The sequence below is a fragment of the Oncorhynchus mykiss genome, chromosome 3 (assembly GCF_057628025.1).
Source record: "Oncorhynchus mykiss isolate SJ-2025 chromosome 3, ASM5762802v1, whole genome shotgun sequence".
In the NCBI taxonomy this organism is placed as follows: domain Eukaryota; kingdom Metazoa; phylum Chordata; class Actinopteri; order Salmoniformes; family Salmonidae; genus Oncorhynchus; species Oncorhynchus mykiss.
In genome coordinates, this window is record NC_143024.1 from 24,148,567 (window position 1) to 24,219,303 (window position 70,737).

At 42.7% G+C, this 70,737-nt stretch overlaps 5 protein-coding genes and 1 long non-coding RNA gene across 8 annotated transcripts; 4 read left to right on the forward strand and 2 right to left on the reverse strand.

The window, feature by feature from the left end:
* The first annotated feature begins 7,260 nt into the window (after window positions 1-7,260).
* LOC110509883 (hemicentin-1) lies at window positions 7,261-24,253 on the forward strand. Its single transcript, XM_090225920.1, has 27 exons — window positions 7,261-7,637; window positions 8,046-8,345; window positions 9,091-9,372; window positions 9,640-9,915; window positions 10,059-10,334; window positions 12,177-12,428; window positions 12,542-12,817; window positions 13,064-13,315; window positions 13,480-13,755; window positions 14,195-14,446; window positions 14,560-14,835; window positions 15,082-15,333; window positions 15,498-15,773; window positions 16,203-16,454; window positions 16,566-16,841; window positions 17,088-17,339; window positions 17,504-17,779; window positions 18,209-18,460; window positions 18,572-18,847; window positions 19,094-19,345; window positions 19,510-19,782; window positions 20,708-20,959; window positions 21,066-21,341; window positions 21,592-21,843; window positions 22,397-22,675; window positions 22,972-23,229; window positions 23,463-24,253. Exons 1-27 carry the CDS (start codon window positions 7,583-7,585, stop codon window positions 23,540-23,542), a joined length of 6,807 nt encoding a protein of 2,268 aa, XP_090082046.1. The 5' UTR covers window positions 7,261-7,582; the 3' UTR covers window positions 23,543-24,253.
* A 7,326-nt stretch (window positions 24,254-31,579) lies between these two features.
* Window positions 31,580-38,528, forward strand: LOC110503610 (platelet-activating factor acetylhydrolase IB subunit alpha1-like). The gene is made up of 3 exons (XM_021582034.3): window positions 31,580-31,676; window positions 36,446-36,591; window positions 37,078-38,528. Exons 1-3 carry the CDS (start codon window positions 31,580-31,582, stop codon window positions 37,468-37,470), a joined length of 636 nt encoding a protein of 211 aa, XP_021437709.3. The 3' UTR covers window positions 37,471-38,528.
* A 1,105-nt stretch (window positions 38,529-39,633) lies between these two features.
* LOC149984465 (uncharacterized) lies at window positions 39,634-42,922 on the forward strand. Its single transcript, XR_016492966.1, has 4 exons — window positions 39,634-39,857; window positions 42,115-42,234; window positions 42,440-42,517; window positions 42,659-42,922. It is a non-coding gene; the product is annotated as an uncharacterized LOC149984465 (long non-coding RNA).
* A 7,045-nt stretch (window positions 42,923-49,967) lies between these two features.
* Window positions 49,968-53,996, reverse strand: LOC110509927 (platelet-activating factor acetylhydrolase IB subunit alpha1). 2 transcript variants are annotated; one of them, XM_021591157.3, is made up of 6 exons: window positions 53,718-53,996; window positions 53,164-53,256; window positions 52,907-52,996; window positions 52,596-52,712; window positions 52,256-52,378; window positions 49,968-51,477 (listed from the first exon to the last, which is right to left on the reverse strand). In XM_021591157.3, exons 2-6 carry the CDS (start codon window positions 53,242-53,244, stop codon window positions 51,217-51,219), a joined length of 672 nt encoding a protein of 223 aa, XP_021446832.1. In that variant the 5' UTR covers window positions 53,245-53,256; window positions 53,718-53,996; the 3' UTR covers window positions 49,968-51,216. The 2 variants fall into 2 exon arrangements, with proteins under 2 accessions (XP_021446832.1, XP_021446824.1); XM_021591149.3 differs by having other exon boundaries at window positions 53,619-53,791.
* A 548-nt stretch (window positions 53,997-54,544) lies between these two features.
* On the forward strand, window positions 54,545-58,792 carry prr19 (proline rich 19). Of its 2 annotated transcripts, XM_021591191.3 has the most exons (4): window positions 54,545-54,805; window positions 55,123-56,553; window positions 56,819-56,973; window positions 57,253-58,792. In XM_021591191.3, the coding sequence occupies exons 2-4, from the start codon at window positions 55,134-55,136 to the stop codon at window positions 57,937-57,939; spliced, it is 2,262 nt and encodes a 753-aa protein (XP_021446866.3). In that variant the 5' UTR covers window positions 54,545-54,805; window positions 55,123-55,133; the 3' UTR covers window positions 57,940-58,792. The 2 variants fall into 2 exon arrangements, with proteins under 2 accessions (XP_021446866.3, XP_021446857.3); XM_021591182.3 differs by lacking the exon at window positions 54,545-54,805 and having other exon boundaries at window positions 54,891-56,553.
* Window positions 58,021-69,067, reverse strand: tlr21 (toll-like receptor 21). Its single transcript, XM_021591169.3, has 2 exons — window positions 68,890-69,067; window positions 58,021-63,206 (listed from the first exon to the last, which is right to left on the reverse strand). The coding sequence occupies exon 2, from the start codon at window positions 62,949-62,951 to the stop codon at window positions 60,024-60,026; it is 2,928 nt and encodes a 975-aa protein (XP_021446844.2). The 5' UTR covers window positions 62,952-63,206; window positions 68,890-69,067; the 3' UTR covers window positions 58,021-60,023.
* Window positions 69,068-70,737: the final 1,670 nt, after the last annotated feature.

The window sequence follows — 70,737 nt, forward strand, 5'->3', positions numbered from 1 at the left end:
TTTCCCCTTAAACTACTCAGGTGTTGCTTCAGCAGTATGCTTAGGGTCATTGTCCTGCTGGAAGGTGAACCTCCGTCCCAGTCTCAAATCTCTGGAAGACTGAAATAGGTTTTCCTCAAGAATTTCCCTGTATTTAGCGCCATCCATCGTTCCTTCAATTCTGACCAGTTTCCCAATCCCTGCAGATGAAAAACATCCCCACAGCATGATCCTGCCACCGCCATGTTTCACTGTGGGGATGTTTTTGGAGTTCTCGGGGTGATGAGAGGTGTTGAGTTTGTGCCAGACATAGCGTTCTCCTTGATGGCCAAAAGCTCATTTTTAGTCTCGTCTGACCCGAGAACCTTCTTCCATGTGTTTGGTGAGTCTCCCTCATGCCTTTTGACAAACAACAAAGTGGTGTTTGCTTATTTTTTCTTTTAAGCAATGGCTTTTTTCTCACCACTCTTCCATTAAGCCCAGCTCTGTAGAGTGTATGGCTTAAAGTAGACAGATACTCCAATCTCCTCTGTGGAGCTATGCAGCTTCTTTGGGGATATCTTCGGTCTCTTTGTTGCCTCTCTGATTAATGCCCTCATTGCCTGGTCTGTAAGTCTTGGTGGGCGGCCAACTTTTGGCAGGTTTGTTGTGGTGCCATATTCTTTCCATTTTTAATAATGATTTAATGGTGCTCCGTGGGATGTTCAAAGTTTCTGATAATTTTTTATAGCCCTGATCTGTACTTCTCCAAAACCTTTTCCCTGACCTGTTTGGAGAGCTCTTTGGTCTTCATGGTGCCGCTTGCTTAGTGGTGCGCCTTGCTTAGTGGTGCTGCAGACTCTGGGGCCTTTCAGATTAGGTGTATATACAGTTGAAGTAGGGAGTTTACATACACCTTAGCCAACTACATTTAAACTCAGTTTTTCACTATTCCTGACATTTAATCCTAGTAACAATTCCCTGTCTTAGGCCAGTTAGGATCACAACTTTATTTTAAGAATGTGAAATGTCAGAATAATAGTAGAGAGAAGGATTTATTTCAGCTTTTATTAATTTCATTACATTCCCAGTGGGTCAGAATTTTACATACACTCAATTAGTATTTGGTAGCATTGCCTTTAACTTGTTTAACTTGGGTCAAACGATTTGGGTAGCCTTCCACAAGCATCCCACAATATGTTTGGTTAATTTTGGCCCATTCCTCCTGACAGTGCTGGTGTAACTGAGTCAGGTTTGTAGGCCTCCTTGCTTGCACATCATTTTCCTACCTCATGATGTCATTTATTTTGTGAAGTGCACCAGTCCCTACTGCAGCAAAGCACCCCCACAACATGATGCTGCCACCCCCGCTGCCACCCCCGTGCTTCACGGTTGGGATGGTATTCTTCTGGCCACTCTTCCACTTTTTCCTCCAATCATGAAGATGGTCATTATGGCCAAACAGTTCTATTTTAGTTTCGTCAGACCAGAGGACATTTCTCCAAAAAGTATGATATTTGTCCCCATGTGCAGTTGCCTCGCATCCATCATGGTCGCGGTCATAACGCTCATGGTGTTTATACTTGCGTACTATTGTTTGTACAGATGAATGTGGTACCTTCAAGTGTTTGGAAATTGCTCCCAAGGATGAACCAGACTTGAGCTGATTTCTCTTGATTTTCCCATGATGTCAAGCAATGAGGCACAGAGTTTGAAGGTAGGCCTTTAGAGGCACAGTCGACTTAGTGTATGTAAACTTCTGACCCACTGGAATTGTGATACAGTGAATTATAAGTGAAATAATCTGACTATTTTGTGTATGTCCATTACATGAAATCAAAATCCATCTAAATTGTCACGCCCTGACCATAGTTTGCTTTGTATGTTAATATGTTTTGTTTGGTCAGGGTGTGATCTGAGTGGGCATTCTATGTTGTATGTCTAGTTTGTCTGTTTCTGTGTTTGTCCTGATATGGATCTCAACCAGTGGCAGGTGTTAGTCATTATCTCTGATTTGGAACCATATTTAGGTAGCCTGTTTTGTCATTGTGGGTTATGGGTGATTGTCTATGTTAGTTGCTTGTGTCAGCACATTTCGTATATAGCTTCACGGTCGTTGTTCGTTTATTGTTTTGTATAGTTTGTTCAAGTGTTCTCTGTTTATTAAATTCACGATGAACACATACCACGCTGCATTTTGGTCCGATCCCTGTTACTCCTCTTCAGACGAAGAGGAAATCTGTCGTGACAGAATCACCCACCACAAAAGGACCAAGCGGTGTGGTAACGGGCAGCAGCGATGTCAGGACTCCTGGACATGGGAGGACGTTTTGGATGGCAAGGGTTGCTACACATGGGAGGATATCCTGGCTGGAAGGGATCGCCTCCCATGGGAACAGGTGGAGGCAGCTAGGAGAGCAGAGGCAGCCGGAGAGAGCAGCCAGCGATACGAGGGAACACGGCTGGCAAGGAAGCGCGAGAGGCAGCCCCAAAAATGTATTGGGGGGAGGCACACAGGGAGTGAGGCGAAGCCAGGTAGGAGACCTGCGCCAACTGCCTGTGCTTACCGGAGAGCGAGAGGGACCGGGCAGGCACAGTGTTATGCTGTGGAGCACACGGTGTCCCCGGTGCGGGTGCATAGCCCGGTGCGGTACATTCCAGCTCCTCGTATCAGCCGGGCTAGAGTGGGCATCGAGCCACGTGCCATGAAGCCGGCTCTACGCATCTGGTCTCCAGTGCGTCTCCTTGGGCCGGTGTACATGGCACCAGCCTTACGCATGGTGTCCCCAGTTCGCCAGCACAGCCCAGTGTGGGCTATTCCACCTCGCCGCACTGGCCTGGCTACCGGGAGCATGCAACCAGGTAAGGTTGGGCAGGCTCGGTGCTCAAGAGCTCCAGTGCGCCTGCACGGTCCGGTCTATCCAGTGCCACCTCCACACACCAGCCCTCCGGTGGCAGCCGCCCGCACCAGGCTGTCTCTCCGTCTTCTGCCTACAGGTGCTTCCTCCTCTCCAGTGCTGCCAGAGTCTCCCTCCTGTCCGGAGCTGCCAGAGTCTCCCTCCTGTCCGGAGCTGCCAGAGTCTCCCTCCTGTCCGGAGCTGCCAGAGTCTCCCTCAAGTCCGGAGCTGCCAGAGTCTCCCTCAAGTCCGGAGCTGCCAGAGTCTCCCGTCTGTCCGGAGCTGCCAGAGTCTCCCGTCTGTCCGGAGCTGCCAGAGTCTCCCGTCTGTCCGGAGCAGCCCGAGCCGCCAGCCAGCCAAGAGCCGCCAGAGCCGTCAGCCAGCCAGGAGCCGCCAGCCAGCAAGGAGCCGCCAGAGCCGTCAGCCAGTCCTGAGCCACCCTTCAGTCCGGAGCCGCCCCTCAGTCAGGAGCCGCCCCTCAGTCAGGAGCCGCCCCTCAGTCCGGAGCCGCCCCTCAGTCCGGAGCCGCCCCTCAGTCCAGTGGCTGGAAGGGATCGCACACGGTGTCCCCGGTGCGCGTACTGTCACTCCCTGATCATAGTTTGCTTGGTATGTTTATATGTTTTGTTTGGTCAGGGTGTGATCTGAGTGGGCATTCTATGTTGTATGTCTAGTTTGTCTGTTTCTGTGTTTGGCCTGATATGGTTCTCAATCAGAGGCAGGTGTTAGTCATTGTCTCTGATTGGAAACCATATTTAGGTAGCCTGTTTTGTCATTGTGGGTTGTGGGTGATTGTCTATGTTAGCTGCTTGTGTCAGCACATTTCGTATATAGCTTCACGGTCGTTGTTCGTTTATTGTTTTGTATAGTTCAAGTGTTCTCTGTTTATTAAAATCACCATTGAAAACATATACCACGCTGCGTTTTGGTCCGATCCCTGTTACTCCTCTTCAGACGAAGAAGAAATCTGTCGTGACATAAATTACAGGTTGAAATGCAACATAATAGGAAAAACGCCAAAAAGGATTAATAATTTTGCAAGGCACTGTAATGTACATTTACATCAAAACCCCAAGCCACTATGGAAGTATAGAGATTAGTATTGAAATTGGCAAATTTCCAACTTCCTTGTATCGCTACCCTCTTCATCTCTCCAGACCTGGATGGTTACGGTATGTATGTCTGACCTTAGAAAAGTTATTTACTGCTGGACCGTGTAGATACAGTAAACAGTGACTAGTGTGATGAGTGTGGAGGCAGATCCTGTGGTTAGTGGGTTTGTATAATAAACTGTAAACAGAGTGACAGATGGATTCATGTCTCTATTAAATCCCAGTCAATATTACTGAGTGTGAAGCAGTCCATGACCAAACATGCAGTAATAAAAAGACTGCAACAAGCTTTGATGTAGATGGCATACAGTATACACTCTTAGACAAAAGAGTTCCAAAAGGGTTCTTTACTAAGGGATATGGTTCTGCCAATAACCATTTTCATCTGAAGAACCATCTTTGGAAGACGAGGGTTCTTTGTAAGGCAAAGGGTTCTACCGAAAAACGTTTCACCATCCTTCAAAGGGTTCTACCGAAAAACGTTTCACCATCCTTCAAAGGGTTCTACCGAAAAACGTTTTACCATCCTTCAAAGGGTTCTACCGAAAAACGTTTCACCATCTTTCAAAGGGTTCTACCGAAAAACGTTTCACCATCCTTCAAAGGGTTCTACCGAAAAACGTTTCACCATCTTTCAAAGGGTTCTACCGAAAAACGTTTCACCATCCTTCAAAGGGTTCTACCGAAAAACGTTTCACCATCCTTCAAAGGGTTCTTTGATGATTCTTTGGAATTCAAGAAGGGTTCCAGAAGAAAAAGCTTTTTTATAATATTTTTTTCTTTCTATTAAATGGTGAAATAGGACTTGAAATGTCTATATTTTAACTTTTGTGAGTGCAATATTTAAAGTTAATTTCAAATCGTTTTTTATGTTTTGTGTCTTCTCACTTTTGTTTATTGTTTATTTAACTTGATTTGCCTATGTAAACATGTTTCCCATGCCAATAAAGCCCATTTGAATTGAATTGAATAGTGCCTGAGCATTACTGCTTAACTATATATTAATATGTATATGGAAATTGTACCTATATGGGAATATTTGTACATGTACAGTATTTATTTGTACATGTACAGTGCATTGAGAAAGTATTCAGACCCCTTGACCTTTTACACATTTTGTTACGTTACAGCCCTATTCAAAAATGTATTTAAAAAAAAAAAATCCCCTCAATCTACACACAATACCCCTAATGACAAAGACATTTACATACAGTAAGTATTCAGACCCTTTACTCAATACTTTGTTGAAGCACTGTTTGCAGTGATTTCAGCCTCGATTCTTCTTGGGTATGACGCTACAAGCTTCACAAACCTGTACTTGGGGAGTTTCTCCCGCTCTTCTCTGCAGATCCTATGAAGTTCTGTCAAGTTGGATAGGGAGCGTCGCTGCACAGCTATTTTCAGGTCTCTCCAGAGATGTTCGATCGGGTTCAAGTCTGGGCTCTGGCTGAGCCACTCAAGAACATTCAGAGACTTGTCCCGAAGCCACTCCTGTGTTGTCTTCACTGTGTACTTAGGGTCATTGTGTAACGGTTGTCGTTGGTGGAAGAAGGAGAGGATCAAGGTACAGAGTGGTACGTGTTCATGATCTTTTATTTACACTGAACACTAGAACAAAAATAACAAAACAGAACAAACAAAATAGTCCTGTCTGGTACAGATACAGAGACAGAAAACAACTACCCCCAACTCAAGGGCGAAACCAGGCTGCCTAAGTACGATTCTCAATCAGAGACAGCTGCCTCTGATTGGGAACCATACCAGGCCAAACACATAGAAATACAAACATAGAACAAAACATAGAATGCCCACCCCAACTCACGCCCTGACCAACCTAAAATAGAGACATAAAAAAAGGAACTAAGGTCAGGACATGACACATTGTCTTGTTGGAAGTTAAACTGTTGCCCCAGTCGGAGGCCCTGAGCACTCTGGAGCAGATTTTCATCAAGGATCTCTCTGTACTTTGCGCCGTTCATCTTTCCCTTTCCCTTTCCTGACTAGTCTCCCAGTCCTTGCCGCTGAAAAACATCCCCACAGCATGATGTTACCTCCACCATGCTTCACAGAAAGGATGGTGCCAGGTTTCCTCCAGACGCGACGCTTGGCATTCAGGCCAAAGAGTTCAGTCTTGGTTTCATCAGACCAGAGAATCTTGTATCTTATGGTCTGAGAAATTTTAGGTGCCTTTTGCAAAGGTTCTACCAATCTACACAGAGGAACTCTGGAGCTCTGACAGAGTGACCATTGGGTTCTTGGTCACCTCACTGACCAAGGCCCTTCTTCCCCGATTGCCCAGGAAGAGTCTTGATGGGACCCATGTCATCCAAAACGTTGATTCAAGTTTGCCAACAATCATTTGGATATATCTGAATGATCATCAAGATTTTGGAAGAATGTTCTATGTATACCTTTTTGGACGAGATGGGTCCCATTATGCCTGGCGAAAACCAAACACTGCATTCTACAGTAAGATCCTCATACCAATGGTCAAGCATGATAGCGGTAGTGTGATGGTTTGGAGATGCTTTGGTGCCTCAGGATCTGGACGACTTGCCTTAACAGAGGGAACCATGAATTCTGCTCTCTATCAGAGAATTCTACAGGAGAATGTCAGGCCATCTGGCTGTGAGCTGAAGCTGAAGCGCAGATGAGTCATGTAGCAAGACAATGTTGCAGAACACAATTTGATGTTTTGGAATGGCCTAGTCAAAGTCCAGACCTAATCCCAATTGAGATGCTGTGGCAGGACTTGAAACGAGCAGTTCATGCTTGAAAACTCCAAAAGGTCTCTGAGTTAAAGCAGTTCTGGATGGAAGAGTGGGCCAAAATTCCTCCAAAACAAGGTGAGAGACTGATCAACTACAGCAAGCGTTTGGTTGGAGTCATTGCAGCTAAAGGTGGCACAACCAGTTATTGAGTGTAAAGGAGCAATTACTTTTTCATCTTTTTAAATTAAATAAATAAAATAAGTATCAATTTATTTTGTTATTTGTAAACTCAGGTTCCCTTTTTTAAAATTGGGTTTCGGTTGAAGATCTGATAACATTCAATATCAAAACTATGCAAAAATATAGAAAATCAGAAAAGGGGCAAATACTTTTCACGGCACTGAAAGTGTTTTCTTGACAGGTTCAATGGGAACAGTGTCTTATGAGCCCACGTTGCCTCAGCCGCTGTGGATGGATAATGAGTTTCGACAGCATCAGAGGACCTATCCCCGGCCTCATTGGCCATGTACCATCCAGCCTTCTCCCAGGACCTGTATAGGAAAGACAGAGTTGATCAGATTTACAGTAAACCATGAAAACAAGCCTGTGTGTCAACAAAAAACACAGTGGGAAAAATGTATGTGGGCATACCAGGGCGTGGGTAGTTGGGTAGGTGTGTGTGTGTGTGTGTGTTCTGGCGACAGGTAGGGTGGGTAGGTACGTTTGCCCCACCTGACTCCAGCACCATTACATTACCCTGAATAAATATTTGCTGATTGAGAGGAGACTGTGACTGTGCAGTATCGACATGTTTGGATTTATCAAGAAGTCTGGACAGTCATTTGGTTCATAGGAAAGTGTCCCGTTCACTTCTGATCCGTGGTGTTTGATAAGTGGCAGAACTATGGACCATCCTCTGGTGTGGGTTCTCATCCTGGTGCTGCTCAACTTCAATACAGGTACGTTGGATGATAAGCTCGTTCTGGAAATATATTGATGCTTATTTGTGCAATAAGTCACACACGCTTTGTTAGATAAGTAACAGGTTTTTCAAATGTCTCTGTTTGGTTGATGCACTTCAGTCAAACAGTATCAAGTCAGAAAGATGAAGGTTTCTATTTATTTGACATTGAAAACCAACCAATGTCTAGAGTAGACATTAGACATAGATACTAGGTCATGTTGTAAATTGTGCGTTCAACTTGAAGACACTAATTTGAAAACAAAAGCTTATATTTCTGTTAAAGTGACATAGTCTGAAGATTTGATTAATTTCAATTAAAATATTTAAAGGACTTTAAAGAATTTTGTACTGATTAATAATATCTCAAAATATGAACTAAACTCATCAATCCATCCTCTTCTAGATGTCTCTGGCCAGGTGGTGGTTCTCTCGATGAACCCCTTAGCTGTGGGCAGTAATGTCACCCTGAACCTAGTTCCTGAAAGCTCCATCAACATAGGGACCTGGTCATATGAAACTACAACCATTGTACTTTTCTATCCTGGTGGCAGTATTGTGAGTACAAGTTATCAAGGCAGAGTCTCATTCAACCGCTCCTCCGCAGAGCTGTCCATAAGCTCTCTCCAACTCAACGACTCAGGTCTGTATACCGTGCAGGGAATGGAGCCAGTCCTGACCGCTGTGGTGACCTTGTCTGTCCAGGGTAAGGAACTGACCTCTGCCTGTCTGTTTAGCTTTCTATGATGGTAGACTCCCTCTCAATGGCACACACGGTCACTTCCTCGCACACATGCTCACCTGCACACTTACTTGCCCATTCACATACTTACTTGCACGCAGGTTCACATGCAAACATGCTTGCACATCAGAGGAGGCTGACAAGGGAAGGACAGCTAATAATAATGGCTGGAATTGAGTGTAATGAAGTGAATGGAATGGTATCAAACATATGAAAACCATGTTTTTGATACCATTCCATTCCAGCCATTATTATGAGCCGTTCTCCCCTCAGCAGCCTCCACTGATGCAAATACATTACCTATCAATGATTAATCTCTGTCATAATAATACAAGTAATTTTCCTGACATGGAAAGCTAACTCTTAAAAATGTGTATGTTTTCTGAACCTATAGTGAAGTTGACCTTCATAATACCTTATACAGATCACAGAGTATGAGCAAACTGTTCTTTTCAATTTCAGATAAGACGTACACAATACATTTTACGTTTTACGTTTTCAAAGACACTAAGGGCTTAACAGGGCTCAATCACGAAACCTGGTCTTTATGATAAGTAAACAAAATAGCATATTTAGATTGATTTCCAAAACAAGTGTTACAGTGTGAAAGAAATAGCAACTATATGGTTGTAATTCAGTAACACACACAAAACCCTTTCTTGAGACACATCCATCTTATCTTGACTGCCATCTACTCTCTCACCCACAGAGCCCATTTCAAACGTGACTCTAAGAGCCAACGCCACTGATCTAGTGGAATTAAACGACACTGCTATTTTCACCTGCTCCGTCTCCTCTGGTACCTCCCTCTCCTACCGCTGGATGAATGGCAGCTCAGAGGTTGCAGCCAGTGACCGAGTTCAGCTTGGTGTTGGGAACAGCACTCTCTCCATAGTCAGTGTGACACGATACGATGAAGGGCCGTTCAGATGTGAGGTCATCAATGGAATCAGCAATGGCACCAGCCAGCCCATTGGCCTCAATGTTAGATGTGAGTGTCAGAGTATGCAGTACACATGAGTCATACACAACAGACATGGATTGTACCTTGTCATTGAGAGCCAGCATTCTATGCAATGATGTAATATGCCTATTTTCATCCCAAATCATTCCTCCGTGTCCACATGATCCAGGTCATTATTTGCATGGATCATGAGTACACTGTGTTTAGTTCCTCAGCTTGCACAATAGAGCAGGACGGTAACATATTCTAGGTAATGTTTACCCAACACTTCATTGTTATTCGTTCCTCCCATAGATGGCCCAAGTAAACTCACCATGATGGTAGTTCCTGAGATGATCATAGGACATACAGCCTACATGATGGGCTCTGTCATCACTCTGTCCTGCTCCGCTCAGTCCAAACCCGCTGTGTCCTACAAGTGGAGGTTTAATGGGGTGTTCCTCAACGAGCAAAGTCCACAGCTGAGCCTGCAGAACACCAGGGAGAACCAGACAGGAAGTTACACCTGCTTAGCCCACAACAATGTCACACTCCGATACGCCACCATGACCACAATGATAAAGATCGTGGGTGAGGCAACATTCATCGTTACGAAATGTCGTATAGTTGGTAGTGAATATTTGATTATTGATGGTTATGAATACAAAGTTATATAATGGTATTTGTTTTACCACCGATCGAGTGAAGTACTCTTCCTCTTCTTTTCACCATAGAGCCGATATCAGCGGTGTCGTTGAACCGTGATGGGAAGCCACCGATACTGGATCAGTCGTTCACTCTGCGGTGTGAGGTGACTGGACCTGTAGACTACATTCACTGGTTGATTAACGGCCAGGTCATCTCCCTAAACAACAGAACATTCTTCTCTACGGACAACAAGACAATGGTTATCAACCCAATCCAGTTTTCTGACAGTGGAGAATATCTCTGTGAGGCCTTTAATGCTGTCAGTAACAAGACCAGCATGACATACACGCTTGTGGTGAACTGTGAGTATTACAAGAGCTGGTCATCTTTGTCTGATAAAACCAATTCAGTGGCCTTGTAGTTAGAGTATCCGCCCTGAGATTAGAAGGTTGGGAGCTTGCAGAGGTGTAAAGTACTTAAGTAAAAAATACTTTAAAGTAGTACTTATGTCATTTTTTGGGGTATCTGTACTTTACTTTACTATTTATATTTTGGACAACTTTTCCTCCACTACAATCCTAAATAAAATGATGTACTTTTTACTCCTTACAATCCTAAATAAAATGATGTACTTTTTACTCCTTACATTTTCCCTGACACCCGAAAGTACTTGTTACATTTTGAATGCTAAGCAGGACAGAGAAATGGTACAATTCATGCACTTATCAACAGAACATGCCTGGTCATCCCTACTGCCACTGATCTGGTGGACTCACTAAACACAAATGCCTGGTTTGTACATGATGTTTGAGTTTGCCCCTGGCTATCTGCAATATTTTTAAACAAGAAAATCGTCCCGTCTGGTTTGTTAACATATACGTCTCTTCCATCGGTTGAAAGCTTTAATTCTTGTTAATCTAACTGCACTGTTCGATTTACAGTAGCTATTACAGCAAAAACATGAAATGCAATTGTTTGAGGATGGCGCCCCACAAAAAAAATATTTTCCACAGCACAGGTTTCAGAAATTCACAAATAGCGATTAAATATTTACTTACTTTTTGAAAATCTTCCTCTGATTTGTCATCCAAAGGGTCCCAGCTATAACATGTAGAGTTGTTTTGTTAGATAAAATCCTTCTTTATATCCCAAAAAGTCAGTTTAGTTGGCGTCATCGATTTGAGTAATCCACTCGTTCCACATGCAGAGAAAAGAATCCAAAAATCTACCCCTAAACTTTGTTTCAACAAGTCAAAATAAATGTATATTCACTCCTCAGATACCCTAAAAAGTAATCAAACTATAATATTTCTTACGGAAAGAAGAATGTTCAATAGGAAATCGATTTTAGCAGGTGCATCCTGTCTTCATGGCACGCGCAAACACGAATTTCCAAGACTGTGTCCCTGTACTAAAACTGATATTTCTTATTCGTTTTTGAAATTACAAGTCTGAAACCTTGAACATACACTGCTGACACCCTGTGGAAGCCATAGGAATTGCATTCAGGGAGCTAATTGTCAATATGACCTTTATGAGTCTCTAAAAAGTAAAGAAATTCCGGTTGGTTTGTCTTTGTCTTTTCTCCTACCATATCTATTGTGTTATATTTTCCTACATTAGTTTCACATTTCTAAACACTTCAAAGTGTTTTCTTTCCAATGGTACCTATTATATGCGTATCCTGGCTTCAGGGCCTGAGCAACAGGCAGTTTACTCTGGGCAGGTCATTCAGGTGGAAATTGACAAAAAAGGGGCCTAACCCTATGAAGTTGAAGCATATTTTAGCAATCACATTTACAATTGATACTTAAGTAGATTTAAAACCAAATACTTTTAGACTTTTACTCAAGTAGTTTTTTTACTGGATGACTTTTTTTAAAAATTTTTACTTGAGTATGACAATTGGGTTATTTTTCCACCACTGGGAGCTTGATCCCTGGATGAGTCATACCAACGACTGTAAGAATGGGACCCAATGTGTCTTTACTTGGCACTCAGCACTGAGGAGATATATTGGGGGTAAGGGCCTGTAAAAAAATAGTGTCCTGTCCAGGGGATGTACTTATACATCAAACTGCAACATGCAACATTAACAAGATATAGGCTCCTGCACCTATGAGCTGTTCTAAGGCTACATACTTACTATTCTTTGACAAAATAGTAAGACCATAAGGCTAACCATACTGTCTTGTTTTTAACAGATGGACCAGAGAAACCTGATGTAACTAGTCCAGATATAGCAATGACAGGACACATCGTGACCTTCAACTGCTCTGCCTCCTCTCAGCCTCCCAGCCAGTTCAGCTGGTTCTTCAATGGCTCCCAGGTGGAGACTGGCTCAGTGTATGAGACTGGCCCACTGACCTTAGCCAGTCATGGGGAGTACACCTGTATGTCCTTCAACAACGTCACTGGCAGAAACAGCACTGTCTCCAAGATGCTCATTGTCATTGGTAAGAGAGGAGTCAACCAAACTTAAAACTTGTACATGTAGACATAGGCCATTCAACATACAGTGATTGTGATTTTAGTCAATATTATTGTGACACTGATGTTTTCTTCACAGAACCAGTCTCCATGGCCATGGTGAAAGTCATGGGTGCCCAACCAATAGCAGACAACATGTTTACTCTGACGTGTGAGACCACTGGAACCATTTACTCCATTCACTGGATGAAGAACGGCTGGCCTCTGTATGCTGATAACAGAACAGACTTCTCTATGAACAACAATACACTTACCTTCAACTCTGTCCAGGATTCTGACAACGGAGGCTATCAGTGTTCTGCCTACAACCCCCTCAGCAACATGACCAGCACAGAATACAGACTGATCGTCAACTGTGAGTAGTTATTATTGCCCAAAACCAAACGTATCGGCAAATGTCATTCTAAATTTGACCTATAATGAAGGCAGGATGGAATTTATAATAATGGAATAGGGGTAGGTTTTGATCCCACTTCTGGCACCAATGTAATAAAGCCAAGGGGATGGTTGGGTATTGCAGGGGTCAAAGCACGTTAAATGCACTAATGGCAGTTCCAATAGCTAATGTCATTCAATATCTTCATTGTCTTGTGTTTCCCAGATGGTCCAGAGAGACCTGTTATCATGAGTCCGGACATAGTGATGACAGGATACATCGTGACCTTCAACTGCTCTGCCTCCTCTCAGCCTCCCAGCCAGTTTAGCTGGTTCTTCAATGGCTCCCAGGTGGAGACTGGCTCAGTGTATAAGACTGACCCACTGACCTTAGCCAGTCATGGGGAGTACACCTGTGTGGCCTTCAACAACATCACTGACAGAAACAGCACTGCCTCCAAGATGCTCACCATCATTGGTGAGTCAGTAACTGCTTCTTAAAATCAAGGGACTAAAACTTGCTTTACTTTGTTTGTGTTCATTTGGTTTTAGACACAGCCCAAGTGCTGTTGAACCTACAGAATAATGAGATGGAAGTTGAGAAATAAAGTGCTGAAAAAACATTTGATCTGCTTTCCACAGCACCTGTGACCATGACCACGGTGAAAGTCATTGGAGCCCAGCCAATACTGAACGAGAGATTCTCTCTGACCTGTGAGACCGCTGGAACGGTTTACTCCATTCAGTGGATAAGGAACGGCTGGCCTCTGTATGCTGACAACAGAACAGACTTCTCTATGAACAACAATACACTGACCTTCAACTATGTCCAGGATTCTGACATCGGAGACTATCAATGTTCTGCTTCCAACCCCCTCAGCAACATGACCAGCTCAAACTACAGACTGATCGTCAACTGTGAGTACACTCATAGAAAAAAGGGTTCCAAAAGGGTTCTGCTGCTGTCCTCATACGATAACCCTTTTTGGTTCCATGTAGAACCCTCTGTGGAAAGGGTTCTACATGGAACCCGAAACGGTTCTACCTAGAACCAAAAGGGGTTCTTCAAAGGGTTCTTCTATGGGAACAGCCAAAGAACCCATTTATGATTTTAGATAGCACATTTTTGTCTAAGAGTGTAGTTCACAAACGCTATAAAGTTCAACTTTAACCCCAAGGCTTAATGTGGAATCTTTGAGAACTTCCTTTTTAAATATTGTAGTAAAGTCAATGTAAATGTTTCAATCCCACCTCTAACACTATTAACATATTTTGATGACTTTTGAACGTCTTGCCAATAACCTCTATTGAGTGACAGTCAGATGTTGGGACTAGCTGCTTGTCTTTTGTATTATAGATGGACCAGAGATGCCTGTTATAACAGGACCAGCATTAGGAGAAACAGGACACAACCTGACCTTCAACTGCTCTGCCTCCTCTCAGCCTCCCAGCCAGTTCAGCTGGTTCTTCAATGGCTCCCAGGTGGTGACTGGCTCAGTGTATGAGACTGACCCACTGACCTTAGCCAGTCATGGGGAGTACACCTGTGTGGCCTTCAACAACATCACTGGCAGAAACAGCACTGTCTCCAAGATGCTCATTGTCATTGGTAAGACTGAGGAGTCATCCAAACGTAACTTGTACATGTAGATTTAGGCCATTCAACATACAGTGATTGTGATTTTAGTCAATATTATTGTGACACTGATGATTTCTTCACAGAACCAGTCTCCATGGCCATGGTGAAAGTCATGGGTGCCCAACCAATAGCAGACAACATGTTTACTCTGACGTGTGAGACCACTGGAACCGTTTACTCCATTCACTGGATGAAGAACGGCTGGCCTCTGTATGCTGATAACAGAACAGACTTCTCTATGAACAACAATACACTTACCTTCAACTCTGTCCAGGATTCTGACAACGGAGGCTATCAGTGTTCTGCCTACAACCCCCTCAGCAACATGACCAGCACAGAATACAGACTGATCGTCAACTGTGAGTAGTTATTATTGCCCAAAACCAAACGTATCGGCAAATGTCATTCTAAATTTGACCTATAATGAAGGCAGGATGGAATTTATAATAATGGAATAGGGGTAGGTTTTGATCCCACTTCTGGCACCAATGTAATAAAGCCAAGGGGATGGTTGGGTATTGCAGGGGTCAAACCACGGTAAATGCACTAATGGCAGTTCCAATAGCTAATGTCATTCAATATCTTCATTGTCTTGTGTTTCCCAGATGGTCCAGAGAGACCTGTTATCATGAGTCCGGACATAGCGATGACAGGATACATCGTGACCTTCAACTGCTCTGCCTCCTCTCAGCCTCCCAGCCAGTTTAGCTGGTTCTTCAATGGCTCCCAGGTGGAGACTGGCTCAGTGTATGAGACTGACCCACTGACCTTAGCCAGTCATGGGGAGTACACCTGTGTGGCTTTCAACAACATCACTGACAGAAACAGCACTGCCTCCAAGATGCTCACCATCATTGGTGAGTCAGTAACTGCTTCTTAAAATCAAGGGACTAAAACTTGCTTTACTTTGTTTGTGTTCATTTGGTTTTAGACACAGCCCAAGTGCTGTTGAACCTACAGAATAATGAGATGGAAGTTGAGAAATAAAGTGCTGAAAAAACATTTGATCTGCTTTCCACAGCACCTGTGACCATGACCACGGTGAAAGTCATTGGAGCCCAGCCAATACTGAACGAGAGATTCTCTCTGACCTGTGAGACCGCTGGAACGGTTTACTCCATTCAGTGGATGAGGAACGGCTGGCCTCTGTATGCTGACAACAGAACAGACTTCTCTATGAACAACAATACACTGACCTTCAACTATGTCCAGGATTCTGACATCGGAGACTATCAATGTTCTGCTTCCAACCCCCTCAGCAACATGACCAGCTCAAACTACAGACTGATCGTCAACTGTGAGTACACTCATAGAAAAAAGGGTTCCAAAAGGGTTCTGCGGCTGTCCCCATAGGATAACCCTTTTTGGTTCCCTCTGTGGAAAGGGTTCTACATGGAACCCAAAACGGTTCTACCTAGAACCAAAAGGGGTTCTTCAAAGGGCTCTTCTATGGGAACAGCCAAAGAACCCATTTATGATTTTAGATAGCACATTTTTGTCTAAGAGTGTAGTTCACAAACGCTATAAAGTTCAACTTTAACCCCAAGGCTTAATGTGGAATCTTTGAGAACTTCCTTTTTAAATATTGTAGTAAAGTCAATGTAAATGTTTCAATCCCACCTCTAACACTATTAACATATTTTGATGACTTTTGAACGTCTTGCCAATAACCTCTATTGAGTGACAGTCAGATGTTGGGACTAGCTGCTTGTCTTTTGTATTATAGATGGACCAGAGATGCCTGTTATAACAGGACCAGCATTAGGAGAAACAGGACACAACCTGACCTTCAACTGCTCTGCCTCCTCTCAGCCTCCCAGCCAGTTCAGCTGGTTCTTCAATGGCTCCCAGGTGGAGACTGGCTCAGTGTATGAGACTGGCCCACTGACCTTAGCCAGTCATGGGGAGTACACCTGTGTGGCCTTCAACAACGTCACTGGCAGAAACAGCACTGTCTCCAAGATGCTCATTGTCATTGGTAAGACTGAGGAGTCATCCAAACGTAACTTGTACATGTATTTAGGCCATTCAACATGCAGTGATTGTGATTTTAGTCAATATTATTGTGACACTGATGTTTTCTTCACAGAACCAGTCTCCATGGCCATGGTGAAAGTCATGGGTGCCCAACCAATAGCAGACAACATGTTTACTCTGACGTGTGAGACCACTGGAACCATTTACTCCATTCACTGGATGAAGAACGGCTGGCCTCTGTATGCTGATAACAGAACAGACTTCTCTATGAACAACAATACACTTACCTTCAACTCTGTCCAGGATTCTGACAACGGAGGCTATCAGTGTTCTGCCTACAACCCCCTCAGCAACATGACCAGCACAGAATACAGACTGATCGTCAACTGTGAGTAGTTATTATTGCCCAAAACCAAACGTATCGGCAAATGTCATTCTAAATTTGACCTATAATGAAGGCAGGATGGAATTTATAATAATGGAATAGGGGTAGGTTTTGATCCCACTTCTGGCACCAATGTAATAAAGCCAAGGGGATGGTTGGGTATTGCAGGGGTCAAACCACGGTAAATGCACTAATGGCAGTTCCAATAGCTAATGTCATTCAATATCTTCATTGTCTTGTGTTTCCCAGATGGTCCAGAGAGACCTGTTATCATGAGTCCGGACATAGCGATGACAGGATACATCGTGACCTTCAACTGCTCTGCCTCCTCTCAGCCTCCCAGCCAGTTTAGCTGGTTCTTCAATGGCTCCCAGGTGGAGACTGGCTCAGTGTATGAGACTGACCCACTGACCTTAGCCAGTCATGGGGAGTACACCTGTGTGGCTTTCAACAACATCACTGACAGAAACAGCACTGCCTCCAAGATGCTCACCATCATTGGTGAGTCAGTAACTGCTTCTTAAAATCAAGGGACTAAAACTTGCTTTACTTTGTTTGTGTTCATTTGGTTTTAGACACAGCCCAAGTGCTGTTGAACCTACAGAATAATGAGATGGAAGTTGAGAAATAAAGTGCTGAAAAAACATTTGATCTGCTTTCCACAGCACCTGTGACCATGACCACGGTGAAAGTCATTGGAGCCCAGCCAATACTGAACGAGAGATTCTCTCTGACCTGTGAGACCGCTGGAACGGTTTACTCCATTCAGTGGATGAGGAACGGCTGGCCTCTGTATGCTGACAACAGAACAGACTTCTCTATGAACAACAATACACTGACCTTCAACTATGTCCAGGATTCTGACATCGGAGACTATCAATGTTCTGCTTCCAACCCCCTCAGCAACATGACCAGCTCAAACTACAGACTGATCGTCAACTGTGAGTACACTCATAGAAAAAAGGGTTCCAAAAGGGTTCTGCGGCTGTCCCCATAGGATAACCCTTTTTGGTTCCCTCTGTGGAAAGGGTTCTACATGGAACCCAAAACGGTTCTACCTAGAACCAAAAGGGGTTCTTCAAAGGGCTCTTCTATGGGAACAGCCAAAGAACCCATTTATGATTTTAGATAGCACATTTTTGTCTAAGAGTGTAGTTCACAAACGCTATAAAGTTCAACTTTAACCCCAAGGCTTAATGTGGAATCTTTGAGAACTTCCTTTTTAAATATTGTAGTAAAGTCAATGTAAATGTTTCAATCCCACCTCTAACACTATTAACATATTTTGATGACTTTTGAACGTCTTGCCAATAACCTCTATTGAGTGACAGTCAGATGTTGGGACTAGCTGCTTGTCTTTTGTATTATAGATGGACCAGAGATGCCTGTTATAACAGGACCAGCATTAGGAGAAACAGGACACAACCTGACCTTCAACTGCTCTGCCTCCTCTCAGCCTCCCAGCCAGTTCAGCTGGTTCTTCAATGGCTCCCAGGTGGAGACTGGCTCAGTGTATGAGACTGGCCCACTGACCTTAGCCAGCCATGGGGAGTACACCTGTGTGGCCTTCAACAACGTCACTGGCAGAAACAGCACTGTCTCCAAGATGCTCATTGTCATTGGTAAGACTGAGGAGTCATCCAAACGTAACTTGTACATGTATTTAGGCCATTCAACATGCAGTGATTGTGATTTTAGTCAATATTATTGTGACACTGATGTTTTCTTCACAGAACCAGTCTCCATGGCCATGGTGAAAGTCATGGGTGCCCAACCAATAGCAGACAACATGTTTACTCTGACGTGTGAGACCACTGGAACCATTTACTCCATTCACTGGATGAAGAACGGCTGGCCTCTGTATGCTGATAACAGAACAGACTTCTCTATGAACAACAATACACTTACCTTCAACTCTGTCCAGGATTCTGACAACGGAGGCTATCAGTGTTCTGCCTACAACCCCCTCAGCAACATGACCAGCACAGAATACAGACTGATCGTCAACTGTGAGTAGTTATTATTGCCCAAAACCAAACGTATCGGCAAATGTCATTCTAAATTTGACCTATAATGAAGGCAGGATGGAATTTATAATAATGGAATAGGGGTAGGTTTTGATCCCACTTCTGGCACCAATGTAATAAAGCCAAGGGGATGGTTGGGTATTGCAGGGGTCAAACCACGGTAAATGCACTAATGGCAGTTCCAATAGCTAATGTCATTCAATATCTTCATTGTCTTGTGTTTCCCAGATGGTCCAGAGAGACCTGTTATCATGAGTCCGGACATAGTGATGACAGGATACATCGTGACCTTCAACTGCTCTGCCTCCTCTCAGCCTCCCAGCCAGTTCAGCTGGTTCTTCAATGGCTCCCAGGTGGAGACTGGCTCAGTGTATGAGACTGACCCACTGACCTTAGCCAGTCATGGGGAGTACACCTGTGTGGCTTTCAACAACATCACTGACAGAAACAGCACTGCCTCCAAGATGCTCACCATCATTGGTGAGTCAGTAACTGCTTCTTAAAATCAAGGGACTAAAACTTGCTTTACTTTGTTTGTGTTCATTTGGTTTTAGACAAATCCCAAGTGCTGTTGAACCTACAGAATAATGAGATGGAAGTTGAGAAATAAAGTGCTGAAAAAACATTTGATCTGCTTTCCACAGCACCTGTGACCATGACCACGGTGAAAGTCATTGGAGCCCAGCCAATACTGAACGAGAGATTCTCTCTGACCTGTGAGACCGCTGGAACGGTTTACTCCATTCAGTGGATGAGGAACGGCTGGCCTCTGTATGCTGACAACAGAACAGACTTCTCTATGAACAATACACTGACCTTCAACTATGTCCAGGATTCTGACATCGGAGACTATCAATGTTCTGCTTCCAACCCCCTCAGCAACATGACCAGCTCAAACTACAGACTGATCGTCAACTGTGAGTACACTCATAGAAAAAAGGGTTCCAAAAGGGTTCTGCGGCTGTCCCCATAGGATAATGGGGACAGCCGGGAACCCTTTTTGGTTCCAGGTAGAACTATTTTGGGTTCCATGTAGAACCCTCTGTGGAAAGGGTTCTACATGGAATCCAAAACGGTTCTATCTCGAACCAAAAGGGGTTCTTCAAATGGTTCTTCTATGGGAACAGCCAAAGAACCCTTTTATGGTTTTTTGATAGCACCTTTATTTCTAAGAGTGTAGTTCACAAATGCTATAAAGTTCAACTTTAACCCCACGGCTTAATGTGGAATCTTTGAGAACTTCCTTATTAATATTGTAGTAAAGTCAACGTTTCAATCCCACCTCTAACACTATTAACATATTTTGATAATCTTTGAATTTCTTGCCAATAACCTCTACTGAGTTATTTTACCAGGTAGATTGACTGAGAACACATCCTCGTTTACAGCAACGACCTGAGGAATAGTTACAGGGGAGAGGAGGGGGATGAATGAGCCAATTGTAAACTGGGGATTATTAGGTGACCGTGATGGTTTGAGGGCCAGATTGGGAATTTAGCCAGGACACCGGGGTTAACACCCCTACTTTTACGATAAGTGCCATGGGATCTTTAATGACCTCAGAGAGTCAGGACACCTGTTTAACGTACCATCTGAAAGATGGCACCCTACACAGGCCAGTGTCCCCAATCACTGCCCTGGGGCATTAGGATATATTTTTTTAGACCAGAGGAAAGAATGCCTCCTACTGGCCCTCCAACACCACTTCCAGCATCATCTGGTCTCCCATCCAGGGACTGACCAGTACCAACCCGGCTTAGCGTCAGAAGCAAGCCAGCAGTGGTATGCAGGGTGGTATGCTGTTGGAATGTTGGGTCTAGCTGATTGTCATTTGTATTATAGATGGACCAGAGGCGCCTGTTATAACAGGACCAGCATTAGGAGAAACAGGACACAACCTGACCTTCAACTGCTCTGCCTCCTCTCAGCCTCCCAGCCAGTTCAGCTGGTTCTTCAATGGCTCCCAGGTGGTGACTGGCTCAGTGTATGAGACTGGCCCACTGACCTTAGCCAGTCATGGGGAGTACACCTGTGTGGCCTTCAACAACGTCACTGGCAGAAACAGAACTGTCTCCAAGATTCTCACTGTTGTTGGTAAGACGTAAGATACATCTAAACTGTTTAACTTGTAGATATAGGCCATTCAACTTACAGTGATTGAAGTCAACATTCTTGTGATACTCTGACGTTTTCTTCACAGAACCAGTCACCATGACCATGGTGAAAGTCATGGGATCCCAGCCAATACTGAACCAGACATTCTCTCTGACCTGTGAGACCACTGGAACCATTTACTCCATTCAGTGGATGAGGAACGGCTGGCCTCTGTATGCTGACAACAGAATAGACTTCTCTATTGACAATAATACACTGACCTTCAACTCTGTCCAGCATTCTGACAAAGGAGACTATCAGTGTTCTGCCTACAACCCCTTCAGCAACATGACCAGCACAGACTACAGACTGATCGTCAACTGTGAGTGGTTATTATGGCACAAAATCCAAAATTTATATCTGCCAATTTTATTCTAATTTTGACCTATAATGAGGGCAAGATGGAATTCATAGTAATGGAATTCGGGTAGGTTTAAATCTCGCTTCTGGCACCAATGTAATAAAGCCAAGGGGATGGTTGGGTATTGCAGGGGTCAAACCACGGTAAATGCACTAATGGCAGTTCCAATAGCTAATGTCATTCAATATCTTCATTGTCTTGTGTTTCCCAGATGGTCCAGAGAGACCTGTTATCATGAGTCCGGACATAGCGATGACAGGATACATCGTGACCTTCAACTGCTCTGCCTCCTCTCAGCCTCCCAGCCAGTTTAGCTGGTTCTTCAATGGCTCCCAGGTGGAGACTGGCTCAGTGTATGAGACTGACCCACTGACCTTAGCCAGTCATGGGGAGTACACCTGTGTGGCCTTCAACAACCTCACTGTCAGAAACAGCACTGTCTCCAAGATGCTCACCATCATTGGTAAGTCAGACCTCAGATTCTTTGCTCTGTTGTGTTAATTTACAATCTAGTAAGAATTACAATAGACATACTTATCATACAAAAGAGCCCAAACATTTAAAATCTTTACTCAGTGAAGAGTACAGCTAAATACATCAATGCAATACAGTGTCCATTTAAACCTTGAGCTCTCACCCCCTCCTTCCACAAATATGGACTTCCATCAGCCTGGATTTATCTGTGCTCCTCAGTCAGGAGAGGGCTTGGGAGTACACATTCCTACAGTCCACTGCAGTCCACTAAATAATTCAACTCTTCTCATACACAGAGTTTGAACCTAACACTACTTTCAATCTCTAAAGATGTAAAAACAATCTATTCATACCAACAGGAAATAATGATATAAAACAGGAAATATCTAAAACAGTAACATAAAACAGTAATTTACAATCAATCAGATCGTACAACCATTTGTTTTATATATCCAACTATTGCGTCGCTGGAACTAACCATTTTATCAAATAACATATATTGATACTGTACATAAAGCAATACTCATCCTCTCTCCTCACAGAGGCTATAACGTCGGTGACGGTGAAACGAAACAAATTACCAATAGCATCTGACAACCTAACCCTGACCTGTGTTGTCACCGGGCACTATGACACCATCTACTGGATGAAGGACAACCTGTCTCTGGTCCTGAACAACACCTTGAACTCTGACATCACCATCTCTAACAACTCTTTGCACTTCAGTCCAGTCAAGGTGTCTAACGATGGAAACTATCAGTGCGTCGCCACCAACCTCTTTGGTCCAAACACCAGCCCTAAATACCAGCTACTGGTGAACTGTAAGTACTAGCGTTTTAGTAATATTTTAAAAGATACACCTTTATATTATGTAGAAACAGTCAGAAACCCACCACTGGTATGATGGTTAATGCTATCCGGGATACTTGGGATGTCCCTAGTTTAAACCCTAACCTTAATCCCTATCCCTACCTTAACCTTTACCTAGCCCTAACCTTAACCCTTACCTTAGCTGTTTTACATTTCAACTTCAATGGGTGACGTAAATTTGGATGTCCCAAGTATCCAATTTAGACTTTTCCCAATTATGACCCCCCTTTCTAAACCTCTTCTGTAGATGGCCCTAAGAGTGTGAATATCTCTGGCCCAGTCTCAGTGGTGATTGGCTCAGTAACCACAGTTACACTGAAGTGCTCTGCCGACTCAAGGCCAATCAGCGAGTACGGGTGGAAATTCAACAATCAATCAGTGTTTGGGACTGGACCTATGATCGCTGTTATTGCCTCCTTGGAGAATGCAGGGGACTACACTTGTGTGGCCAAGAACCCTGTGACCAACATCTCAATGTCCAAGACCATTAGTCTGGATGTTACTGGTAAGTGGATGGGCTGTTGCAGTAAGACCTAGGTGGGACGTACTGAGTAATTAAATGTCACAAAGTTGTTTTTATTATGTTGAATTTAATTTGGTTCTAGTTTGTGTACTTGTTTGTGCAATGATAATTTTCATGCATCATGGAAATGCAATAAAGACATCTGGTGAACTGGGGGGTACAGACAGGAATAAAAAACATTTAATTTTTTTTTAAACTTCTCCTTTCTCTCCCAGGCCACTCGAATGCCCCTCCATTCCAGGCCAGAGTTGGTCTGATGCTAACAGCCCTGCTAGCTCTCTCTCTCTGCCTCTGATCAAGCACTGAGACCACCACAGTAAGCACACTGCATGTCTTTCTGTTGGTTGGGAGCCAATAACTCCCTTCCCTCTACCCTCACTGACTCACATTGTTGATCTGAAAAAGGACCGGATAGGAATAAGTGGTATTGTAGATATTGTAATTGCCCCATCTTGTCACCATAGGGCTGGGTTTAGTATGCTCAGCTCCTTTCCAATGCTTTTAGATTGTGAGGAGAGAGTCAACAAGAGGTCAGATGGGAGGGGTCTATCCCCTTAGAATAGAACCCACCTCTACAGTGTGTTCAATCATCTCTATAAATAAAAACCAAAATCTTGAAAACTGGTCTTCAACACGGTCATTGAATGGGCAAACATCTACTGCTCAGCTGTGCTGCCTATTTCTGTTTCTAATGAAATGTTCTTAGATATTCACTGCCCTTATGACTGTGACTATTGCCCTTTCTGTGTTTGATGATGTATGTAAACTCTGTTCAAGTACAAATTCTGGTTTATTTAACTTATAAATACCTTTAAGTTAAAATGTTTCAAACGATAATACATTTAGCTGGTGTTTATGTTTAACATGGGTTGTTATTCACATTAAATGTATAAGCTTGTAAATCCTCAGAGGAGATGCAGGCTTGTGCTATTGTCTTATATTTATATTGCCTCTTCATGAATTATTGTCTTAAATAAAGTGGTCTTTTAACATCTGTATTACTGAATGGTGCAATCTTGGGTGATTTCTTTATTGTCAGAATCGCTGTGAATAAATGTGGTTCTTGGGCCTCCCAAGTGGCGCAGCTGTCTAAGGCACTGCAATGCAGGCACTAGAGGCATGACCACAGACCCAGGTTTGATCCTGGGCTGTATCACAACCGGAAGTGATCAGGAGTCCCATAGGGCGGCGTACAATTGTCCCAGCGTCGTCCGGGCTAGGGGAGGGTTTGGCCAGAGGGGGGAGGCTCATCGTGCTCTAGCGACTCCTTGTGCAGGCCGGGCGCCTGTAGTCTGACCTTGGTTGTCAGGTTAAATGTGTGTTACCTCTGACATATTGCTGTGGCTGGCTTCTGGGTTAGGCGGGGGGGGGGTGTTAAGAAGCGCGATCTAGCAGGTCATGTTTTGGAACGCATGATTCGAACTTTGACTCCCAAGCCCTTTGGGGAATTGCAGCGATGAGACAAGATTGAAAAAGGGGTAAAATGCAAGAAAATATGTGGATCTAGTAAAGTAGAAGCAGAGGGGTGATAAAACGCTGAAATAATACATTGGATATCACTCCACACACATATTGAAACTGTTTATAAAAAATTTGTATTACAAAGGAGTATAATTATATAATACATTTTTATTAAAAAACGAGTCATGGTTCTTGAGCAAGCAACATGAGATTAAAGGTCAACTCTTTTTGCCTTGATCACCCTTTGACCTTTCTACCCTTTCCATGATCTTCTGGCATTTCCACTGATTCTGGAATCCTTTCCTTAGGCACATTTCCACAACTAGATTGTGTATAGGTCGGAGAGAATGGGATGGGAGAGAGATACACAGATTGGTGACTTTGAGAGATTCCACTGTAACAGGCATTGTAGAAACTCTTCAATGTACTGCTGTTAGTGTTACATAAACACAGGACTACTTACAGGCCTTCCTGGGCTTGCGGTAGGATTTGGCAGACTCCTGGCAGAGGCAGCCTCCACTCAAACCCTCTCTCCTCCTCCCTGAGTGACACAAAGTAAACTGCTGCATTAGTCTGAGTGCCATTCAGTTTCTGACATCCAAAAATATTACTATCATGGGCGGTCAGAAACAGACTGACAAGCAGGCTAGGATTGTATCCACTTACTGGACAAATAGCAATGACTTCCTAATAACGCATCCTTACAGTCACACAGTCTGTCATGGTGTCTGTGGGGGGGTTGATCTGGTCTCCAATTCTCCCTGGGTCCTCGACTGTAGTGGCACTGACATCTGAACTTTGTACATCAGTTCAGGAACCCCTTGGTAAAGAGGATAAGAGAGAGAGAAAGGTTGGTCAGAATGGATATGTACAGTGCACTTGAAAAATATTCAGACCCCTTGACATTTTTTACATTTTGTTACGTTACAGCCTTATTCTAAAATGGATTAAATAATTTTTCCCCTCATCAATCTGCACACAATACCCCATAATGACAAAACTGTTTTTTAAAGATTTGTTTGCAAATGTATAAAAAAAACAATTTAAATATCACATTTACATAAGTATTCAAACTATTTACTCAGTCATTTGTTGAAGCACCTGTGGCAGCGATTACAGCCTTGAATCTGGTTGGGTATGACGCTGCAAGCTTGGCACAGCTGTATGTGGGGAGTTTCTCCCATTCTTTTCAGCAGATCATCAAGCTCTGTCAGGTTGGATGGGGAGCGTCACTGCACAGATATTTTCAGGTCTCTCCAGAGATGTTTGATCAGGTTCAAGTCCGGGCTCTGGCTGGGCCACTCAAGGACATTCAGAGACTTGTCCCAAAGCAACTTCGACATTATCTTGGCTGTGTGCTTAGGGTCGTTGTCCTGTTGGAAGGTGAACCTTTGCCCCAGTCTAAGGTCCTGAGCACTCTGGGGCAAGTTTTCATCAAGGATCTCTCTGTACTTTGCTCCGTTCATCTTTCCCTCGATCCTGACTAGTCTCCCAGTCCCTGCTGCTGAAAAACATCCCCAAAGCATGATGCTGCCACCCCCATGCTTTACCGTAGAGATGGTGCCAGGTTTCCTCCACATGTGACGCTAGGCATTCAGCCCAAAGATTGCAATCTTGGATTCATGAGACCAGATAATCTTGTTTCTCATGGTCTGAAAGTCCTTTAGGTGCTTTTTGGCAAACTCCAAGTGGGCTGTCATGTGCTTTTTACTGAGGAGTGGCTTCCGTCTGGCCACTACCATATGGGCCTGATTGGTGGAGTGCTGCAGAGATGGTTGTCCTTCTGGAAGGTTCTCCCATCTCCACAGAGGAACTCTGGAGCTCTGTCAGTGTCACAACTGGGTGCGCGGCGGGTCCTCGTACCCATGTTCGTTTATGTATGTACATATTTAGTGTTTGGAGCATGTATTATATTAAAAGACTCCATTTACACTCCGTTTGACTCTCCTGCGCCTGACTTCCCTGCCACCTATACACACACGACTCTGACAGTCAGAGACCATCGGGTTCTGGTCACCTCCCTGACCAAGGCCCTTTCCCCTGATTGCTTACTTTGGCAAGGCAGCCAGCTCTAGGAAGAGTCTTGGTGGTTCCAAACTTCTTCAATTTAACAATGATGGAGGCCACTGTGTTCTTGGGGACCTTCAATGCTGCAGACATTTTTGGTACCCTTCCTCAGATCTGTGCTTTGACACAATCCTGTCTCCGAGCTCTATGGACAATTATTTCAACATCATGGTTTGGTTTTTGCTCTGATATGCACTGTCAACTGTGGGACCTTATATAGACTGATGTGTGCCTTTCCAAATCATGTCCAATCAATTGAATTTACCACAGGTGAACTCCAATCAAGTTGTAGAAACATCTCAAGGATGAGCAATGGGAACAAATCAAATGCAATTTGTCACATGCCAAAAACAACAAACAACCTTACCGTGAAAGGCTTACTTACAAGCCAACAATATACAGTGCATTGCAAAAGTATTCATCCCCCTTGACATTTTTCCTATTAATCAAACATTTCCCATTACAACGGTTTAAGTCACATGTGGTAGAAGAGGAAGAAAAACCCACCAGTACGAGAGTGTAAGCCTTCGGCAGCTTGTCCTTGATGAGTTGGACTATGGCCATAATGCCTCCACAGATCTGTTCTGCAGTGTGACTGTGATTATGGGTGCCCACCCACAGCACCACAACCTGGTGGAGGCACAGGCACAAACATCAACTTGGTGGGCAGTTTCATTCATACCACTTAATTTAAAAGCATTTTCAATGATTGATACTGAAAGTGCTTTTTGGCCTGGGAACAGGCTTGAGACCATGGATCTGTGCAGCCATTAGGGTTTATATCTGAACAATGAGGAGTGTATGATCAACTCTAATGTAATGTACTAACGTGTTGTCTGTGTATATACATACCTTTGGGCTGATGTGGGCCAACTCTCCATTGCTCAATCTCCACAAGGCATTCTATGTTGTGTCACCTACCACCCCAAAGTTGAGTGTGAAGAACATCTGACAAAGACACATCAACACAACATTAGTATGTCAGCTAGAATAACATAGCATCTGTTACTCAGTCGTGCAACTGGTTACCACCAGTGGTAAAGAGCGCCACAGTCAGGCAGAAAAATCTCAATGTTCTATCAAAGTGAGAACAATTAGTTTCCCTGGCTTATATAGCTGCTACTAACAAATACATGAATGCTCTAAATACATCCCTTTATGCAAAGGCATCCACTGGTCAACAAACTCAATGTATTACAAACGCTGGTGGTAACCAGATGATCCCAATAATATAGGCAGCTTAGTAAACGATGCCCCCCTCTGGTATGTCCTATTGCCAACTGTCTGGGACTCATTGTCGTTTACTTGTTTACTAAGTCAAAGACTAAATTAACTGCAATACACTGGTCTCAAATATATTAGCCTAACTAGGTTACACAGAACCCACGGCCGACCCATTGTACAATTATATGTTTTTATAATTGTATAACTTGTCCCATTCCAACATGACTAGTTCTGCCCATTGGGGCGTGGCTCATGGAGTGCTCTTTTAAATAAATTCTCCTCACATCTTCGTATTCCTCCAGATCGAGTTACAATATATCACCACACTTTCTTCTATGATATCATGGCGTTCTGCAAACAAACATTTAAAGTGCATGGTGCCACTTACCGTGCTGGAATGTACGATCAATCACGTTCTGCCCAATTCTGTACCATTAAAATAAAATACCAAAAAAAATCTGTACTAACTTCTACCACACCCTCCCCCTTCCCCAAAAAACCCTCCCCAATCCCCTACCCAATTAAACTATATCACGCTGAAATGCTCCATCCTTAGGATTGTTCAGCATGTCAACAACCATTTCAACATTTCAACACTACTTAGGCGTTTCCACATGAACAGGTGATGAGATAGATTACTCCCTTGGTCTTGCATGAGATGATACCCCTAACAGGGATTTTTCTACCTGTATGCAGGTGTCTGAAGAAGGATGTTTTTAATAGTGCTATTGCACTGTGCGCATGAGCCACATTTGTAGATCCCATTTGGAATGGGTGTCATTTTGTATACAAAACAAATGTTACTATGTGAATGAATGTCGCCGACAACCATCTAAAGGTAACTTCTATCGCAAACTGAATTAAGACGATACCCTAGAATTCCAGCATTCATTAATATCACATCCACAGTGGAAAGTTGTTTGGAATCAGGACAAATCACCAAAAAAGAAGTGGAATTTCTGTGTCAAATTTCCTAAGATACCAACTTTTTATACAGCCTCTAAAATACACAAACAAGTGTCTCCTCCTCCAGGTAGACCCATTGTAGCAGCAATCGACTCTCTGACATCCAACATTTCTACATTTGTGGATTACCACATTAAACCGTGGGTTGAGAATCTCCCATCTTATGTCAAAGACACTAGTCACATGATCTCATTGATAGAGGGCTTAGGAAGGATACCAGAGGGCACCCTGCTGGCCACTTTTGATGTGGAGAGCTTGTACACTAACATCCCACACACTGGAGGCTTGCAGGTGCTACAACACGTCCTTCAGCAGAGAGACTCTACCCTTGCTCCATCCAATGATTGCATCTTACAAATTACTGAACTGATATTATCCAATAACTACTTTGTATTTGAGTCAGACTTTTTCCTTCAAATTCAGGGTGTAGCCATGGGCTCCCCTTTTTTCCCCAACTATGCAAACATGTATGTGGGACAATTTGAGGAAGCACTCCTTTACAAAACAGAGACAAACCCCTACTTTCTCAAATCCTCCTATGGAAGAGATACATAGATGATGTCTTTGTGCTCTGGGAAGGAAGTCAGCAGGAACTAAATTAATTCCAAACTATAGTAAACAAGGGCTCTGAATACCTCAAATTCACCATGCAGACTGATGAGAAAAATAAACTACCTGGATCATCAAAGAGAATGATGCATTACACACAGACGTACACACAAAGCCCACAGACACAATCCCTTGCTACGTGTGGATAGTATGCATCCCCTTCCCCTCAAGAATGGTCTACCACATAGCCAGTTAAGCATGGTTCAACGAATCTGTGGACACCAGACAGATTTTGACAGCGATGCAAAAAAAAATGACAGATAAATTTAAAATGAGAGGCTACAAGGACAAAACTCTTGATGCTGCAATGATGAAAATATCTCAAAAACCAAGAGAGGAATTACTAAAAACTCAACCAAAGAAGAAAAACAACGCAACCGTCTTTTGCACCAAGTACACCAAGGGTTCGGAGAAAATGAAAGCGATCCTTAAAAAGCACTGGCATATTCTGCAATCAGACAACAAAAAATTGCACACCTCTTCAAGGAACCCCCACTGGTGGTCTATAAACTGGTCACAATATTGGAGATAGCTTGGTGAGCTCTGACCTGCCTCCTGAGCCCACTCAGACACTCACTCCAAATGGGATCTACAAATGTGGCTCATGCACACAGTGCAATAGCACTATAAAACATCCTTCTTCAGACACCCACATACAGGCTGAAAAATCCCTGTTAGGGGTTTTACAGTTGACCGGGGCAGCTCTAGCAGCGCACAAATTTGACTAACTGACTTGTTGGAAAGGTGGCATCCTATGACTGTGCCATGTTGAAAGTCTCTGAGCTCTTCAGTAAGGCCATTCTACTGCTAATGTTTGTATATGAACATTGCATGTCTCTGTGCTTGTCACGGATCCCTCCGGAACTTTTATCACGTACACCAGTCCCCTATTCCCACGGATTAGTATTTGTATATATGTGCCCTTTGGTTTCCATTGGGGGTCGATTATTGTTACAATGTCCGTTGGTGCGTGTGAGTACCTGTGCTGTGTGTTTTGGGGTTTCGTGCCCTTCTGGATTGCGCAGATGAAGACAGGTCTCGTCACTTGTGTTAATCATTGTGCGTGTTTGTTATTTAATCGAGGTACTCCTCGCTCTTTCGTTTTGGGTTTCTGGTTTTGTTACGTCTTTGTTTGGTCTTGTCCCGTGCCATTTCATAGCACGCCGTAATTTGGGGTATAATAATTTGATTTTATACACCTGTCAGCAACGGGTGTGGCCTCATACACTAATTTGAAGGGGTGTCCACCTACTTTTGTATATATAGTGTAGCAAGAAGTAAGACCAAGACAAAACATTTGACAATAACAAGGAGTCTTGAATCAGCGCACATTAGCAAAATAAAAGTGTAATCTACAATGTCGCTAACTATCCAAAAATGCAGTTGGGGTGAACACTAATCAATGAAGCTACGTGTGTGTGTAGCTATTCAACAATAGCAGCAATCTGAGTAAAATAGCACAATTAATTGGCACCATTTCCTCGTCAAGTGGCACGTGCAGTTTGACTATCTAGCTAGCCAGTGCGAACTAACTGTATACAGAGTAACGTAGTAGCTAACTAAACTTTCATAAGCAATCTTGCAATTACCATCACAACAATAAAAGTTTTTAGTTGGCGAGATGTAAAATTGTCACTATTTGATTGTGATATTTAATATTTTGTATAGTCTGTATTAGTTTGAAGAAGCTGAGCAGCTATCATGGTTTGTATCGGTGACTTGCTCTGTTATCTGCACATTGGCGTTATGCCTTTCCCTCATGAACAAACACCGGAAGACTCCAAAACTAGAAATGAGGAAGTACGCTACATTTTATAAGATGACACGCACGGTATTGAAGCAACGTGGGTAGAAGAGGAATATTGGGACAGGGACACAGAAAGGTGGATTTCTGAGGTGGAATGTAGGGGTAAAAAGAGGAAGAAGAGGTCAAAGAGAGTGAGGAAAGTAGAGGTTGGATTTGAATTTGAGGAAAATGGCGATAAAAATAGATAGGTCGTCAAAGATGATTGGTGTCAAGTGCAAACAGAGTGAGCCGTGCTCCAGACTGAGTTCTGGAGGTGAAATGGAAATGAACGAGGACGAGTTAAGTGAGGTGGAAGGTGTGGTGAAGAGCTCTGAGCCTGAGCCTGGCATTGATGGACATGATAAAAAAATAATCTGGTCCAGTAGGAGTGACTCTTTTGGAGAAAATGGATCTTTGCCTTTTGGCGGATCCATTTGTGGTTTCAGGGTAGGTTGGAAAGGAGTTGGGTGCAGTTGAATCAGTGAACCTTTAGTGGACTTGTGATATTTGTTTGTGTTTCTTTGGACCTGAGGGAGCGGGAGCTCCATGTCACGCAACTTGGGTCAAGATCTGTTTCTTGCTTTGCGGTAATGAATAGGGCACCATTGAAAGGGGTGATTTCTGGGGTAGTGTTAAGCGTGCAGGTGGAGCAATTGAAGTTGAAGATTCCTGGTGTTTGTGATGCCCGCCTTTTGGTGTGACGCAGACTCAATGGTGAGAGTGGTGAAACAGAGGAGTCACTGTCAGTCATTTCGAGTTTTGAGTCAGAGTTTTTACCTGTGATGGGTTTGGATTTCTGAACTTTAAATGTTATTAATAATTCGTTATAATAGAGACCTGAGGGGTGCCATAGCCAAGGGACTACATCAGAGGTTAATGGTGAATTGTAGGGGGAAGGTATATGGTGGGTGCAATTAAGCTTGGAATGTACTGAGTGTAGAGAAAGCGATCACATGTGGCAGGTATTGATAAGGGGAGAGAGCCATGGATTAGTGATGAAGGGGGTTGAGGTCAGGTCAGGTCAAGTTAAGGGAGAAAGAAAAGTTTATTGCCATATCACTTAGTTTCCTGCCTAGCAATAAAGATACAATGTTTAGCGAGAAGGAGGAGACTCCACCCAAAGTGAGGTACAAATACCACCACTATTGTAAACATGTTTTTGTCGATTCAGCTGTTCGATCATTTGGAAAGAATAAACTTGGTTTAAGCTTTCACAGTGTCCGTCGAGTTCTTTCTCTAATAAATAGAACACAACACCTGACAATGTCATGTTAGGATATATCCATTATCCTGTTAGAGCCTTTGTGCCAAACCCACTGTGTTGTTTCAGGTGCATCGTTTATGGTCACGTTCCAGCAGTGTGTAGGAGGGAGATTTCAAGATGTGGGAAGGGTTGCTGGAGGGTATCGGACAGAGGATTGTGTAGTTTCAGTGGATACAATTGTGTGTGTCAATTGTAGGAGTGCCCATGTTGCTGGGGATCGGAAGTGTCCGGTGCGAGAGAGGCTGGTGGAGGTGGCCAGAAACACGTAACGCAGAAGGTGTCATGCTGAGGCAGTGAAGAAATACAATGTGGACGGATGGAGCTTACATGGATGTTCATGTAGTAAGTAGGTCTACTGTCGGGGCACAAGCTTCTGATGGTCCTGGCATGGTTTCGAGGCCTGTTCAGAAATATTTCTCAAGGGACACTTTGATAATAAATAAAGTCGACTTCATAGCTTTTATTGGTAAGGCTATCAATACGACTCAGGTTGTAAAAGGCAGAAATGCCAGGTTGAAGGTTATTGTGGAGATGGCAAAAGAGATATTGGGAGTGACAGATGTTACTGTTGAAATGGTTGTTGACATGCTGAACGATCCTAAGGATGGAGTGTTTCAGCATGATATAGATTCAGTTTAATGGGATAGGGGGATCTGGGGAGTTTTTTGGGGGGGAAGGGGGAGGTTGTGGTAGAAGTTAGTAAGGATTTGTTTGTTTTTTAAATTTTATTTTAATGGTAGTACAGAATTGGGGAGAACATAATTGATCGTACATTCCAGCACAGTAAGTGGCACCATGCACTTTAAACGTTTGTTTGCGGACCACCATGATATCATAGAAGAAGGTGTGGTGAGCTACTGTAACTTGATCCGGAGGAATACGAAGATGCGAGGAGCACTCCGTAAGCAACGACCCAATGGGCAGAGCTAGGCATGTTGGACTGGGACACATTTTAATATTATAAAAATATATAATTGTACAATGGGTCGGCCGTGGTTCTATGTAGGCTAGTTATGCTAATATACTTGAGACCAGTGTATTGCAGTTAATTTAGTCTTTGACTTAGTAAGTAAAATGTCTGTGAGTGTATTTGAGTATAAACAGCTAAACAACAATGAGTCCCAGACAGTTGGCAATGGAACAGGTATTCCCAAACTGACGTTGAGGGTACTCCAAATAAAAATGTGATTCACACATATTTTTTTTTAAATAATAACAATAAAAAAATATTCACATTTTAAAATAGTCCATTTATATTTTCCAACAGGGCTATACATTTGGGTGAGATTTATTTCTCGCCTGAGTAGCCTCGTTTCACTGCCCCCCAAAAAATTCAACCATCTAGTATTCGGCAAAATAACAACACAATGTCAAATACAGGTAGCCTCGTCAAATAATTAACATCCAACCACATTAACCATTACTCTCTCACTGGAATTCCACTAACGGTCCATATGTAGCCAAACATAGCTGCTGCTCATTCCGTTTGCTCGAAAATTGATAAACGGTTAAAAAGAAGTAAGGCCTGCGTCCATAGAGATGCATACCAGCTCTACTGATAGTACTGTTACTACCAGCAGTTCTACACCTGAACCTGTTGACAACACAAGTTGTTCTGCGTCCATAGAGACACATACCAGCTCTACTGGTAGTACTGTTACTTCCAGCAGTACTACACCTTCACCTGTCAACGACACAAGTTGTCTGCTTCCACGAGCCCATCCAATGCTAGCATCAGTAATTCTACATTTGTTGTTAGCCCAGCTAACATGGACACTGACAGTTGTGAATCTGATGCAGCAGACGAGCTATTGCCCCCTTACCGGGGAAAGCACCGAACAACAGACAGGGACGTTGGACCATCGAAGAGGTGCAAATATGATGAGAACTACATTGATTTGGGTTTCACTTATATTGGGAGTAGTGCCTTTCCTCAGCCACAGTGTGTTATATGTGCAAAAGTACTATCTCACAACTTGATGAAACCTCCACTCTTGCCCAGACATTTAGAAACAAAACATGCCCATTTGAAAAATAAGCCACAGGAGTTTTTTGAGTGAGAATTAAGACGACTTTTGAGTAGTAAGACATGTATAAAAGCAACAGATACCATTAATAAGAAGGGCTAGAAGAGTCTTATATGGTGATCTACCGAGAGGCTAGGACAGGCAAGCCCCATGCTACTGGACAACAGGACAGCTTTGTTACATCAAATGGACTTTGATGATTGGTATCTACTGATGGCGCAAAAGCCATGACGGGGAGGGAGACATGGTGGAGTGTAATGCTCGTACAAGCAGTTGCTCCCAACACCACTTGGGTTCACTGCAGCATCCACCAAGTGGCTCTTGCTGCCAAGGGAATGCCTGACAGCTTGAAAGACATTTTGGACACTACAGTGAAAATGGTTAACTTTGTTAAAGCAAGGCCACTGAACTCTCGTGTATTTTCTGCATTATGCAATGATATGGGCAGCGACCATGTAACGCTTTTACAACATACAGAAGTGCGCTGGTTATCAAGGGACAAAGTATTGACACATTTTTATTAATTGAGAGACGAGCTTAAAGTTTTCTTTACTGAACATAATTTTCACTTGTCTGATGAGTATCTCACAATACTGGCCTATCTGGGTGATGTTTTTTTTTCGCCTGAATGATCTGAATCTAGGATTACAGGGACTCTCCACAATGATATTCAATGTGTGGGACAAAATTGAGGCTATGATTAAGAAGTTGGAGCACGATTGGGCTGAGCTCAGAATATCCTGACTTGGCAAATCGCACTGTTAAGACACTATTGCCCTTTGCAACCATGTACCTATGTGAGAGTGGATTCTCGGTCCTCACTAGCATGAAAACTAAATACATGCCCAGACTGTGTATGGGAAATGATTTAAGACTGAGACTCTCTCTAATACAACCCAACATTGCAGAGTTATGTGCATCCTTTCAAGCACACCCTCCTCATTAACCTGTGGTGAGTTATTCACAATTGTAGATGAACAAATAAGGTTTTATATGTAAGATGGTTAACTAAAGAGCAAAATTATTGATTATCATTATATTATTACTTGTGCCCTGGTCCTATAATAGCTCTTTGTCACTTCCTACTTTGTTGTGACTAAAACTCACACTCATTTTTATGTTTAATAAATGTATTGTACTGTATAGTGTGTGTGTGTCAGGCTTACAATAAACGCAAAAAAAAAAAAACATTTGAGAGTGCTGGACTGACCATGGACTGACCATTGTGCTGGAGGGGGTACGCAGCTGGAGATTGAATGTTTGAAGGGGTACGGGACAAAAAAAGTTTGGGAACCACTGTTTGAATAGAACATACCAGAGAGGGGGCATTGTTTACTAGGCTGCCTATATTATTTGGATCATCTGATTACCACCAGTGTTTGTCATACATTGAGGTTATTGACAGACCAGTGGACTCCTTTTCCTAAAGAGATGTACGTATAGCATTTATAGAATGGCAAGTATTTCTAAGTAGCAGCAACATCAGCCAGGGAAACTAATTGTTCTTACTTTGATAGAACATTTTACTTTGATAGATTTTTCTGCCTGTGGTGCTCTTTACCACTGGTGGTAACTAGTTGCACAAGTGAATAACAGCTGCTATGTTATTCTAGCTGACATACTAATGTTGTGTTGATGTGATCATACACTACTCATTGTTCAGATTTTAAACTCTAATGGCTGCACAGACCCATGGTACCAAGCCTGTTCCCAGGCCAAAAAGCACTTTCAGTATCAATCATTGGACATGCTTTTAAATGAAGTGGTATGAATGAAACTGCCCACCAAGTTGATGTTTGTGCCTGTGCCTCCACCAGGTTGTGGTGCTGTGGGTGGGCACCCATAATCACGGTCACACTGCAGAACAGATCTGTGGAGGCATTATGGCCATAGTCCAACTCATCAAGGACAAGCTGCCGAAGGCTTACACTCTCGTACTGGTGGGTTTTTCTTCCTCTTCTACCACATGTGACTTAAACCGTTGTAATAGGAAATGTTTGATTAATCATTTTCCTGTATGCGATTCACTGTTACTAAGTACTGATGTTCCTTCCTTTGACCTGTATGAATGTGACTGAATGCTCTCCCATTTGTTCACCTGGAAAATCCCCTTTACAATCATTAACCTTTTGATAACCCAAACCTAAATTATGAACTGCATACTTTATGGACTCCATTATCATTGCTAACTATATTGGCACGTTTGTCCTTTGATCGTCTAGTGACTATAATGCACAGTAGGTTGGTGGGACCTTCATTGGGGAGAATGGGCTTGTGGTAATGGCTGAAGCTGAATCAGTGGAATACTATCACACACATGGTTTTCAGGTGTTTGATGCCATTCCATTTGCTCCATTCCAAACGTTATTATGAACCGTTCTCCCCTCAGCAGCCTCCTGTGCTATCATGTATGTTTCCAACCACAGGGAGTGCTGCCCAGGGGTAAGATGCCCAACCCCCTGCGGGAGAGGAATGCCCAGGTCAACAAGCTGGTCAAGGATGCAGTGTCCTCTCTCCCCCATGCCTCCCTCCTCAACGTTGACCCCGGCTTTGTGCACTCGGACGGCAGCATCTCCCACCAGGACCTGTATGACTTCCTCCACCTCACCCCTCAGGGCTACCAGGCTGTGTGCCAGCTGCTACACGCCCACCTCAAGGGCCTGCTGGATGTTTTTTTTAAACGTTTTTTTAGTTTATTTTTTATTTTTACAGGGACAGTGCACATTAATCAACGTTTCAGTAAAAGTGCCGGTTTTAGCCAGCCGGCTAATTTTCAACCGCAGTCCCTGGGCAGGTTATTAAAAACAATTACAATATAGACAATAGCAGCATAGAACAAGCAAGACATAGCATACAGACAATAGCAACATAGGACAAGCAAGACATAGCATACAGACAATAGCAACATAGGACAAGCAAGATGTAGCATACAGACAGAGCAACATAAAACAAAAAGCAGCAAGACAAAATTCATAAAAGCAACAAAGTGTTTCCACACCTCACAAGCTACAGACAACAGACAACATGGAAAGCGGCAACACACAGCTAGGGACCATGTTCACAAATCTGATTGACCTTTAGCCATGTCTTCAAGCATTTTGTGAAAGTGTGATATGTGGTGCAGTTATGTGTGTCTGATGGCAGTGTATTCCAGACATGGGAAGCTCTCACAGAGAAAACGGATAACTAAAGGTGCTTTTCCTTAGGGGAACTATACAGTCACCTCTCATGGCAGACCTTGTGGATCTGCTGCCATATGTCTGGGTTTTCTGTTTAACAAAAATATTGAGTGGAGGGGGAGCCAGGCCATTAAGGATCTTGAATACAAGACATGCGTCGGTGTATTGCACAAGATTTTCCCAACTCAAGAGCTCATGCTTTCTAAGGATGTGACAATGATGATGGCTATTGGGCTTCCTATCAAGCACTTTGAGAGCCTGTTTGTAGACAGACTGAATAGGTTTTAATGTTGTACAGCAAGCTTGGGCCCAACTAGTCAAGCAGTATGTTAAGTGGGGGAGTATCATAGATTTGAAGTACAGTTTTGCTACCTCTGTAGTCAAACAATTTCGTATAAATCGGAAATTAGCTAGGTTGAATTTGGTTATTTGAATTACCTTTTTCACATGCTTTTTAAAAGAGAGGTTGGAATCAAGTATGATGCCAAGGTACTTAAAATCGGATACCACCTGGAGCTTCTCCAGTGACACATAGACATCTGGCTCAGTAGCATCTGTTGCCCTCTTTGTGAAGAACATGCAAACAGTTTTTTTCACATTGAGATGCAAACACGAGTCACTGAGCCACTTTGTAACCTGGACCATTGTTGAATGTTGATTGTGTCAAAATGCAATGCATTAAAACCAATGAAAGCTTACAGTTTGTGTGGACATTGCTTTATTTGTAGCTTCCAACCACTGAAGTGTGTCTGCATGACGGCTCTGCAAAGAAAAGTTTTTAAAACAAAATAATAACATCATTGACCTTTAGCTGTATCTTGTCAAAATATCCAGTGTGTGTGTTCTAGAGTGTGTTTGATTGCTTAATGTACCCAAAACAATGTGGGCAGCGAAAGTTGGAACACAAAAATTTAGAGATTTATTGTATTGGGATGACCAAACAGTTTTATACCGGCATGTGATGATGTGAGCACATCCAAGATACTGTACCTGCATATGTTGAGTTATGCCTGAGCAGAGAACCACAAGAGAGCTGTCTAGTGACACACAACACTGTGATGAGACGTTGGACCTGCTTCTTCGTATGGTTTGTTGGCAGTGTCAGTTGTCGAGAAGTATTTGTTTACTACTTCCACCTTACAGCTTCTAACATGCTGAAAATGGACGCTCAACAGACCAAGTGTAAATATCTGTTTTTAAGTTGGTCTTCAGAGATACCATCGACATGGGGATGAATGATCCAGCCAATCCAGCGTAGCGGTGTGGAGCCCAATACCATGACTGATTAATGGAATCCAGCAAGCACCAAACCGTTATGCCGTGAAAGAATGTTCATGTCCTGTGATAGTCAATGTGAGATTTGACTGTGCAAACAGAACTTCTCTAACCCTTTCACATAAACTGTCATTTAGTTTGCTCTAATCGCTTGAATGATGATCTGGGCAGCATATTGACCTATCAGATCAATTCCTCATTGTTTTCCTAAAGGAATATTTGATCATTGTCTTGTTTGCCAAGGAAACACAATCACAGTGTCTGGCTGACAGTTTCAAGCGGCCTTCAAGTCTTCAGGTGAACATTCTATTTAATTAACGTTATTTGTTAGTTTGCTCTGAAAGAAAGTATATTTATTGAACATAAGCCATGAAGGCAGAAGAGTGTTTTGCCATCACAGGTCAGTATCATGAAGGACTCTCATCCACCTGTCAGGCTGACTTCACTCATCAGTAACACTATGAGGTGTTGTTTTGGCCAACGTCCACTTTTTCCAAAACGCTTGGCGTATATAAAAGAATCCACAAGGCAGGTGTAGGTAGGGGCACACGCTTCATAGAACATGGCCCATTTTATCTCAGATTGAGACACACGTCTATATAAAGGGCTGAAGTAACTGCGGAGGTTAGTTGTTCAGTCAGTCATAGCTGTAGAGATCATATTGCACATTCACAAGGATATTGTGGCCAGAGGAATGGGAATAAAGATGCTTTTGCTGTTCTGTGTATTGGCATTCACTGGCCAAGGGCAAGGTAAAGTATTGAACATTCTGTTTGATTTACTGTTGAATGTACTTGGCTTTATAATGTACAGTGAGTTATAGCAGGTTACACCTATTACAGCTGCTACTGATGTGCATCATGTGAGGTGTCTGTTAAAGAACTACATTTAGCTCTTAACTCATATGGAGACTTATAGACATCTGCATTTTATTGTTTCTTTCTGATGTTTTGAGCGTTTCATGAAGCGTTGCAGACAGAGATAGCCATCTTATAGTAGTTGCATACAGACAGATCCCTCATACAGACACATCCATCATACAGAAATTTGCATTGTAGCTTCCGAGAATAATTTTGACGAATACACAGAGACGGTGCCTGAGTTTATCAGGAAGTGTATAGGAGATGTTGTACCCACTGTGACTATTAAAACCTACCCTAACCAGAAACCGTGGATAGATGGCAGCATTCGCGTAAAACTGGCAAGGTGACTGGGAACATGGCAGAAAACAAGCAGAGTAGTCATTTCTCCACAAGGCAATCAAACAGGCAACACATCAGTATAGAGACAAAGTGGAGTCGCAATTCAACGGCTCAGACACAAAACGTATGTGGCAGGGTCTACAGACAATCACAGATTACAAAAGGAAAACCATCCATGTCGTGGACGCTTCCAGACAAGCAAAGCACCTTCTTTGTCCACTTTGAGGATAACACAGTGCCCGCTAACAAGGACTGTGGGCTCTCCTTCTCTGTGGCCGACGTGAATAAGACATTTAAACGTTTTAACCGTCGCAAGGTCAAGAATCTTATCACATCTACCGCCCCAATAGGTCCACAGATGATGCAATCAACATCACACTGCACATTTCCCTGTCCCATCTGGACAAGAGGAATGTCTATGTAAGAATGCTGTTCATTGACTACAGCTCAGTATTCAACACCATAGTATCCTCCAAGCTCATCATTAAGCTCGAGGCCCTGGGTCTGAACCTCGCCCTGGATTTCATGACGGGCAGCCCCCAAGTGGTGAAGGTAGGAAACAACACCTCCACTTTGCTGATCCTCAACACTGGGGCCCCATAATGATGCGTGCTCAGCCCCCTCCTGTAGTCCCTATGTCACCCATGACTGCGTGGCCAATCACGCCTCCAACTCAATCATCAAGTTTGCAGACATCACAACAGTAGTAGGCTTGATTACCAACAACGATGAGACAGCCTAGAGGGAGGATTTGAGGGCTCTGGGAGTGTGGTGCCAGGAAAATAACCTCTCACTCAACATCAACAAAACAAAGGAGATGATCGTGGACTTCAGGAAACAGCAGAGGGAGCACCCCCCTATCCACATCGACGGGACCACAGTGGAGAAGGTGGAAAGTTTCAAGTTCCTCGGCGTACACATCACTGGCAAACTGAAATGGTCCACCCACACAGACAGTGTGGTTCTGAAGAAGGCGCAACAGCGCCTGAAGAAATTTGGATTGTCACCTAAAACCCTCACAAACTTTTACAGATGCACAATTGAGAGCATCCTGTCGGACTGTATCACTCCCTGGTACGGCAACTGCACCACCCACAACCGCAGGGCTCTCCAGAGGGTGGTGCGGTCTGCACAATGCATCACCAGGGGCAAACTACCTGCCCTCCAGGACACCTACAGTACCTGTCAGGAAGGCCAAAAAGATCATCAAGGACAACAACCACCTGAGCCATTGCCTGTTCACCCCGCTATCATCCAGAAGGCGAGGTCAGTACAGGTGCAGCTTAGCTGGTGACCGAGAGACTGAAAAACAGCTTCTATCTCAAGGCCATCAGACTATTAAATAGCCATCACTAGCACAGAGAAGCTGCTGCCTATATACACAGACTTGAAATCACTGGCCACTTTAATAAATGGAACACTAGTCACTTTAATAGTTTGCATATCTTGCATTACTCATCTTCTATGTATGTATTCTATACTTTTCTACTATAAATTTGTCTGACGTTGGTCATCCATATATTTATATATTCTTAATTCCCTTTACTTAGATTTGTGTGTATTGGGTATATGTTGTGAAATCGTTAGATATTACTTGTTAGATATTACTGCACTGTCGGAGCTAGAAGCACAAGCATTTCGCTAAACCTGCAATAATATCTGGTAAACACGTGTATGTGACCAATTCCATTTGATTTGATTAGATATACATCCATCATACAGATTCATCAATCATTTAAAAATATCCATCATACTTACTGTACATATCCATTAGGATCAGCCTCTCTCTCTCGTCCTCTCTACCAAGGGATTCCTGAAACTGATGTACAACTTTCAAGTGTCAGTGAAGCTACAGTGGAGGACCCAGGGAGAGTTGGAGACCAGATCAACCCCCACAGACACCATGACAGACTGTGTGACTGTAAGGGTGAGTGATTACGAAGTCATTGCTATTTGTCCAGTATGTATATTTTAAGGGTATACAGTAGTTTGTGATTTTCTTTTTACAATTGTAGCCGGCTTGTCAGTCTGTTTCTGACCGCCCATGATAGTAATATTTTTGGATGTCAAATAGTTGGCAGAAACTGAATGGCAGGCACTCAGACTAATACAGTTTACTTTGTGTCACTCAGGGAGGAGGAGAGAGGGTTTGAGTGGAGGCTGCCTCTGCCAGGGGTCTGCCAAATCCTACCGCAAGCCCAGGAAGGCCTGTAAGTAGTCCTGTGTTTCTGTAACACTAACAGCAGTACATTGAAGAGTTTCTACAATGCCTGTTACAGTGGAATCTCTCAAAGTCACCAATCTGTGTATCTCTCTCCCATCCCATTCTCTCCGACCTATACACAATCCAGTTGTGGAAATGTGCCTAAGGAAAGGATTCCAGAATCAGTGGAAATGCCAGAAGATCATGAAAAGAGTAGAGAGGTCAAAGGGTGACCTAGGCAAAAACTTCATGAGTATTCCAATTTAAAGAGTTGATCTTTAATAACTTCTGTATTAACCTTGTAACCATGTTTTGTAATCTCATGTTGCTCGCTCAAGAACCATGACTGTTTTTGTTTATAAAAAAATATGATATAATTATAATCCTTTGAAATACACATTTTTAAAAACAAGTTTCACTATGTGTGTGGATTAGTTTCCAATGTATTATTTTAGCATTTTAGCATTAGACTTCCTATTTCCTTTTGCGTGTAATTGTGCCACTCTAAATCCCTCTGTTACTGCTTCATTAAATCCACATTTCTTCACAGCGATTTTGCAGATAAAGAAATCAACCAAGATTGCACCATTCAGTAGGACATGGGTGAAAAGACAAAGATGAATTTAAGACAATAATTAATGAAGAGGAAATATGAACATAAGACAAGCCATGTTTTACATAAACACCAGTTTAATGTATTATCGTTTTGAAACATTTAACCTTTAAGGTATTTATAAGGTAAATAAACCTGAATTTGTACTTGAACTACAGAGTTTACATACATGATCAAACGCAGAACACAGAAAGGCACTCAGTGAATGGACTTCAGGGCAATAGTCACAGTCACAAAGGCAGTGAATATCTAAGAACATTGAATTCAAAACATAAATAGGCAGCGCAGCTGAGCAGTGGATGTTTGCCCCTTCAATTACCATGTTTGTCGACCAGTTTTCAAGATTTTTGTTTTTAAAAAGAATATCAGTTTATAGAGATGATTGACATAAAAACACACTGTAGAGGTGGGTTCTATTCTAAGGGGATAGACCTCTCCCATCTGACCTCTTGTGGACTCTTTCCTCACAATCTAAAAGCATTGGAAAGGAGCTGAGCATACAAAATCCAGCCCTATGGTGACAAGAGAAGGGGCAATTACAGTATTGACAATACCACTTATTTCTATCCAGTCCTTTTTTAGATCTGCGAGGGGAGTCAGTGAGGGTAGAGGGAAGGGAGTGATTGGCTGCCAACCAACAGACATGCAGTGTGCTTACTGTGGTGGTCTCAGTGGTTGATCAGAGGCAGAGAGAGAGCTACAAGGCCCATCAACATCAGACCACCTCTGGACTGGAATGGAGGGACAGGTGAATGGCATGAGCGAGAAAGAAGAGGAGAGAGGGGAAACAAAGAGGTCGGGAGAGGAGGAGGACAAAGAGAATGGGAGAGGAGGAGGACAAAGAGAATGGGAGAGGAGGGGTACAAAGAATGGGAGAAGAGGAGGACAAAGAGAATGGGAGAGGAGGGGGACAAAGAATGGGAGAGGAGGGGAGGCAGGGAAGGAGAATGAGTGAGTGAGGATGTTAAAAATAAATATACAGTGTATACATCTTCTTGATTCCTGTCTGTATCCCCCAGTTCAGAAAATATCTGTATTGCATTTCCCTGATGCATGAAAATGATCCTTGCACAACACGTATGCAAACTAGAACCAAATTAAATACATTAAATTCTACATAATAAAAACAATATTGTGACATTTAATTACTCATTATATACCACCTAGGTCTTATTATAACAACCTACCCACTTACCAGTAACATCCAGACTAATGGTCTTGGACATTGAGATGTTAGTTAGACGGTTCTTGGCCACACAGGTGTATATCCTTGCATTTTTTCAAGGAGGCACCTACAGCCATCAAAGAACCAGTCGCCCGCAATGATTGGTTGATGTATTTCCACCAGTACTCACTGGTCGGCCGGGAGTCGGCTGAGCACTTCAGATTGGCAGTAATTACTGAGCCAATCACCACTAATCCTGGGCCAGAGATGTTCACACTCAGAGGGCCATCTACAGAGAGAGGTTCAGAGAAGTGGGGTCATAATCCTAGGGACATCCAACTCTGACAGGGAAGAGGTAAGGGGCATGGGATGTTTATGAGGGGGAACACAGAAGGAGAAGGAAGTGTGCAACCTTAAAAAGGGCACTTACACAACCAAAAGGAATGTACACTAATATCAGACATGGGAACTGTTCAGATTTTGTGTAATTATATGACATGAAATACAACACTTGTTACATGAGCAGGCAGCACATTTAGGCACTGAATAGAGATTAGTACAATATCCCACTGTTCCACTCAGCTCTCATGTTGTGATGGTGTTATCATATGGTGCCTGTTCTCTCCCTCAGGGCTTTATGTTGGTTAATATGACCTCTTACCCTCAACCTGAGAGCTTTGTAATACAGCATGTGGGTACTTATGTTGGTTTCATAGAATAGCTGAGTGTCTTTCGCATGACCAGTTTGCTCCTCTATTCATGCTCCTCTGTTGAACAGTTAGATAACAACAGGCAGTGGTCTATGGCACTGCATCTCAGTGTAAGAGGTGTCACTAAAGTCCCTGGTTCAAATCCAGGCTGTATCCGGCCGTGATTGGGAGTCCCATAGGGCGGTGCACAATTGGCCCAGCCTCGTCCGGGTTTGGTTGGGTAGGCCGTCATTGTAAATTTTCCTCCACTGTTCATCAATCAAACCTGATCTGGCATAGACACATAGGTGTGCTCAGGTGTTCCCTGATAGGGACCCGTCCCCACAAATTAGACAATTCTACAGGTGTTGACCTGGGAGAAGTGAAAGGCATGTGTTTTGCCTTGTTACACAAACACTGCCAGGAATAACAGAGGGAGATTTCTCAATATTTGGGAAAATTGTGAAATGGGGATGTCAATGTTATAGGTACTGTATGCTAAAGTATTACGTTACAATATCACAGACACGATATGTATGATACTTGATGTACAGTATGTACCATTCTATTCTGTACTTGCTGACTACATTATAAACATTTAACACATTTTGTTGTCATGGTGTTTTGTAAGAGACTGTAGCCCTGTTCCAAAACAGTAAAGCTGTAGTCAGAAAATATATAGACTTAAACGACACACAATTAAATACTATAGAAGTAATCCTATTTATATATATGTTTTATGTCTAATTGATCTGTGAAAATATTTGTAATGATTCTTTACTACAATGCCATTGCCACAATAAGGCTACATACTCTGTAAAAGTGTGAAGGAGACAGCCAGGAGGGATGAAGGGGGATAAGCAACTCGGAGATCACACACATTCTCTGTCACCATTTGTCAATCAGATTTCCCTAATTGGTCATTCACACCATGAAACCAAGGAAAATGTTTGCAGGGGGGGAAAAAAACTAAATATTAGATCTCTGTTCTAGTTTGTCAGGAACAAGTACTAAATGATGGACACTGGCATATAAAGATACATTAGCTTGTTTCCTGAGGTATTTGGGTAGGGGGCTGGACCCCAAAATACTAATATAAAAGAGTAGGAGCACTCATAGACCACCTAAACACAATGTGGGAGACAAGAGGAAGAGTCCCACATGTTCTTCTACTGGCTTTGATACAAGGTAACATGTCTTATTTTTCAATAATACAAGTAACTCAGGGAGGTAAGTTTCAGTTTCATTTACTATGAATTCACAAGTCCAGAAGATGGAGAAATGAAAGTGTAAGAGACATTAAAAAACAAATGTGAATTTAGTAATTACAACTTGTACTAAAGTGGATACAGTTTAAGACTAGATAGTTTAAGACTAGATCGTTTTTTTGTTTTTTTGATTGAGTACCTGTTTATTGTATTTGTATTATATAATTTCCTAAAAAATTACAAAGTTGTATTTACCAGGTAGACTCTAACAAATGGCCCCAAAATATTGCATGTTAAAGACTAGTGACCATAAGTTCATATTTGACTGTGATAATATCACTTCAAAAACAACTCAAATTCAACTAATGTATATCTTAATCGGAACTGATTAGCTGGAAGAGGAACAAAAGTGGGTACACCCTGTTGTGTTCCAGGACCAGGATTGTTGACCACTGGATGCTAGAGACCCATCTTTCCACTCTTCTCCAGGTGTGCTGAGCTCCAGCGCTGTGAAGATGCTTCCCTCTAGGAACCCGGGCTGTGGGGGCAACACGATAACCTTGATCCTGTCTCCGGCCACTCAGATGCAGAGCAGCAGCTGGGCTGTGGGGGATGCTCAGATCCTGACCTGGTCAGGGCCCAGCAGGCCATGTTCCCGAGCCACAACGGTAGGGCCTCGGTGGACATCAGCATGGGAACTCTGACCCTGACCTCCATTAAAGTGGTCGACTCAGGGGTCTATGTGGTCCAGAGCACCAGCCCTCAGCTCACAGCCACCTCCACCCTCAATGTGATAGGTGAATCAGAGACATCAGCCCAGCTCACTATTAGATTAGTTAGATTAGACAAATAATATCCTGAAGGCCCTGTGGGTCTTCAACATGAAAACACCCCTGTGTGTCAACAAAAAATACAGTGGGAAAAAGGTACTCGGGCAAAACAGGGTGTGGGTACCTCCGACAGGGCAGTAGTATGTAACAAGTAATATCTAACGATTTCACAACGTATACCCAATACACCCAATAAGTAAAGGGATGGAATTAAGAATAAATAAATATATGGATGAGCAATGTCAGCGCGGCATAGACTAAGATACAGTAGAATAGCTTAGAATACAGTATACACATATGAGATGAGTAATGCAAGATATGTAAACTATTAAAGTGACAAGTGTTCCATTTATTAAAGTGGCCAGTGATTTCAAGTCTGTGTATATAGGCAGCAGCCTCTGTGCTAGTGATGGCTATTTAACAGTCTGATGGCCTTAAGTAAGAAGCTGTTTTTCGGTCTCTCAGTCCCAGCTTTGATGCACCTGTACTGACCTCGCCTTCTGGATGATAGCGGGGTGAACAGGCAGTGGTTCGGGTGATTGTTGTCCTTGATGATCTTTTTGGCCTACCTGACAGGTAGTGTAGGTGTCCTGGAGGAGCTTTGTATGCTTCTCTGTGTGTGGAGTAATGGTAATCTAGAATTTTTTTCCATCTGGTTGCACATTTAACATGCTGATACAAATTAGGTAAAACTGATTAAAGTTTCCCTGCATTAAAGTCCCCAGCCACTATGACACTGCCTCTGGTTGAGTGATTTCCTGTTTGCTTTGTGCACCAGCTGTTGTTTCCAAATATACACAGACCACCCCCCCTCGCCGGAGTGTGTTGTTCTGTCTAGCGTGTGCAGCGTATAAATCCCATTAGCTGAATGTTTTCCGTGTCGTCATTCAGAAACGATTCGATGAAACATAAGATATTAGTTTTTGATGTCCCGTTGGTTGGAAATTCGTGATCGTACCTCGTCTAATTTATTGTCCAATGATTGTATGTTGGCAAGTAACATTGATGGTAAGGGCAGATTTCCCACTCGCCGTCGGCGGATCCTTACGAGGCACTCCGCCCTGTGTACTCTATACCTGATTCTCTTTCTCTTGCCAATGAAGGGGATTTTGGCCTTGTCAGGTGTCAGAAGTACATCCTGTGCGTCCTGCTTGTTGAAGAAAAAAATCTTTGTCTAATCCGAGATGAGAGGTCGCTGTCCTGATATCCAGAAGCTTTAATGCCGTAAGATACTATGGTAGAAACATTATGTACAAAATAAGTTACAAATAACGTGAAAAAAAAACATAATAGCACAATTGGTTGGTCACCCGTAAAATGGCTGCCATTTCTTCTGGCGCCATCTATCCTATATGTCTGTACGGTGGATATTTCTGTATGATGGATCTGTCTGTATGCAACTACTATAAGATGGCTATCTCTGTCTGCAACGCTTCATGAAACGCTCAAAACATCAGAAAGAAACAATAAAATGCAGATGTCTATAAGTCTCCATATGAGTTAAGAGCTAAATGTAGTTCTTTAACAGACACCTCACATGATGCACATCAGTAGCAGCTGTAATAGGTGTAACCTGCTATAACTCACTGTACATTATAAAGCCAAGTACATTCAACAGTAAATCAAACAGAATGTTCAATACTTTACCTTGCCCTTGGCCAGTGAATGCCAATACACAGAACAGCAAAAGCATCTTTATTCCCATTCCTCTGGCCACAATATCCTTGTGAATGTGCAATATGATCTCTACAGCTATGACTGACTGAACAACTAACCTCCGCAGTTACTTCAGCCCTTTATATAGACGTGTGTCTCAATCTGAGATAAAATGGGCCATGTTGTATGAAGCGTGTGCCCCTACCTACACCTGCCTTGTGTTATATACGCCAAGCATTTTGGAAAGAGTGGACGTTGGCCAAAACAACACCTCATAGTGTTACTGATGAGTGACGTCAGCCTGACAGGTGGATGTCTACGGAAAAACACTCTTCTGCCTTCATGGCTTATGTTCAATAAATATACTTTCTTTCAGAGCAAACTAACAAATAACGTTAATTAAATAGAATGTTCACCTGAAGACTTGAAGGCCGCTTGAAACTGTCAGCCAGACACTGTGATTGTGTTTCCTTGGCAAACAAGACAATGATCAAATATTCCTCTTGCAAAACAATGAGGAATTAAAAACGTCATTGATCTGATAGGTCAATATGCTGCCCAGATCATCATTCAAGCGATTAGAGCAAACTAAATGACAGTTTATGTGAAAGGGTTAGAGAAGTTCTGTTTGCAGAGTCAAATCTCACATTGACTATCACAGGACATGAACATTCTTTCACGGCATAACGGTTTGGTGCTTGCTGGATTCCATTAATCAGTCATGGTATTGGGCTCCACACCGCTACGCTGGATTGGCTGGATCATTCATCCCCATGTCGATGGTATCTCTGAAGACCAACTTAAAAACACATATTTACACTTGGTCTCTTGAGCGTCCATTTTCAGCATGTTAGAAGCTGTAAGGTGGAAGTAGTAAACAAATACTTCTCGACAACTGACACTGCCAACAAACCATACGAAGAAGCAGGTCCAACGTCTCATCACAGTGCTGTGTGTCACTAGACAGCTCTCTTGTGGTTCTCTGCTCAGGCATAACTCAACATATGCAGGTACAGTATCTTGGATGTGCTCACATCATCACATGCCGGTATAAAACTGTTTGGTCATCCCAATACAATTAATCTCTAAATTTTTGTGTTCCAACTTTCGCTGCCCACATTGTTTTGGGTACATTAAGCAATCAAACACACTCTAGAACACACACACTGGATATTTTGACAAGATACAGCTAAAGGTTGTTATTTTGGTTTAAAAACTTTTCTTTGCAGAGCCGTCATGCAGACACACATCAGTGGTTGGAAGCTGCAAATAAAGAACCAATGTCCGTGCATACTGTAAGCTTTCATTGGTTTTAATGCATTGCATTTTGACATCACATATTCAGTTTTTCCACAATCAACATTCAAGACACAGAGGCAGTTAGGACTACATTTGCAGTATATACAAACAGTCTATGCAGCCTTTATAGGGAGTCTTGGGTCTCGTGAGGTGACTGCCTTTGAATAAAGAGTGCAAGACAAGTATAAGCTAGCTACAACACATCCATACACACTGACTCAGTATCATGTCATATCCAAGCCAAATACCCACCAGTCTCAGCGCTACTTTGAAATGCCCTCATCATTCACTCCAAATACACCATACCCTTCCCCTTCATTCTCCATATTTCTACAGCCAAAATAAGACATATTCAGCCAAAATAAGACATATTCAGCCAAAATAAGACATATTCAGCCTAAATCTTCACAAGTAACAAAAAGCAACGGTGGCAAACAGATACCGGAAACAAGTAATGCTTTAACAGTGGAGCCAACTGGCCAAGTGATGCCTTCTTGCATCGTCACCGTAAATGGTCGCCGTGTCTAAACACATATGGGACACAATTTGAGGGATTTTAAATGATATTATTAGTAACCAATCAGATCAGTAACCAATCAGATCAATAGGACTGTAGATGTTTTCAAAGTGAGGAGAAAAAGACAGGAAATGTTGATATTTTGAGAGGAAACAAAACAAACCTTTAGTATGGTAGGTTTTCTGATTCTCCTAACCTTTCTGTGGGGAAGCTCTTATGAAGTATCTAACAGCCAGGAAAGACAGATCCTAACATATTGGTGCATGATATCCATAATACAGAATGAAACTGAAGAGAAGGACAATCTCTTAAATCCGCTCAATCACATCTCAATTGGTGATAAGTGGTCAAATCTGACTACTAACACAGATATTTGATCCTATTAGTGTTTAGCGGTCCTCTACGCAGCCATTTTGGTGGTAAGTTACAGTACGGTCCCATAGAATAGAGTTGTGCAGTGGTTACCAACCCTGGTTCTGGAAAGCCTTTTAAGTTCAGGCTTTTCTTCCAGCCCAGCATTCAAAACATTCAACGTGATTCAACTAATCAAGGACTAGATCATTATTTGAATCATGGGTTGGAACAAAAGTCTATACTTAAATACTAAAAAGTGTTCTAAAAGCAGTGAATGTGCTAAAAGCCTGTACTCTTGTGGCTCTCCAGGACCAGGGATTTTACCTCTGATGTAGTGAGTGGGTCATTGGTCATCAGTTCTCCATCAGCTGGTATTCAGTTTTCAGCCTGTTTCTCCAGCAGGCCCTTGAGGTGGGCGTGTAGCGGCTGGCACACAGCCTGGTAGCCCTGAGGGGTGAGGTGGAGGAAGTCATACAGGTCCTGGTGGGAGATGCTGCCGTCCGAGTGCACAAAGCCGGGGTCAACATTGAGGAGGGAGGCGTGGGGGAGAGAGGACACTGCATCCTTGACCAGCTTGTTGACCTGGGCGTTCCTCTCCCGCAGGGGGTTGGGCATCTTACCCCTGGGCAGCACTCCCTGTGGTTGGAAACATACATGATAGCACAGGAGGCTGCTGAGGGGAGAACGGTTCATAATAACGTTCGGAATGGAGCAAATGGAATGGCATCAAACACCTGGAAACCATGTGTGTGATAGTATTCCACTGATTCAGCTTCAGCCATTACCACAAGCCCATTCTCCCCAATTAAGGTCCCACCAACCTCCTGTGCATGATAGTCACATTGTTGCCATGCTGGAAAGGACAAACGTGCCAATATAGTTAGCAATGATAATGGAGTCCATAAAGCATGCAGTTCATAATTTAGGTTTGGGTTATCATAAAGGTCAATGGTTGTAAAGGGGATTTTCCAAGTGAACAAATGGGAGCGCAGTCAATCACATTAATTTAAATCATTTCAGTTTATTACAAGAATTCAGGGAGAACATCTCCAGAACAGAAGCCAAGAGAAATGTCTAACGGGCTTGTCTGAGAGGGTACTTCTATAATCCCGCAGCACCGAGTGTTGAGTAAACACCAGCCCGAGAGGCTTGTAGGAAGTCACAACATCAGCTGCTACAGAATCACACTGTCACAGATACATTATCAGTGTGTCCTCTGCGAAGTCTTTCAGCAAACTTTAACCTTTAACTTTAACATTCAACACTAGTAGACATTTGATTCTGGCAGTTGAACAGGTCAAAGGAAGGAACATCAGTACTTAGTAACAGTGAATCACATACAGGAAAATGATAAACCGTTGTAATGGGAAATGTTTGAAGTCACATGTGGTAGAAAATAGGAATAAAAACCCACCAGTACGAGAGTGTAAGCCTTCGGCAGCTTGTCCTTGATGAGTTGGACTATGGCCATAATGCCTCCACAGATCTGTTCTGCAGTGTGACCGTGATTATGGGTGCCCACCCACAGCACCACAACCTGGTGGAGGCACAGGCACAAACATCAACTTGGTGGGCAGTTTCATTCATACCACTTCATTTAAAAGCATTTTTTTGATACTGAAAGTGCTTTTTGGCCTGGGAACAGGCTTGAGACCATGGATCTGTGCAGCCATTAGGGTTTATATCTGAACAATGAGGAGTGTATGATCAACTCTAATGTAATGTACTAACGTGTTGTCTGTGTATATACATACCTTTGGGCTGATGTGGGCCAACTCTCCATTGCTCAATCTCCACAAGACGTGCTGTGTTTCGTCACCACCCACCCCAAAGTTGAGAGCGTGGAGAGGGGAGAACAGCTCTCGCCACACCTGACAAAAACAAATGAACACAATACCAGCATGTCAACTAGCATAACCTAGCAGCTAACATGTCTTCTTCTGAAATAACAAGACTTGTAATCAGAAAATATTCAAATATGGCAAAGTATGTTAGCTAAAGTTCCAACCAACAAATTATACCAATGTTTGCAGTCCCATTACAGCTGTCAGGATAGAGAGATTACCTCAAATTGGTGCAAGAGCTGGACAAGAGAGTCTCCTACAAACAGGACATCAGGTTCCTTGTCCTTGCTGTTAGACACAAAGTGGTTATGCTGTAGGCAGAAGGAGAGAGGAAAGGGGATACCTAGTCAGTTGCACAACTGAATGCATTCAACCGAAATGTGTCTTCCGCATTTAACCCAACCCCTCTGAATCAGGACCCCAGAGGAAATTGACAATATAGGTTACTGGGATTCTGAAATGGCAGCAGGATACACACCAAAGACATCCATCTGCCATCTCCCTGGATGTCCACACAAGGAGTGGGTGTGGCGGCGGGGTTGGAGTCTCCTGAGCTCATCACTTTGTCTGTCTAGTGTCAGAAAGAAACAAAGTGAAAATCAAGGCGTGGTAGATTAGAGCAGATGGTTGGATGCTTACTGTGTGTGAATCAAAAAGCAACTAACCACGGGTAGCTAGCTGGGTCACTACAGTAGAGTAGTGCAAAACAATTCCAAGTGAAATGTGTAACCCTATTCACAAATGGACGTGCACTGGCACATATTATGGGGCCTAATAATAATAATAACGATTGCAGTAACAAATACTTTAGCACAAATACACCAAAAACACGAGGTTTCGTTAGTCATATGTCAAGCCAGGCTACAGGAATAGTCAGCTAGCTATACAGTAGCTAGCTAGCTAATCATAAGGTTAGCATAAAGTGCTACGAACCAATGATGCATTGGCAATGTGGTGCATCAACGTACAGACTTTTTCATATTAATAGGTGTGGTTGCTGAATAGCTAACAGGTATTACTGTTTTACAATACCGTAATTGAGGTTCGGGCTGCCTGATAGTTCCTGAAAGTAAAATTTCAAGTCACTATAGAATGTACCATTGACCACGCATAGGTGAGCTACTTCAGTAAAATATTGTTGTTTTTTCCAGTCTAGTGATATGTAAGCGCATACAATTAGTACTGTATATGAATACTTTCATAAAAACACGTATTTTCACTAAAATATGGCTATCAAAGTGACTGCCAAAGGGAATTATGGTTGCGGATAAACTGTAGCCTACCTCCTCATATCTAGTTTTGGAATCGTCCGGTGTTTGTTCACTAGGGAAAGGCGCGCCGCCGTAGAGCAAATTTTACATTTGAGTCATTTAGCGGACGTTATTATTCTGAGCAATAGTGCTTACATGTTCATACTTCTTCCCCCCCCGGGAATCGAACCAACAACTTTGGCGTTGTAAGCGCCATGCGCTACCAACTGAGGTACACGGGACCAACTAACTGACAGACCATGAGAGCTTCTCAACTTCTTCATTCAAACATATAACTTTACAAAAGACTGCGATTATCGCCGAACTCTCCCGCGTCATGTCATTAATCAAATCATGTTCGATTTACGTCTCGCCAATTTCACAAACGTCGATGGTTGTTTCACTGAAAGTGACGTAAATTGAAAGTTTACGTTACTCTGTATTTAGTTAGTTCGCACCAGCCAGCTAAAAAACTGCATGTGCCACATGAGGAAATTAGGCAAATTAAATGTGCTGTTTTACTCAGTTTGGTGATATTGTTGAATATACCCTACACGAACACGCGCAGCTACATTGATTAGCACATCACATTTTCAATTTTCAAATTTTCAATTTTCAATGTGATGTTGGTGGCTAGTCCGGGACGTTGCTGGGCAACCAAACATTTTCAAAACTAGAATGTGTTTACCCCAACTTCCATTTTTGGATAGTTTGCGATATTGTAGATTGCACGTTTTCTGTATCTTGCTAGTTTATGTTACATAATATCACTGGTACATGCAACACTGTATCGGGGTATCTTTCTATTCTTTTTTAAATTTCGCCTTGATTTCCTGCACCTGTGCCTAATTTGTCCAGAAAAAATTGCTGGTGAGTGACTGCCGTTTGTTTACTAACGTTAGCTAACGTAAGCTCGCTAGCTAATCAACAACATTATTTTGTTCATGTGTGCTGATTGAATACTTTTTGTTATTGTGAACTGTTTTGTCTTGCTAGCTTGATAATGTTGGCCATATCTAGCTATTAGGTTTGCTAGATGAAGTTATTTTTCTGACAACGTTAGCTAATGTTCCAGGTTTCATTCATTTGTGTTAATGATCAAAAGTGTTCTGTTTCAAATAATACTTCTGCATGTGACCCAACAGCCATCTTTTTTTTGAATTATTCAGTATTTTCTGTGCACCTAGCATTCCACCTCATGATGAGCCATCTACATGGCAGAGCCTTAACAGAGAAGCAGAATGTCCTGCATGTTTTTAGCAAGCACTTCAAGTCTACAGATAAAACCTGTAGCCCAACCAACAGATCCACTCCACACTGCTGCTCTTCAAGCCATACCAAGAACACAGAAGCACAAAACAGCCAGACGAACAAGACTAAACGACTAAAAACACGCAAGGAGAGGAGACAGGTAAGCAGAGGAGGATCAAATAGCAGATCCCACCAGCACCAAAGCAGCAAAGAGAAGGACCACTGTCATGGTTGCTGCCAAAGCTGCTCTCGCCTTCCTCCACGGAGAGATGCCCCATTAGCCCGCGTTTTCCCCGCAGGGCAAGAGCCCAGCATCATCACGAACAACCGTCTCATCGGCCACCATGGCCTGTTCAACCATGAGGTGAAGTCCATCGACATCGAGCGCCTGCTGAGTGAGCAGAGGAAGTTGGAGAAGCTTGGGCAGCGCGGGGAGCGAGGCAAAACTACTGCTACTCTTCCTCCCCTTCCACCCTCATCTTCCCTTCCTTTCTCCTCTCCTGGGCCTGATTCAGATGTGGGTGAAGTTGCTGTTCCTGACAATGTTGAGGAGGATCCAGATAAAGGGAGAGTAGAAAGAGTAGTAGCAAAGAGTAAGGCCAACAAGTGTTATGAGAATAGGTCTAATTCAGAAAGCAGACTTTTTAAGTGTTCTCATGGGGATACACAAGAGGATTTCAGAAGAAAATTCACATCTATTCAGGTTTGTCTGGAGAAGAATGTAGCCAGTCACTCTAACAGCCAGGAGTCTGGTATCACACCAGGACAGACACATCATAGCGGTCTGACATCATCAGAGGGCGGCGTAGTTACCCTATCATCCACAGAGAGTCCCTCACGTGTGGTTCGAAACAAGAGCAAGGGGCCCAGGCCTGTAGTCTGTGAAACACTGTTGTCACCCAGTGGAAGGAATGAAAATGAGAGACCACCTGACACAAGGGCTGAGGTTAAGCCTGTTGTCCTTACCATGGAGCAGACCCCCAAAAACCATGGACCTATTCTCCCACACACACAGCCATTCAGGCCCAGTCCAAACATCACAATATCCTCCTTCTCAGCAAGAGGTGGACGCAGTGAGAGCTCAGACAATCAGATGCAGCAAACTGTCACCAACCCTGTCAGTGTGGTAGCTGCGCGTCTGTGCAGGTCTCTGCAGCTGCCACTACTCCGCAGGAGACACCTTGTGGCGGAAAGTAGGGAGGTGCTGCTGCAGGCCCTACGGGAGAGGCACGGGCTCCAGCTGCAGGAGAACCTACTCAACGTGCAGCGGCGTCTCAGCTTCGGTACAGGACCCACCACAACCAGGGCCGGCCTGGGGCAGAGAACAATCCTGGAAGGCGTAGGTGCATATGGAGGCTGGCCTGCAGGTATGGTATATAATGTGCTTGCGGTTGTGAGTGTTGGGTTGAGGACCGCAATAAGAAATGGAATCCTCTGTACTCTTGATCATATAATCATACTGTAACTAATCAGATCATATTGATTGAAATTGTGGCCTATCTGTATTATTTGTCAAATGTTTTATTGTAGCCTAACTGCATTTGGATATCGATAGTATTGTACACCACAGTGGGGACTTTGAAAATATCTTCAGTGGTGTAGTTTAGTTGAATGATTTTTCAACTATCACAGCTCCATTGGACAGTGGTTTTGGAGAGAGCATGGTGGAGCATCCGTGCCTAGACGCCCATAGGTCAGCCCCCAACAAGAGGAGGAGGAAGCAGCTATGCCCCAACAGAATGACCCCTCCTCAGCCCCTCATTGGGTCGCAGAACAGCCTGGACACGGTACGAGCATAAGACATTGAACTATCAGTCATCTTCAGCCATATAGCTTAATAGTAAATAAAAATGGTGAATTTACATCTTATATATATAATTGGTAATTGTAGGTTTATTGTGATAGGATTTCCTAAACAAATTTGCAATAGAACGTGCTACTATAATGCTACAGTACATTTTGTTAGTGAAATTGTCACAGAATGTTCTAAATGACAGTCTTCTTTGCAATACTTAGAAATACTGTATGATAACAAACCAATTGCTGCCACACTTGCTTCTCTTTAGGCTGCTGCATGGAACCCCAACCCCAGTGTGGAGCAGGTTGGGGAACTGATCGGAGAACTACTTAGGCCCTCTTCCTCCTCGCACTTCCTCATGGACCTCCAGCCCTCTGGTTCCCCCTCTCGCCACCATGTCTTTGCCCCCCCTCCTTCCTCACCTTGGGCAGCTCAATCCGGTCTGCCTCAGCCCTGGGATGACGTATTCGACAGGGGAAGCAAGAGCGAGTCAACCAGGGTGGATCACTTTGAGAACTGGAGGTATGACCCAGATTTGAGTTTTCTAAACCAGACAGAAACAGTGAGAGAGAAGAGCAGTGGGCCTTTCTATCATGAGAGTATGCAGTGTTTCCTGCAGTATCCCACAGGGCCAACAGAGGGACACAGAGACAGACACTTGCCACAGCAACAAGATCCATACGACATTGAAAGAAGCCATTTTGGTGGTTCTTCCTCATCCTTTTTTGCTCCTACCCACTATCCACTAGACAGTCATCAGCTCCACCCTTTCTATCGCTTCAACCGCCGCCCCCCAACCAGCCCTGTAATCTCCAGGTCCCACCTTCCTGACATGGCCTACTATCCCCCCTCCAACATGCTGGAGAGTGGCCTGTCTCCTCCTCTGCCACATGGGTCCCTACCTGCTTTCCCCAGCCCTGAACGCTGGTCTTTCCCCCGGATGAGACTGTACTGATCCTCTGTGTAGTAGAGACATGCATAAGCACAATGCTATGTTGTTGAGTATTTTCCAAATGCATACCATCAAGTCTAATTGTTTACAATTACAACTGACTTGATTTATTTATTTATTGTTATTGAATACCATCATATGATTGTCAGAAAGACAAAGTGCCATCCAGGAAATGTTGTTTGTATATTTACAAATGTAAGTTAAATGTGTGAGAAAACGTTATTTTACAAATATGTTCTAACATACATTTCACATACTCTAAAACGACTTACAGCCTGGACAGTAAAAACACAGTTATGCTGTAGAAAGGTAACAGCAGCAGAATTATTTTGTATTGCATGAATACTTCTAATTGAAACATTTGCATGCAAAAACATACAGAAGCACTATAAGAGAAAATGAATTGCAGAACTTATGCAGTATGTTGTTTACAGACAGCTACAGTGGACAAGTCAACTATGGCAGTACAAAATATCCAAGAATCTGGCCCTTGTGTTTTTTTTGTGGCCAGTGGGCCTACTTAAAGTATACTTTATTATTTTTGACAAGCAGAATGCTTTAGCACAGATTATAAAAGACATGAATTAGCATGAATGCATTCTGCAGAGGATTGTCTGCTGTCCATGGGTAGATCCCAATTGCATATTCCTCGCCTTGTCTCCTTCTCAAAACCCATTGGATGAGAAAGCCAGAGGTCACTCCCCTCTGACCTTTTTCTCCAATTGGTTTTGAGAAGGAGCGAGGACATGAGGGGTATACAATTCTCCCTCTGTAAGATGGACTGAATAAAATGAACCTGTAAGTAAAATACTGTACACACTGTATCTTATATTAAAATCTAATAATAGATCATTCATTTACTTGTTTTAGTTTGTGTACTACTGATTGAGACAGTGATATTTTACAACAAGAAGTATACTTATAGAATATTTAAATTCACTTTGCAACATGATTTGTCAAGGTACGTCTCATCTTATTTACCATTTCCATTTTGCATCTTTTAAATGTACATACAGTATTACAATATTATTATGTACTGATCACAACAGGATTAAGTTCATTTTTTCCATTAGAGCAAATTACAAAAGAAAACAAATTATGGCTTTAGCTAATAGCAGTCAATCAAAGCATAAACAATGCTGGATTTCAAGAAAGTAGAACATAAAATAAAATGTTATTTGTCACATGCGCCGAATACAACAGGTGTGCATAATTTCAGTATTTTTACTACATCGAACTTTGTTTAATGTCCTGGAAACAGGCTGCTGCCAGGGCGAAGTGTGTCCTCTAACCTTACAGTGAAATGTTTATTTACAAGCCCTTAACCAACAATGCAGTTTTAAGAAAAAAATAAGTGATAAGTAAAACATTTAAAATAAAAGTAACAAATAATTAAAGAGCAGCAGTAAAATAACAATAGCGAGGCTACATACAGAGGGTACTGGACAGAGTCATGGCACGGAGGGCACTTTTACAAGAGATTCAGTTCCTCTCTCTGTTTCTATGTGTGTGGGTGTGCATAATTGCAGTACTTTTACTACATTGAACTTTGTTTAATGTCTTGGAAAAACAGGCTTCTGCCAGGGCAACGCGTGTCCTCTAACCCTTTCCTTAAGTAATAGGTCTCATCTGTCGGTGTCTTGCTGATTTGAGACAGTGATATTTACCAACAAGATGTATACTTAATTTTAATATTCTTTAACTTTGCAACATGATTTGTCAGGGTATGTCTGATCATATTTCCATTGCCATTTCATCTTTTAAATGTACAAACAGTATCACAATATTATTTAGTACAGAACAAGATTAAAAAATGTTCTTTTTGTCCATGAGCAAGTTACAAAACCCCCGCCCCCCCCAAATGAATTAAGGTTATTAAAGCACTAAATCAAAGCATAGACGATGCTGGATTTCAAGCAAGTAGAAATCATGGCACAGAGGGCACATTTACAAGAGATTCAGTTCCTCTCTCTGTCTTTGTATGTGTCTCTGTGTGCATAATTTCTGTACTTTTACTACATTGACCTTTGTTTCATATCCAGGAATCAGACTGCTGCTAGGGCAAAATGTGTCCTATTACCATTTCCTTAAGGCATTAAGTAATAGTTATCATCATCCGTCGGTGGCTGATTGAAGTATTCCTCCCTCCCCTCATCCTCCTCTTCAAACCTGCTGCTCCCACTCCTCAGCGCCCTCCTCAGATGGTTCCAAAACAGTTCCTGAGCCTTGACCGGGTCTGTGCAGTCTGACCCCGGCCACTGCAGGTAGGTCTTCTTCAACATTACCTTTCTCATACGGTGGTAAGCTGAGAGCTGCCTTTCAGGGATGGGTTCCAGGAAGATGAGCAGGAGCACATCCCGGAGCTCATGGAAGAGCCTGTAGCTGGCCAGCTGGATCTCCAGGGAACACCACTCGCTGCACAGGAAGTGCCTACTAACCACGCAGATGGTCTTGCGGCTGCTGTACACGGCGGAGACGATGTTGTCCACGATGTTGCGACCCAGCTCAAAGTCACGGTGGTGCAGGCACAGCCTGAAAGAGGCTCCGTTGCCCTCCAGGTTTGGAAGTAGCTGGTCAAGTACCCAGGGCTCGTCCGCCGAGTTATAGGAGATGAAAGCATCGTATTTGCTGTGCTCCTCTTTCTCCCTCAGCCTGCGCCAGTGTTGGCCGAACCAGGAGCGGAACACATAATAGCTATACTTCAGTTTCCAATACAGCTTGGTGTAGAGAAGTGGGATTATAGTCAGCAGTAAAATCACAGTGGTTGTGGTGGCAAAAAGGTACTCTCCCAGGTCCAGGTAGCAAACATTGGTGTCGAAGTTGTAGAAGCTTTTTTGGAGTTTTTTATCTTGGCACTGTAGACTGTATAGTAAGACTAACTGGACTCTCTGGTTAGTCAAAGTCCAGTTCTGCAGGTCACTGTTGAGGCAGGTGCAACTAAGAGGAATGTTGCGCAGGTCCAGGTAGCGCAATTTAGGTAGAGCCTCCAGCACATTCACATCTAAGGATTGCATTACGTTTTGGTTGAGAAGCAAGATTTGCAGCTCTGTCAGATTCCCAAAAACCTCCTTTGAGAAGGACTGGATGCCCATGTTCCTTGCACTGAGCTTGCTCAATTTCCGCAGGTTTTTGAAGACACCCGGCTGCAGCTGCATCACCCCGGCACAGGAGTTGTCCAAGGAGAGGAAAGTCAAGTTGGTCAGATCGTCAAAAGTGTCTGCTGCGAAGCTGAAGATGTGATTGTCGGTAAGGTAGAGCGATTGGAGGGAGTTGAGACCACGGAAAAAGGCATAAGGCAGCATGTTGAGGCCGTGGGGCATCTGCGCATCTAGTTTGAGGTTGCGAAGTTTTGTTAGATTCACGAAAGGAGAGTTGGTATGTTTAGAAGAGAAGCTAACCTGATTCCCATGTAGATCAAGAACTTCAAGAGTAGCATGGAATGGTTTAAACTTGGAGCTGTCAATCTGTTTGAGATTGTTTCCATCAAGGTAAAAATTGGCCAGGTTATCGAGCCCCACAAAGGCTGACTCTTCAAAATGAGTGATTTTGTTCCCTCCAAGATCCAAAATGTGCAGGTGTTTGAGTGAATGGAAAGTCTTGTTGAAAAGAACAGCTATCTGATTGTTACGTAGGTTAAGTATTTCCAGGCTATGCAGATCTTCAAAGCTATCCTGGTACAGATCGGTCAGGAGGTTATTGTCCAGACGCAGTGTGACAAGATTAGTCAGCCCACTGAAAGCCTTATGGTCAAGATAGGCGATTATGTTTATGTTGAGTTGTAGGGTCTTCACATTTGGTGTGTGGTGGAAAGCAAAAGAGTTGACTTTGAGTATGCGATTGTAACGGTAGCTCAGATCTGTCAGATTTGGGAAAGAGAGGTTCTGTCTGTTGCAGGACATTAGGGAGGTGAGGTGGTTTTTCTCTGCTGTGAATTTCTTGATTTGATCCTGTCCTTTGAGAAAGTGGAGGCATCTTACCTTCTTCAACTGGTTAAAGGAAAGGTCCAATAAACCTCGGATTGGTGGACAGTTTGAAAGTGTGTTCTTTCGCAATGACAGAATCCCATTGCTTCCCAGACTCAGCTTTTTAACAAATTTGACCTTTGTACTCAAAAGGCTGCATAACTCCATGAGCAGATTGTCAGTCTTCAACCCCATACCAGAGAAGTCTATGTTTCCACCTCTAACATTGCTGACATTCAAAAGTTCTGGCACTGTAACATTGGTTGAATGCAAACGCATGTAGTTTAGCTTCCGCAAGTCCAGACCTTGGAAAGCCCTTGAAGGGAGCTGGTCATTGTAGGAGAGATCCAGCAGTAGTACATGGCTGAGGAATCCCCACTCACATGCTAAAGTGACCAGTTTGTTTTTACAGAGATAGAGGGTGGTGAGGGACTCTGGTAGGTCTGTATGGTTAGAATGATGGAGGGACGTTAGATAGTTATTGCACAGGTCTAGTTTCGTCAGCTTCGATAAGTGAGTCACAGATTCTGCCACCGCAGAGAAGTTGTTCAGGTAGTTCTGCCGTAATGTGAGGACATCCAGATTGGAGAGTGAGGAGAAAATACCTGGAGGGAGCCTAATCACTGAGTTATTATTTAGTGACAGGTTGACAAGGTTTTTGAGGTCTTGAAACACAGAGGAGCTGAGATTTGATATTTTGTTCAAGGACAGGTTTAGGCTCTTCAGTTGGCTCATATTTTGGAATGCCTGGTTGTCTATGGTCTCCAGATGGTTATTGTCAATCTGAAGTGTCCTGAGGTTAGGAAGGTGAACAAAGCTATTGTCAGGTATGTGTTTTATCAGGTTTATGGAGATTATAATTGTGGTGGCATAGGGTGGCAGGTCACCTATAATGGCAGATATGTTCTTTGCCTGGTGACGTATACAAAGGAATGTTGTGTGGTTTGAGTTTGGGTCCTCAGTGCAATTCCTGAAGCTATAGCCAACGGTGAACTTGGCAATGTGAAGGACAATTGCTACTGATACTAATATTTTATATTTTAACCCGGCCATATTGTCTGACGAGTGCAGCAGTAGAGGAATAAGGTGAGTAATGTTCTACATCCTGTCCAATGGTTCTGAAATCTTTCCAAGGAGAATCCTGTCCTTTAAAATCACAGTACATTCATTTTAAGTTCCAGGAAATGCATGCATTGGGAAAATAAAGCGGATGATTTTCTTTCTTCAAAAGAGTTGTATGGCTGTGATAATCATCCTGAATTATACTCCTTTATTCTCCATGGTTGAGAATGCTGATAAGAAAGCCAGCTAAATGGGAGAAAGGAAAAACACATTTGAGCAACTTTACAATACATTTCTCAGTGACTTCATTGGAAAACAAAAGTCTCAGTTCTTGTGGCTTTCAGGTTCCTCTTTTCCATTAGGTACTTTCCTTCACCATATCATGAAACACCTCAACCTCAACTCAAACATCTCCCAATGGGGTCTTTTAAGTCCAATCAAATTTGACAAATTTAAAATTTGCCCAGTTGGACAAAGTTCAGTTTTGTTTTTTAATATGTTTTTGGTATTTCATTTTTTCATGAACAGTGATAGTCGAAAATGTGGAAGGAGACAGATACAGAGAGGACGGGTTAAGAGGGAATTGTACCCACATCGCCAGGCGTATATTTGGCCCAGAGTCTTGGGTGCTAACCACTACACCAGACTGCTTAAAAAGATTTCCCTTCAGTCAAATCGGGAAGCAATTTGAAATTCCAATGACATAATTTAAATGAGAATTTATCTAAAATGTATTGCAATTTTTATACTTGCATTCTTGAAAGTATGAATAGTTTCAGTTCATATGCTGAATGTCACTAAATTAAATTGGAATTTACCCCAATCCAGATAAATAAATGGATCATATGAATGCTGCTCAAGCGTTTTTCTATAAATAGGGGGTCCATGTTTAATATTGGAATCTAATCAATCCATTTAAATAAATAGTGGGGCCCCTGGGCAGGGGTGCAGCCATGGGTGGACTTGGCTCCCTAGTGGGTGGGCCAATGCCCACCCATGGCTGCACCCCTGCCCAGTCATGTGAAATCCTGACTCTCCACAAAAGGGCTTTATTACAGACAGAAATACTCCAATTGCACACTCCATCCAACTAGAGACATCTGTGCCGTTGTGTGACAAAACTGCACATTTGAAAGTGGCTTTTTATTGTCCCCGCACAAGGTGCACTTGTATAATGATTATGCTGTTTAATCAGCTTCTTGATATGCCATACCTGTCAGGTAGATGGATTATCTTGGCAGAGGAGAAATGCTCACTAACAGGGATGTAAACAAATTTGTGCACACAATTTGAGAAATGTTTTTGGTGCGTATGTTGGGACCAACACTTGTTGTTTCTATATTATAGTCTGTACTACACAATGAGCATGGCGACCCTGCTGTAAATCAAGGAGGCAACAACAGGTGATCAACATCAATTCGCTAGGAATATTAGATCCAATGTGGATTTCAAGTTTTCATAAAAATCGTAAATCGGTATTTTTGGACACCGATTTGGCCGATGAAATTTTTTTAATAATAATAATATTTTTTTTTTTTACACCTTTATTTAACTTGGCGAGTCAGTTAAGAACACATTCTTATTTTCACTGACGGCCTAGGAACGGTGGGTTAACTGCCTTGTTCAGGGGCAGAACGACAGATTTTTACCTTGTCAGCTCGGGGATTCGTTTTTGCAACCTTCCGGTTACTAGTCCAAAGCTCTAACCACCTGCCTTACATTGCACTCCACGAGGAGCCTGCGTGGCAGGCTGACTACCTGTTACGCGAGGGCAGCAAGAAGCCAAGGTAAGTTGCTAGCTAGCATTTAACTTATAAAAAACAATCAATCTTAACATAATCACTAGTTAATTAACTACACATGGTTGATGATATTACTAGTTTATCTAGCGTGTCTTGCGTTGCATATAATCGATGCGGTGCCTGTTCATTTCTCATCGAATCACAGCCTACTTCGCCAAATGGGTGATGATTTAGCACTGCCGTTGCACCAAACCTAACTATAAACATCAATGCCTTTCTTTAAAATCAGTACACAAGTATATATTTTTTAACCTGCATATTTAGTTAATATTGCCTGCTAACATGAATTTCTTATAATTAGGGAAATTGTGTCACTTCTCTTGCGTTCCGTGCAAGCAGTCAAGGTATATGCAGCAGTTTGGGCCGGTTGGCTCGTTGCGAACTGTGCGAAGTCCATTTCTTCCTAACAAAGACCGTAATTAATTTGCCAGAATTGTACATAATTATGACATAACATTGAAGGTTGTACAATGTAACAGCAATATTTAGACTTAGGGATGCCACCCGTTAGATAAAATACGGAACGGTTCCGTATTTCACTGAAAGAATAAACGTTTTGTTTTCGAAATGATAGTTTCCGGATTCGACCATATCAATGACCAAAGGCTCGTATTTCTGTGTGTTATTATGTTATAATTAAGTCTATGATTTGATATTTGATAGAGCAGTCTGACTGAGTGGTGGTAGGCAGCAGCAGGCTTGTAAGCATTTATTTAAACAGCACTTTAGTGCATTTGCCAGCAGCTCTTCGCTGTGCTTCAAGCATTGAGCTGTTTATGACTTCAAGCCTATCAACTCCCGAGATTAGGTTGGTGTAACCGATGTGAAATGGCTAGCTAGTTAGCGGGGTGCGCGCTAATAGCGTTTCAATCGGTGACGTCACTCGCTCTGAGACTTGGGAGTAGTTGTTCCCCTTGCTCTGCAAGGGCCGCGGCTTTTGTGGAGCGATGGGTAGCGATGCTTTGAGGGCAGAGAGCATCATGAAGAACAAGGAACACACCAGGCAGGTCCGAGATACTGTTGTGAAGAAGTTTAAAGCCGGATTTGGATACAAAAAGATTTCCCAAGCTTTAAACATCCCAAGGAGCACTGTGCAAGCGATAATATTGAAATGGAAGGAGTATCAGACCACTGCAAATCTACCAAGACCTGGCCGTCCCTCTAAACTTTCAGCTTATACAACGAGAAGACTGATCAGAGATGCAGCCAAGAGGCCCATGATCACTCTGGATGAACTGCAGAGATCTACAGCTGAGGTGGGAGACTCTGTCCATAGGACAACAATCAGTCGTATATTGCACAAATCTGGCCTTTATGGAAGAGTGGCAAGAAGAAAGCCATTTCTTAAAGATATCCATAAAAAGTGTCGTTTAAAGTTTGCCACAAGCCACCTGGGAGACACACCAAACATGTGGAAGAAGGTGCTCTGGTCAGATGAAACCAAAATTGAACTTTTTGGCAACAATGCAAAACGTTATGTTTGGCGTAAAAGCAACACAGCTGAACACACCATCCCCACTGTCAAACATGGGGGTGGCAGCATCATGGTTTGGGCCTGCTTTTCTTCAGCAGGGACAGGGAAGATGGTTAAAATTGATGGGAAGATGGATGGAGCCAAATACAGGACCATTCTGGAAGAAAACCTGATGGAGTCTGCAAAAGACCTGAGACTGGGATGGAGATTTGTCTTCCAACAAGACAATGATCCAAAACATAAAGCAAAATCTACAATGGAATGGTTCAAAAATAAACATATCCAGGTGTTAGAATGGCCAAGTCAAAGTCCAGACCTGAATCCAATCGAGAATCTGTGGAAAGAACTGAAAACTGCTGTTCACAAATGCTCTCCATCCAACCTCACTGAGCTCGAGCTGTTTTGCAAGGAGGAATGGGAAAACATTTGTCTCTCGATGTGCAAAACTGATAGAGACATACCCCAAGCGACTTACAGCTGTAATCGCAGCAAAAGGTGGCGCTACAAAGTATTAACTTAAGGGGGCTGAATAATTTTGCACGCCCAATTTTTCAGTTTTTGATTTGTTAAAAACGTTTGAAATATCCAATAAATGTCGTTCCACTTCATGATTGTGTCCCACTTGTTGTTTATTCTTCACCAAAAAATACAGTTTTATATCTTTATGTTTGAAGCCTGAAATGTGGCAAAAGGTCGCAAAGTTCAAGGGGGCCGAATACTTTCGCAAGGCACTGTATTTGAGGCTAAATTGATTTTATTGATGTATTATATTAAGGTAAAAGGAAAGTGTTAATTCAGTATTGTTGTAATTGTCATTATTACACAAAAAAATGCAGATTATTATTATCGGCTTTTTTTGGTCCTCCAATAATCGGTATCGGTATCGGCGTTGAAAAATCATAATCGGTCAACCTCTAATTACAATTAACAAACATATACCTTATTTACGTAAGTATTCAGACCATTTGCTATGAGACTTTGAATTGAGCTCAGGTGCATCCTGTTTCCATTGATCATCCTTGAGATGTTTCTACAACTTGATTGGAGTCCACCTGTGATAAATTATATTGATTGGACATGATTTGGAAAGGCCTGTCTATATAAGGTCCCACAATTGATAGTACACGTCAGAGCAAACACTAAGCCACGAGGTCGAAGGAATTGTCCGTAGAGTGCCGAGACAGGATTGTGTCGAGGCACAGATCTGGGGAAGGGTACCAAAAAATGTTGGTACACTTTAGTAAAGGGGTCTAGATACAGTACCTTCGGAAAGTATGTCCAGAATATTATTTACATTTTTATGGAAGGTCCCCAAGAACACAGAGGCCTCCATAATTCTTAAATGGAAGAAGTTTGGAACCACCAAGACTCTTCATAGAGCTGCCCGGCCCGCAAAACTGAGCAATTGGGGGAGAAGGGCCTTGGTCCCGGATGTGACCCAGAGTTCCTCTGTTCCTCAGAGTTCCAGAGTTCCTCTGTGGATAAGGGAGAATCTTCCAGAAGGACAACCATCTCTGCAGCACTCCACCAATCAGGCCTTTATGGTAGTGGCCAGACGGAAGCCACTCCTCAATAAAAGGCACATGACAGCCTGCTTGGTGTTTGCAATAAGTAACCTACAGTAAAGACTCTCAGACCATGAGAAACAAGATTCTCTGGCCTGATGAAACCAAGATTGGAGGAAACCTGGCACCATCCCTACGGTGAAGCATGGTGGTGGCATAATCATGATCCTTGATGAAAACCTGCTCTTGACCTCTTGGGAATTTAGACTGGGGTGAAGGTTCACCTTCCAACAGGACAACAACCTTAAGCACACAGCCAAGACAATGCAGGAGTGGCTTCGGGACAAGTCTCAATGTCCTTGAGTTGCCCAGCCAGACTTAAACCTGATCTAACATTTCTGGAGAGACCTGAATATAATTGTGCAGCAACGCTCCCCATCCAACCTGACAGAGCTTGGGAGAATCTGCAGAGAGGAATGGGAGTAACTCCCCAAATTCAGGTGTGCCAAGCTATTAGTTAAACTGGAAACTGTAATTGCTGCCAAAGGTGCTTTACTGAGTAAAGGGTCTGAATACTTATGTAAATGTAAAATTGTTTTTTTTTTTAAATAAATTAGCCAACATTTCTAAACCTGTTTTTGCTTCGTCATTATGGGTTATTGTGTATAGATTGATGAAAAAAAGTATTTAATCAATTTTAGAATAAGTCTGGGTCAGTATACTTTCCTAAGGCACTGCAACTTGTGAACACTGCATGCACTATCACCACAGTTGCTCGTCACTTGACTATCATTCAGAAATGTTCTTCCTGATGTGGGAAAATATAAAAATGTAGGCTAATTAAACAGCTTGTACCCTAGTTTATAGAAAGACCCTCAACCACTGAAATCAAAGCATTGACTTTTGTACTGCTGCATGCAGCAATTTTCCTAATTTAACAAATAAGTTGTTCAATTTCATTTCACTCATCATAATCCATAGCAAATTCTACAGCTTTCATTTACCTATCATAATCCATCATAACATAATTTTATAATAGGTTATCAAACACGTTTCAAGAGTTATTTTACAAATCACATTCAAATAAAGCAAAATCATATCTCAAGTCCTTTTTTCTCTTTAATTTAAAGCCTCGAATCCAGCCTTACCTCCATTTTGGTGGCTGTATCCTGCCTGTATCATGTCCTTTCTGCTACATTATGAAAGCCTGTCTCTTAATCCCTGTTTAATGACTGCCTCACTTTGGTTGTACCGAAAGAGGAAGGAAAGGGACAACGGACATGGAGTCATGACACACGATTAATTGAAAGTTGTTCTCCATTTATTGTTCTTTATGTACATGGCGAGCGAGAGAGAACCCCAGGGACTCCAGTCAGCAATGTGCCAAACACAATATACACAGATGCAACACTATATACACAGATGCAACACTATATACAATCTCTTTATTCTGCTGGGGGAAGGTTTTCATTTTTAAAACTAAAAACAGATATTTGTTTGAGTAATTTCAAAATAACTGAAACACTGTTGTGCAATAGAAGGATTGATTGCAAAAGAAAGTGGGAGGTCTCAATATTCTCCTGATAAGTAGGACCAAATAACGCGTTAAGAGGGATGGGTCTTATTTCATATAAAAAGGAAAGGTGTTCTTGGTCGCCAGTTATATGACAATTCAAGTTTTTGTTATTTTTTAAAATCTCTTTTTTTTTTTACGTAATTCCTGTTTTTGTGGTTGGTTAGATTAATTGTGTCCACCACACCGAGGTAGTGGGCTGAAGAGGGTGTGGCGGGTAGTCTGGAGGACCATGAACCTTAAGCAAACTTTAACAAAGAAATAATTGCCAAAATAAACTTTGTTAGAAGCTTGATTCACTCAGGTAATCAGGTAATTTTCAGAGAAGCAAATACACACGTGACTTAATTGAGTCATGATATAAAACAACACTATATAAAGTACATCATATGAGTAAACTGTAAACAGGTCATCTGACAGATTCCGCAGAGGCAGGCAGGCCATGACTACCCAGCAGTGGTGGAAGAAGTATCCAGTTGTCATACAGTACTTGAGTAAAAGTATAGATACCTTAATAGATAGCTACTCAAGTAAAAGTGAAAGTCACCCAGTAAAATAGAACTTGAGTAAAAGTCAAACTATTTGGTTCTAAATATACTTCAGTATCAAAAGCAGAAGGGAAAGTATAAATCATTTCAAATTCCTTATTAAGCAAAGCAAACTGCACCAATTTCATGTTTTTAAAATGTACAGATAGCCAGGAGCACACTCCAACATTATTTACAAAAGATGCATTTGCGTTTAGTGAGTCCGCCAGACCATAGGCAGTAGGGATGACCATGTTCTCTCTTGATAAGTGCATGAATTTCACAATTTTCCAGTCCTGCTTAGCATTCAAAATGTAATGGGTACTTTGGGTTAAAATGTACAGTGCCTTGCGAAAGTATTCGGCCCCCTTGAACTTTGCGACCTTTTGCCACATTTCAGGCTTCAAACATAAAGATATAAAACTGTATTTTGTTGTGAAGAATCAACAACAAGTGGGACACAATCATGAAGTGGAACGACATTTATTGGATATTTCAAACTTTTTTAACAAATCAAAAACTGAAAAATTGGGCGTGCAAAATTATTCAGCCTCCTTAAGTTAATACTTTGTAGCGCCACCTTTTGCTGCGATTACAGCTGTAAGTCGCTTGGGGTATGTCTCTATCAGTTTTGCACATCGAGAGACTGACATTTTTTCCCATTCCTCCTTGCAAAACAGCTCGAGCTCAGTGAGGTTGGATGGAGAGCATTTGTGAACAGCAGTTTTCAGTTCTTTCCACAGATTCTCGATTGGATTCAGGTCTGGACTTTGACTTGGCCATTCTAACACCTGGATATGTTTATTTTTGAACCATTCCATTGTAGATTTTGCTTTATGTTTTGGATCATTGTCTTGTTGGAAGACAAATCTCCATCCCAGTCTCAGGTCTTTTGC

Coding starts and splice junctions, on each gene's coding strand:
- LOC110509883 (XM_090225920.1), top strand. CDS start 7,583: ATGGACCATCCTCTGGTGTGGGTTCTCATCCTGGTGCTGCTCAACTTC. Junction 16,455..16,565: donor CAAGATGCTCATTGTCATTG/GTAAGACTGAGG, acceptor TTTTCTTCACAG/AACCAGTCTCCATGGCCATG. Junction 17,780..18,208: donor CTACAGACTGATCGTCAACT/GTGAGTACACTC, acceptor TTTGTATTATAG/ATGGACCAGAGATGCCTGTT.
- LOC110503610 (XM_021582034.3), top strand. CDS start 31,580: ATGATTGGTGTCAAGTGCAAACAGAGTGAGCCGTGCTCCAGACTGAGT. Junction 31,677..36,445: donor CGAGTTAAGTGAGGTGGAAG/GTGTGGTGAAGA, acceptor CACCAAGTTGAT/GTTTGTGCCTGTGCCTCCAC. Junction 36,592..37,077: donor AGGCTTACACTCTCGTACTG/GTGGGTTTTTCT, acceptor TTCCAACCACAG/GGAGTGCTGCCCAGGGGTAA.
- LOC110509927 (XM_021591149.3), bottom strand. CDS start 53,645: ATGCACCACATTGCCAATGCATCATTG. Junction 52,713..52,906: donor AGCTCTTGCACCAATTTGAG/GTAATCTCTCTA, acceptor TGTTTTTGTCAG/GTGTGGCGAGAGCTGTTCTC. Junction 52,379..52,595: donor TGGCCCACATCAGCCCAAAG/GTATGTATATAC, acceptor TGCCTCCACCAG/GTTGTGGTGCTGTGGGTGGG.
- prr19 (XM_021591182.3), top strand. CDS start 55,002: ATGTTCCAGGTTTCATTCATTTGTGTTAATGATCAAAAGTGTTCTGTT. Junction 56,554..56,818: donor ATATGGAGGCTGGCCTGCAG/GTATGGTATATA, acceptor CAACTATCACAG/CTCCATTGGACAGTGGTTTT. Junction 56,974..57,252: donor CGCAGAACAGCCTGGACACG/GTACGAGCATAA, acceptor GCTTCTCTTTAG/GCTGCTGCATGGAACCCCAA.
- tlr21 (XM_021591169.3), bottom strand. CDS start 62,951: ATGGCCGGGTTAAAATATAAAATATTAGTATCAGTAGCAATTGTCCTT.